The 60,948-nt window shown below is 36.5% G+C and overlaps 1 protein-coding gene across 1 annotated transcript; it reads left to right on the forward strand.

The window, feature by feature from the left end:
• Positions 1-23,941: 23,941 nt before the first annotated feature.
• On the forward strand, positions 23,942-60,544 carry LOC123651642 (potassium voltage-gated channel subfamily H member 7-like). Its single transcript, XM_045575492.1, has 4 exons — positions 23,942-24,092; positions 42,095-42,523; positions 58,239-58,453; positions 60,392-60,544. Exons 1-4 carry the CDS (start codon positions 23,996-23,998, stop codon positions 60,542-60,544), a joined length of 894 nt encoding a protein of 297 aa, XP_045431448.1. The 5' UTR covers positions 23,942-23,995.
• The last annotated feature ends 404 nt before the right edge of the window (positions 60,545-60,948 follow it).

Genomic DNA, 60,948 nt, shown 5'->3' on the forward strand with positions numbered 1-60,948 from the left:
GCTTGTTTTTGCAAAACACCACATTTGAGTAGGACACATGAAAAGTAGGACTCATAAAATCCTGGGATATTTAGTATGACATTTTATTTTTAATCAGAATTTCTACATTGAAATTTGTGATCCTTTTTCTCTCTAATTAGTATAATCTGATATGCCTCTTTTTCAGATGTTTCCTCTTGCACTGAAAACGTTCCTAGTACCATAACCCACAATATGTGTGATACCCAGCGCCTTATGCGTCAGTGGGTAATTGCAACTTGAAGGAGAAAGTAGAATTATTCTGATGGTGATTTCAGTTGGGTTTTGTTCTGTAGAAAGTGACAGAGAGGTAGAAAATAAAAGAGAGTTAAAGTCCATTCAAAACTGCCACAGAAGGTAGGCAGGTGACTCAAATCAAGAACGTGGCCATGTTAGAGATAATAGGACCAAGTGGAAAGAGGAAAGCCCAGCTTGAGCACTCAGGAAAAATGATAGTCCCTGCTCAGTTGCTGTGGAGCAGAGAGCCCCTGGGAGGCACGCACACTACGGGGTCCCTGTGATCATTGCTCCCAGTTCTTCACCATCCCATGGTCTATGTCCATGGGTTATGCATATATGCATACAAGTTCTTTGGTTGATCTCTTCCTACCCACCCATCCTCCCCCACCTTCCTAAATAGTTGCTTTCCATAATAATATAAAGATAAATTTGCTTGTGGTTTAAGAGGTAACATCAAAATATGTCTGTGTGCAGCACTACATTCCATTTTTAGGGAAAATTGAGGGAAATGTCATATTCTTTAAATTAGGTGGACTATTAAAAAAAAAAAAAAAAAAAAGCTGCCGAAACCGGTTTGGCTCAGTGGATAGAGCGTTGGTCTGTGGACTGAAAGGTCCCAGGTTCAATTCCGGTCAAGAGCATGTACCTTGGTTGCAGGCACATCCCCAGTAGGAGGTGTGCAGGAGGCAGCTGATCGATGATTCTCTCTCATCTATGTTTCTAACTCTCTATCCCTCTCTCTTCCTCTCTGAAAAAAATCAATAAAATATATTTTAAAAAGCTTTACTAAAGTAGTTAAATATGCACACACAGCAACATACCTCTCCACTCTAGCTTAGGTCCTTAAATTCTAAACATAAAATTAATCTACCAAAGTTTTCACTATAAAACTTATATAGACTTTAGTAAGTATTGCTATACCTTATTAAGGGCAAGGGCTATATCTGCATCTTATTTGTCTTTAAATACTTTGTGTAGTGCCTGACACATAGAAAGCTCTACTTGCCTATTTGTTAAATAAATGAATTAACTACTTACTTAGAATATAGAAAGTGAAGGACATTTCAGAACCTAGCTGGAGGGAAAATAATGGAATAATGGAATATGTTTCTCCTAAGCCATACCCTCTTTAGAAAGCATTGAGATAAGGGGATAAGCAATGTTAGATTTCTGCTGGACTTATTCAGTTTGCATTTCCAGTTTGACTCTCCATCCTTCTGCTCCTCTCAAAATGGAGAGAAGATGCTAAAGGGACTCTCTTATCCTCTTGCTTAAGACTGGAGAGAAGTAGGAGAATGATGGAGTATTTTTTCTCCCCCCCCTCCCCCCTGCAGACTGCAGCCCTTCTAGTTGCAGAGTTCTGGATGCATCTCTCACTAAATCTCATACTCCTGTCAGCCCTCAGCAAATAGCTCTATTTCAGGGTTCCAGTAATTACCAGTTTCTCTGCTTGTCTCTTCCATGGCCCTCCACTGCTCCTAAGCCTGGGGCATTGAAGGTGTAAACCCAACTTTCACGTTTGTAAATTATTATTTAATTAATTCCTCTCAAATTACCTGATTTGTGTTCCAGAAATATTTGGATACTGATCCATACAGGATAAAAATATTACTGGACAAAGTCAGTAAGTGAAAATTTTATAAGTAGACATCTCATATTTAGAAAGTAGAGATGTAGGAAAACTGAGGATAATGAGAATCAGTTGGATATGTTAGACAAGACAAAAAGAACCCTAAAAATTAGGCCAGATAATAATAATATGGCACTATATTTGTCCCCATATAGATTGTCAGAAATCTTAATCAAGACAAAATGTGGGTGTCAGATAGTTGGATATGATAAATGATTTTCCAAGATTAAATTCAGTTAGATCTTTAAGGGGAATGTAATATAATAGATCTAGTTCTGAGCAGTGGTCAGAAGAATTGCAAATTACCAAGTGGTAATAGCATGATCAAATTCAACATTTTAGTGAAAGTGAGGGGAACTAAAAATATTCATCAAAAGGAGAGTGATTAATGATAAAAAAAAAGAAAAGAAACAAAAGTATAGCAAGATGATAGAATATTTAAAGCAATCTTTTAAAAAGTACTATTTAATATCCCAGGGGAAACCTTAAGTCATTTAAAAGAAACACAATGTATTTCCAAGAAAATAACTTGACCACAAGTCCTGCATGACTAAATGGCAAAATCATACACTAAAATGAAAAAAAAACAAAAACAAATAAAAAACAATTTAAAACTTTTTTCCCAAAATAAAAAAATTGTGAAGGAGAATCAGGCAACCTAATAAGAGTTGAAGATCAAGCTTAAAAAATTATGACCAACGTCATTTGAGGGGCACTTGCAAAGAATTTCTAAGTGATTAAGTTAAGTAAGGTATTAGATGATAAACAACAACAACAACAACAAACAAAGATGAACAAGGGAATAAATTTGATCAGTGAAGGTATACTCAATGGGAAAAGGAAACAGCTAAAAGTTACTCTGCTAGAGATGGAAGAGTTCTAGAACCACCCAGTATAACTAGAATGCATTAAATGTATTCTACAAGCACAATATAAATAAATCGCCTCCCATGTTTAATATTTAAAGTATTCGAGGTCTTGTGCCAGCATCTGAAATATATAATTTATTTTTATTAATTGTCAATGTGTTGGTCAGTGTAATACTTAAGAGAGACCAGCAGATTAGAACAGTGGTTTCATACCAGGCAAGCTGTTGCCCATGGAAATGGGTTGTAGGATACTAAAACCCTGATGAGAATAATGTGTTGTTGGAAAATTAACATTTTTTATGTAAGGCAAAATCTGGTCTGTTTCATCTCTTGGAGATATTTTAGTTTAAATAAAAATCAAGCAAAACTAAAATGGAAATAAAAAGAAAAATAAAAGAAAGACATAGGAGAGAAATTTTTAGCTGACTACTCTGGACCTAGCACCCTGGTAAGAATTTTAACCCATTAAATACTGACAGTGCTCCAGCTATAGGAATTGTGATTTCTATTTTACAGAAAGAAATAGATTAACTAGGTAACTAAGGTAGCTAACTGGCTCCATAACTATGTAACTAACTGGTCAAGATGAAATTGCCATGAAAAAGTAGAATCCAGACTTGTCTGTCTAGTTCTAAGTACCCTCCCTGTTTATTTCCATAAATCCATTTAGACTTTTAATGAATTTAGGAGATATTTATCAAAGAGTTTAATGGTTTTAAACCTGAATGATATTCTGATTTGGACAGTGTTTTGCACAGATGAAGGAGCTGATACAAAAATAAGCTTAGAAATCATAGGAACAATCATATCTAGGAATTAAGTGTTTACAAGGCTGACTACTGAGATGGTCCCCCAAATCTCCTGCCTTTGGCATACACAAACTTGCATAATTCTAACCACAGGGAATCTCATAGATTTGACTTTCACAACTAGCTTATGCTATGGCACAGTTGACTTTAAGAAAGGGAGATTATTAGGAGTTTTTTGTTGTTTTACAAGCAAAAGTTTTTTTGTGGTTTTTTTTTTTTTTGGAAAGTCACAGAGGTAAAAGAAGTGAGCCGTGGAAGAAGTGAACCCAGAAAACAAGTTGCAGAGCAAAAGACGAGCCCTTGGAACTTAGCAGAAAGAAAGCAAAGAGATATGCTTAAAAAGAAGAAGGTGGAGAGTGAGAGAGGCGGGGGAGGAGGGGGGACTTGTGGGCTTTAAAAGCAGAGGTTTTTCTCTGGCTGGTCAGGGAGGAGATGTCTTCTTTGACTGCTGGCTTGGAAGAAAGCAAACACCCTGTTTGAGCTGCTCAGAGGGAAGCCCCTGGAAGCTGAGTGCAGAGCTGAACTGACAGCTGGCAGAAAGGAACTCTGCCACCAACCAGTGAGCTTGAAGAGTCCCTGAGCACAGATGAGAACCCCAGTCCCAAGATGGATAGCTTGATTTCAACCTTGTAAAACCCTGAGGCCAGAACTCAATGCCTCTCTCTGCCTTTTATAGCTTTCAGAGGTTACCTTCATCCCTTGGCTCATAGCCCTGTCCTCTATTTTCAAGCAATGTAATGCTAGCAGATCAGCCTCCAACTATGACTCCTGCTTTTGTTATCATGTCTACCTCCCTCCCTCTGCTTCTGGGGTCACATCACCATCCCTGACTGTGACCCTCCTGCCTTCATCCTAGAAGGGCCCTGTGAGTACATGGGGACCACTGGAAAAACCGGGACAATCTCCCATCTCAAGATGCTGAACTTAATGATGTTGGCAGAGTCCCTTTTGTCATGTAAACTAATGCACTAAGTGGCCAGATTGTTATGATCTCTGAACACATAATAATCTGGCCACTCATTCATTGTGTGTGTGTGTGTGTGTGTGTGTGTGTGTGTGTGTGTGTGTGTGTGTATTAGAGGCTCAGTACATGAATTTGTGCATGGGTGGGGTCCGGCCAGCCTGGCCAGGGGAAGGGAGCATGGTCAGTTGACTGGGTTACCTGCTTGCTGATTGAACTCCTGGTTGAAGGGACAATTTGCATATAAGCCTTTTTATTTTATAGGATATACACTGAGTGGCCAGATTATTATGCATTCAGAGATCATAATTATCTGGCCACTCCCAGGTCCTGTGTTTATTCCCAGGTCCTGGGGTTTGGGGCATGCACCTCTTCCCAGAGCCATTATCCAGCCTACCACATGGGATATATTTAAGTTATGTTTATTTACCTATAGTACTTCTGGAAAGAGAAGATGTCATATGTTATTAAGAATTCAAAAGCTCTGGGAAAACATTTCACAGGTGCATCCACATGACGCTATGTAAAAGATAGATTGTGTGGAAGTTTCCAAAACAGTGGTACCTCTGGGATTGCCACATGAGAGGAGCTTAGAGGTGGCAACTCGGTTGGAAAGTGAGAGCTAGGAAACTTACTATGGATCTGTGCTTACATAGAAGCTTGACATGTTTACGTGGGCTTTGTATTTATTCCCAGTTAGATTGAGGTCAGGGGTTAATGGAATTATTGGAACTACATTCTTCTTCCCTTTCCCTCATCAAGCAAATCCCATTGCCCCTGTTAGAAATCCAGCTGAAATGGGACAGAGAAGAGACAAGACATGCAAATTGGCCCAGAGGTGTGAAATTTATTGGGGGTTAATACTACTAAAATAAGTCCTGCTGTTTTTGACATTTTATATTATCCGTTAGGTCAATGCAATGTTTGTATGCTAATGTACCTCAGTTTTCACTCACTGACAGAAGCAGGAGTCATAGGCAGAGGGAAATTTGAGCATATTATATTGCTTGCTGAATATAGAGAAAAGGGCCATGAGCCAAGGGGTGCAGGAGCCATTTGAAAGCTATAAAAGGCAAAGAGAGGTTATGAGTCCTTGCCTCAGTTTCTCAGTATTTATAATTTGATACCCTTAACCCAGTATATATATTTAGTCCTTTTTTAGAATTTTACATGACCTAATAAAATAAAGATTCTCCTTGTTACACATTGAACTTAGTCTTAATGTACTCACCCTGAGTTTTGAACTAAATTAGATTATTTAGAAGACGTAATCCTAGTAATATTATGGGAATTTCAGGTTTTGGGTTTTTCTAGTTATTGTGGTGTTTGCATGTTAGTTTCATCAGTTTTATTATCTGAATGAAGACAAGCAGTCTCAGTGTTTATAAGGATTAGAGTTGGAACATTTGTCATATGATCATAAACTATTTTGATCTATTGGAGTAAAATTTTCTATACCTTTTAGGATAATTATTTTTCTAGTTTTCTTGCTTATAGAATTCTGTAGTGTAAGATAAATTTAAAAATAAGTAGGTTCATTGCAGTGTTTTACGTGTTCTTAGCTCAAATTGTAAAAATGGAAATCAAGTAGAACCCTGGAGATAGATTTTTTATATATATATATATATATATATATATATATATATATATATATATATATATATATATATATATATTAGAGGCCCAGTAGACAAAATTCATGCAGAGAGGGGTGGTAGTGTCCCTCAGCCCAGCCTGGACCCTCTCTAATCCCTCTCACAATCCAGGACTGCTGGCTCTCAACTGCTCACCTGCCTGCCTTCCTGATTGCCCCTAACTGCTTCTGCCTGCCGGCCTGATCACCGCCTAACCATACCCATGCCAGCCTGATTGGTGTCTAATTGCTCCCCTGCAAACCTGTTTGCTCCCAACTTCCCTCCTCTGTCAGCCTGGTCACCCAAAACTGCCCTCCCCTGCAGGGTTGATCACCCCCAACTGCCCTCCCTTACAGTCCTGGTGCCTCCCAATTGCCCTCCCTTACTTGCCTGATCACCCACAACTGCCCTCCCTTGTAGGCCTGGCCCCTCCCAACTGCCCTGTTGACCATCTTGTGGTGACCATCTTGTGTACACATGGGGGCAGGATCTTTGACCACATGGGGGCGGCAATCTTATGTGTTGGAGTGATGGTCAATCTGCATATTGCTTTTTTATTAGATAGATAAAGGCTTGGTGCATGGGTGGGAGCCAGCTGGTTTGCCCTGAAGGGTGTCCCAGATCAGGGTGGGGGTTCCCTTGGGGTGTGGGGCGGCGTGGGCAAAGGGCCTGTGGTGGTTTGCAGGATGGCCATGCCCCCTGGGGACCCAAGTGGAGGCCCTGCTATCTGGGGTTTATTTATCTTCTACAATTGAAACTTTGTAGCTTGGAGTGGAGCCAAGCCTTCTGCTTGCTCAGTGGCTGCCACCATTTCTGTTTGGATTTCTTTACCTTCTATAATTGAAACTTTGTAGCCTTGAGTGGAGGCTTAGCCCAGCAAGAGCAGGCAGAAAGCTTGGCTTCTTCAATTACCAGAAAAACCCAAGCCTCCCTTCTGCTCTCTGTGGCCACAGACATCTTGGTTGGGGTTCATTTGCATACTCTGGCTGGTGGGTGTCGCTTGTGGATGTAGCAGAGGTATGGCCAATTTGAATATTACTCTTTTATTTGATAAGACATGATACTTTTGATAAATTTAAAAACAACATGGCTGTAAAAATGAATGAGACATATTTACATGTATTATAAAATCATGTTCACATGATATAGTAAAGAGTTAAAAAATCAGTTTATAATTAAGCATTATGATTCCATAAAAATTATACATTTAATTATGCATGCTTAGAATAGAATCTGGAAGGAAACATACTTAGACATCAATATATTACTAATTAAAACTAACATATAGAATACTTATATATCCCAGGCTTTGTTCTATATGCTTTGAATGTATCCTTTTATAAAGTTCCACAGGAAGCATATGAATTATTATTGTCTTAAGTTTGTAGACAAAAACGAATTACAAAGATTAAATGAATCACCAAAGACACCTGGTTAGCTAACACTGTCTTTGAGATGTGACTATTCAAAGGATTCCTACCTCTACTTTGTTCACAGCCTATAATGAAATTGTCAGTAATGAATATTTATTTTATAATTATGAAGGAGAAGAAAGTATTTTTCTTTTAGTAAAAAAAATCATGATTCTCCACAAAAGAGAAAATCAGTTGCAAACACCTGGCTGCAATTTACCTGATGATATATTATTTAAGATGTAAGGAAATTGATACTTGAAAACCTATATTACAGAGACTTTAAAATCTATCACTTTTGAAAAGGCACTCAAATTAGATCCAAAAATCTCCACTCTGATATTGAATAAAAAAACAATGACCTTTTTTAGTGTGTGCATGTGAATTCCATCTACTCAAAAAATTAATTTTCAGCAAAAGCTGCAAAACATGTGAAATAATAATCTTCATTTTAAAATTAATTTATAGAATTTTAAAAGCTCACAATATCAATATGCTGAAACCACAAAAGGGTTTTGTTTAAAATCAACTTGGTTTTAATTAAATTTTATTAATTGATTCTTAGAAAGAATCAAAGACAAGTCATGCAGTAGGTCAGCTGGCATTCTGGTTATCTGTTGTTATGTAACAAACCACCCAATAATTAGCAATTTAAAATGCCAATCATCTCTAATAAAATACTAATATGCAAATTAACCATCACTCCACTACACCAATAAGCCACACCTATAAGCCATGCCCATATGCCAATCAGGGCAAATACGCAAATAAACCCAACCAAGATGGCTACAGCCACAGAGAGCTGGAGGGAGGCTTGGGTTTCCCAGGCAATGAAGGAAGCCAAGCTTTCAGCTTGCCCTTGCCAGCCTAAGCCTCCACTCAAGACTACAAACTTTCAATTATAGAAGGTAAACAAATTCAAACAGAAATGGCACAACCATAGAGCTGGAAATAGCAGGAGGCTAGGGTTGCCCCCAGAAATGAAGGAAGCCAAGCTTTCTGCATACCCTGGCTGGCCCAGGCCTCTGCTTAAGGCTACAAAGTTTTAATTATAGAAGATACATAAACCCCAACAGGAATGGCTGCTGCCACTGAGCAAGCAGAAGGCTTGGCTCCACTCCAAGCTACAAAGTTTCAACTGTAGAAGGTAAATAAACCCCAGATACCAGGGCCTCTGCTTGGGGCATGGCCGGCCTGCAAACCACCACAGGCCCTTCACCCAGGCCACCCTACACCCCAAGGGAACCCCCACCCTGATCTGAGACATCCTTCAGGGCAAACCAGCTGGCCCCCACCCATGCACCAGGCCTCTATCCTAACTAATAAAAGAGTAATATGCAGATTGATTATCACTACAACACATAAGATTGCTATCCTCATGTGGTCAAAGATCCAGCCCCCATATAGATACAAGATGGCCAGCAGGGGAAGGTGTAGGGAGGGGCCAGACCAGCAGAGGAGGGAATTTGGGGACACCAGCTAGGGTGACCAGGCCTGCAGGGAACAGCAGTTAGGGGTAAACAGGCTGGCAGGGGAGCAGTTAGGCAGCAATTAGCCTGGCAGGGAGTGGTTACAGAATGATCAGGCTGGCAGGCAGAAGAGCTTGAGGCAATCAGGAAGGCAAGCAAGCGAGCAGTTGGGAGCCAGCAGTCCTTGATTGTGAGAGGGATGTCCCACTGCCTGTTTAGAATTGGGCCTCAAGGGACAGTTGGACATCCCTCGAGGGGTCCCAGATTGGAGAGGGTGCATGCTGGGCTGAAGGACAACCCTCCCTCGCCCTGCGTGCACAGATTTTGTGAATCTGGCCTCTAGTTTACTATGATTTTGCATACGGTAGTTCTGGAGTTTAAGTTCTGACCTCTGTGGTTCTAGCTTAGGTTCCTTCATGTTGCAGGTAGAGTTCAGTTGTGGCTGTCGCCATCTGAGGGCTGGACTGGATTGTATATCCAAGATGTATATACAGTTAAAACTGGCTGCCAGTTAAAGCTGGCTGATGATTGTGAGTCAAATGTTCAAATGTCTTAGGCTTTTCTGAGAATGGTGATTTGGTTCCTAAAAGAAGCATGCCAAGAATGAGTGTTCAGTTGTGAGCTTTACAAGACACAGAAAATGGAAGCTGCCAGGCTTATTAATGGCTAAGACCGGAACAAGCACAGCATCACTTCTTTCATACTATTTGTCAAAGAGGCCACAGTCCACCTTTATTCAAGGGAGTATGGAAATAGGAACAGTGGCAGGAGATAACGAGATACCAGTGACAGTGACATTGTCTTTAAAAATGCATCCTGCTGCAATGAAGAAGCAAACATCATTTAGTCTTTGTAAGATACATTTGATGTAAAAATAAATAAATAAATAAATAAATAAATAAATAAAAGCCATGTCATTGATAAGAAAGTGTTGAATTCCTGGATCTGAACTTGGGTACCACAAGTGATCTCTTTCTCATTGTTAATGATTATTATAAATAATGCTGGATGTGCCAGTTTACATTTCTGACAATCTAATATAACGGGAATAGCATTCATTCTCTCTAATTGTAATAAGTACATGTAATTCTTTGTACTATCTACCTAATAAAAGAGTAACATGCTAGTTGATTGTACCTTTGTGACGTCCACCAGCCAGCCAGGAACGAGTATGCAAATTAAGTCAACAAAGATTATGTGTTAATTTGCATACAGAGGTGCCCAGTGGCCAGGGACACGGGACGCCTGTGACATCCCATAGCACCCAGCCACTCGGGGCCTCTGGGCTGGAGTGGAAAGGCTCCTCCAGCCGGAGCGAAGGCGGTGCTGGCTGCCAGGGGAATGAAGGTCCATTTTTGCACAAATCTTTATTCATGCATTTGGCCACTAGTGTAATTTATAAAGGCATTTCATACTATTCTGTTTTGAGTCTGCATCAAACTTTTTATGAATCAGGAAATGGAGTGATAGGTTAGTTATGTCCTTACAGCCACATAACTAGTAATAGGGATTAAAACACAAGTTTTTCTGTCTTCGGGACCCTTTCCTTTTTGCATCACAGTACCTTCATAGGCTTTTCTGTATGAAAAGCAGGTGAAGAAACTAGGATGAGGAATGTCAGTGGATTAGAGGCAAGACAATCATGTGATATGGAAAAACTACTTGACCTTTTTTAACCTGGAAGAGAAATAAAATGCAGAAGATAATAATAGTGCCCTCCCTGTAAAAATGTTGGAAAGATTGAAATATAATAAATCAAATAGTGATAGACTTTAGCGCATACTTCTATTATGTCAAGTATCATTAATATTACCTTAGAAAGACAATATGGCACAGCAGAGAAGGTATAGAGTCAGACAGATGCAGTTTTTATTGACCAATGTAATTGGTAAGAATTGCTATAATTTTTTTAGGGCAGAATACTTTTGTGAGAATACCTTTCTGTCATTAAAATTGCCTGGGAAGCTATTGTTGAATTTGTCCCTATATTGGTCACCTTTGGAGGACTTCAGTACACTGTGGGCAAAGCTATGTCCCAAATCTCAGTAGCCCACTCCAAAAATGGCTTATTTTGCACCTGTCAAACATAGACTAAAGCAGCTAAGGTTGTCTGTGTCTCTGCTCCTAAACCCTTCTTTATTGATAAGACCAAATATTTTAATGGCAGAGAGAAAACACAATGACTGAACCACATAATGGCTCTTAAAATTTTTGTTCATATTTGATAGATGCCATTTACGCTCACATTTCATTAGCACAAGACAAATTATATGATCAAGCTCAGCCTCAATGTGTCAAGGATGCCTAATTCTTCTACAAAAAGACAATTAAATAATTAGAAACAATAAAATGATCTATTATAGTCCAATATAGGAATCACATGACTGCTTGACTGAAAGATCCTAGAGGCAAAATTTATTGAAAAAAGTAAATATTTAAAAATATTTGTTTCTCAGTGCCCAGTTCACAAATTCATACATTGTAGGTGCTCATTAAATATTAGTTGGTGAATTCATGATATCCAGGCATCCTCAAACTTTTTAAAGTGGGGGCCAGATCACAGTCCCTCAGAGAGCTGGAGGGCCGGACTATATGAACTACTAATTCCTACTATAACACCTCGGCTGCGCTCACTGCCCAAAAAACCTGGCGGGCCAGATCAGACTCCTCTGCGGGCCGCATGTGGCCCACGGGCCATAGTTTGAAGACCCCTGTAAGCAAATATTAACATGTGGCAGACAGACCCTTGCACTTGACACCTTATCTCACTTTACCTGAGATTGAACAAGCAATGATTAAGATTTTAATTCTTGTCCTTTTTTGTCGTTGTTGGTAATCCTCACCCTCAGATATTTTCCCCATTTAGCAAGAATGAAAAGGAGGGGGAAAGACAGATAGAGAGAGAAACCCTGAGGTACCTGCCCTTGACTGGAATTGAACCCAGGACCTTTCAATCCTTGGGCCAACACTCTATCCACTGAGCCAAACTAGCTGGAGCCTAATTCCTGTTCTTAAACTAAATATGTGTTGAAACATACTCTGAAAGTAAATAAAGTACCGTTTATATCATCATAATAATAATGGAGTTTGGTCAAGTTACTAGTATATTGCTAAGCACTCTACATCACCTTGGCTTATGAAATGATTTTGGAAATATTTATGCCTTTTCCAATTAAGATGCAACTTGTTGTTACCTCCCTGGGAAGCTTTCCATGAAATCCACATGGAGGCACTTTGAAATAATGGTTGCTTCTCAGGTGCAGTTCTTAGAAGGAATAGCAATTTTTTTTTAATTAATCAAACCAATTCAATCTGTTCTTGTCAGTCAAAACTCCTTTGGGCTGTGCTTTTCCCAGTGATGTTAGAAGATGACCAAACATTGGCTCCTTCCTTGTACTTGTTAACATTAATTCTAGAAAATATTGCCTCCTTTCTTTGTCCCTAGCAATTTACAGTAGTAAGAGGGAAAATCTAGGAAATTAATTCTTTTCATCTTAAATCTTGTAACATCTTTCTTCAGAAACATAATACATGATAGATACGCCTAGCTTGTAGTTATGTAATGTCTATTTGAAACCTCACCAATATGTTCAATCTGATATTTTTCAGGGTTTTTTTTATTATTATTATTTGAGGATTGATAAAAGTCTCCATTGCCATTAAAATGTCTCTCCCTTCAGCTCACCATAATGCCTGAAATTTCATTATTTAGGGAAACTTCTCTGACATAGGACTTTATTTCCAGAAACTTCCTATTAAGTAGACTTGAATTAACTAAGAGAGGTAGCAGATAATGCAATCACTGATGAACGTCGAAGTCATCAGGCAAAAAGAGTCATTGGTATTTATTTATTTATTTATTTATTTATTTATTTTTTATTGATTAAGGTATCATATATTTGTCCTCAACCTCCCATTCCAATCCCACAACTCCCCCACTCATGCCCCCACCTTCCTATTGTCCTTAACCACTGGTTAGGCTCATATATATGCACATAAGTCCTTTGATTGAGCTCTCTCTTTTATCCCTACCCTCTCTTTGAGGTCCAACAGTCTGACCCATGGTTCCTTATCTCTGGGTCTGTTCTTATTCATCAGTCTATGTCAGGGGTGTCGAACTCAATCAGAGAAGGGGCCAAAATCTAAAATCCAGCCTAAATCGCGGGCCAAATGGTTTACTGAACAGTCATAAACTGTCATTGTGATGGAAACGCAGCGGAGTGCAGTGATGACAGCGCGGTGCAGGCCACATTGCAAGGCCTGGCGGGACGGATTTGGCCCGCGGGCCTTGTGTTTGACACATGTGGTCTATGTTGTTCACCATTTCCCCTAGATGAGTGAGATCATGTTCTACTGGAAATATACTTATAAGAATCAAAAATGAGACAAGCAATAATGGTTATGCTGAAGGCATATGAATCATTCTGTAGTGAGTTTCTTTCTGGGCCACCAGTTCTTTTGAGACTCGATTTCAATGTCAAACAGTTCCTTATGTGTACATGTCAGCAATGATATTTCAGTTCTGGATGGTGGGCAAATGATGTTAATGCAGGTCCAACCCTATTTAGATGGATTTTCCAGTTTAGACCAGCTGAAAAGTTAAAGTTTAGCTAATGGAATTAACCTAGTTTGTTTGTTTTTGTTTTGTTTTGTTTTGTTTTTTGTTTGTTTGTGTGTGTGTGTGTGTGTGTGTGTGTGTATTTTAATTCTTTATTGTTTATAAGTATCACATGAGTCTCTTTATTTCCCCCATTGACTTCTCCCCTTTCACCCCCTCTCCTAAGCACAAGCCCTTGCCCCCCACTACAGTCCTTGTCCATTGGTTATGCTCATATGCATGCATACAAGTCCTTTGGTTGATCTCTTACTCCCTCACTCCCTGCCTACCCACATAGGTACAGCATCTGTTTGATGCTTCTATGTCCCTGGTACTATTTTTGTTCATTTATATTCATTTATGTTGTTCATTATATTCCACAAATGAGTGAGATCATGTGATATTTATTTTTCTCTGACTGGCTTATTTTGCTTAGCATAATGCTCTCCAATTTCATCCATGCTGTTTTGTTTTGTGTGTTTGTTAGTTTGTGTGTTTTTTACAGCAGCATAGAATTCCATTGTGTAGATGTAGGTACTACAGTATTCTAATTCACTCATCTGCTGATGGGCACTCAGGCTGTTTCTAAATCTTAGCTATTGTAAATTATGCTGCATGTGGGTGCATATATTCTTCCTGATTGGTGTTTCTATTTTCTTGGGATACATTCCTAGAAGTGAGAGTATAAAAAACATGCTCAAAGCCACTAATCATCTGAGAGATGCAAATCAAAAGGACAATGAGGTACCGTCTCACACCTGTCAGAATGGCTATCATCAACAAATCAACAAACTACAAGGGCTGGTGAGGATTGGAAGAAAAAGGAACCCTCTTGCAATGCTGGTGGGAATGCAGACAGGTGCAGCCATTGTGGCGAACAATATGGCATTTCTTTAAAAAAAAATTAACCCTAGTTTTTATACCCACCATATTTTACCAATATAGTCAAGAGTAAAACCAATCAAAATAGGACTTATCTGCCAGTTTTTTTGTTTTTTTTTTAAATACCATAGTTAATATTTATTTCAGTCAAGTCCTGAGAAGGCAACTGTATAACTAGAGGCCAGTAGGAATGGAAATATACAGTGTAGATCACAAGAAAAATGGGTAAATTTCATCACATTTTTCCCTTTTTCCCCAACCTAAAAAATATTTAGCTTTATCTTTCATTTAATAACTTATTGACTAAAGAACTGAAAAATTATTCTTTTTGATAATTCCATCATCATCATAATAATAGTTAATATTCTTTTCAGTATGCAAGGAAATGTTTTAAAATTTGTGCAGATATAGGGTTATTTAATTCTCACAATCACTCCATGAAGTGGGTTAACATCATCATCCCTATTTTACAACAGGCAAAACTAAGTCTCAGAGCAATTAAGTAACTTATTTCAAGGTCAAACACTAGAAAGTGAGAGTTCCAGAATTAACCCCTGACAATCTAATCCCAAATTGTCATGTTTAACCACTGTTCACATAGCCTCTCATGGACACAGAAAGTATATCTTGCCCCTCCTATAAACATATGGTTGCTTTGTGCACATTTTATATTATCCCCACCCCATTTTTCTCTGTTCTCTCAATGTACAGCTAGACCATATCAGTCACTACTCTGTTGCCTTGAAAAATCACTAGGCTAGGTCATAAGTCCTGGTATGGGTCAAACACAAAAGCAGCAATAAATGTGCTTGGGATGAATTTGAAATAAAACATCTCTCCCTCTTGCTGTGCAGTTGTATGTGGAAAAATATATCCAGGGCAAGATGAGTTATTGCAAAGCAAGCCCTGCCATCAGGCATCTGCTGCAGGCTCTTGCCTTCAGCAGCCTTTGAGCAGGAAACATCTGTAGTAGCCAAATGCCCCAAAGCTTGGTGTCAAAGTCTGGGAGAGGATGTTCCCCATCAACACTGCCAATGGGAAGAAAGGGCCTGTTATCACTCATTTTTGAGACATCCTACCTGCTTCCTCTGCTATTAAAAAGAATAGTCTAGGTGCAAAAAAATAAATATGAAAATCCCAAATTATAGCAGTCAAATAAGATGTTTTTTAAAAGAAAGGAGGGATAAGTGATCTAGAGAAATACCTTTAATTCCATCTATCATGTGTATCCAGACAGACCTATAGACCCTAATTTTAACCCCATCAAGGTTTGTTCTCATTGTAGAGGATTCTCAGAAGCCAGATCTGCTTTCAATATTTTTTTTGTTTGAAAATGTGCCTTTTTGTGAGGGTATTTCAAGAATCCCTAAGGTGTATGTGTGAAAGTCAAACCTGGGAAGAACATAGATCTCTGTGTGACAGAGGTCATTTGTATCACCTATAAATAGTAAAAATAAAAGCGTCACTATGTAGTATGCAGACCATGGCATGTGTTAGATCATTTCTAAGGGAATCCTAACTGTCCTACAGACTAGCTGTGTTTCTTGGGGGAAGTTAATAGTACTTTCTATGTCTCAGAAACCTCTTCTCTGAAATGGAAGTATTTAGTGCATGTACTTCATTAAGGTTCTTAAGAGGATTAAATAAGATGGAGCATGTAAAGGACTCAACATGATAACCGGCACATAGCAATTATTTAATAAATGCCAGCTGTTTGTTATTGTTGTTGTTATCAAAATCAGAAATATAAGGCATGAGGGTAATTAAATGGGTTGTCCCAGAAGGGGCCAAACATTACTCACTTTTCCCTAGAGTCACTGTGTGTGTTCATTTCTCACACTGTCTCCTCAACTTGCAATGGCTCCACTCCCAATTTCCACTTGTCACAATCTCTGAGGACTCAGCTTAACCAATGCTTCTCCATGAAACCTTCCACATCCCTGAGTGAAATGACTTGTTCTCTTTTCAGGCATTCTAGTACATTCTCAGTAGATATGATATTATCTATGTATATAAAAGCCTAAGCAACCATCACAACCGAACAGACTACCAAACAGGCTGCATGGGGCGACCAGGTTGGCGGGGGGGGGGGGGGGGGGGGGGGGGGGGGGGGGGGGGGGGGGGGGGGGGGGTGTTAGTGAGGGGCTATCAAACAACTGAACAGCAGGCTGCGGGGGTGACCCTCCCCTCCCTGCTCCAGTCCTTTGTTCATCCCTCTCCATCAAGCGTCAAGGTGACCTGTGATATTTACCTTCCTCCCCCTCATAAGGATGTCTCTGGAATAGGGAGGGAGCATAACACAATTCCATGTTTTCCAATGATACTCCAAGAAGCTAGATGTAATCACAAATTTCTCTAAGATAGGACTTCAAAGTCAAATAAATTTGGAAACTGCTGTATTAAACTAAGTGAATATTCTTGTGTTTTTAGAACTTCTCCAAGCCTCTAATATAATAATACTCATTGAGCATCTCCTAGAGGAGGACATTTCCCAAGCTGGGTTAATTAAAGAAAGCCTTTTCAGTAACATCTATTCCATCTCACTGCTTCTGAAACATTGATGTATTACAGTGTTTCCCAAACTTTTGACATATGTGTACCCCTTCTATAATTTTCCTAACTGAGTACCCCTCGTACTCATGAGAATGTAGAATTAGGCACAGCTAAGTACGGTGCAGTGCATACGCCCACCAAACTCTTCCTGTACCCTTGGGGGTACGTGTATCACACTTTGGGAAACACTGAGGAGACAGTAAAAGATGCAAAGGTCTGGGTTCAAATGCTCTTCTACTATTTATAGGAAAACTTCTCTAGGAAATTGCTCGTGAAAAACATGTGGCACATAGAAATCATTCAGAAAATAATAGCTATGATTTAACTATGCTAACGATAATAGTAAATTAAATGTGTAGGGTTTAAGGGAGTAGCATAGAGCACCTTTATTCTTAGAAAGCCCTGAACTGATAAAAAAAAAAGAGAGAAGATGAAAAATGGTCATGAGTAGTATAGGACTGAATGGATTAAAATGAAAGATGGGGCCTGGCCAGCATGGCTCAGTGGTTGAGTGTCAACCTATGAACAAGGAGGTTAGGATTTGATTCCAGGTCAGGGCACATGTGCCCATGTTGCAGGCTCAATCCCTGGTGGGGGCTTGCAGGAAGCAGCCAATTGAAGATTCTCTCTATCATTAATGTTTCTATCTCTGAAATCAATAAAATTATATTTAAAAAATAAAAGTATATATATAAAATGTTGGATTTGGCAAGCTGGGTAAGTGGATAGAGGCAGGAGAAGGGAATTCTGCCCAAGCAAGGAAGCTTATAGAAATATGCAAAACTGAAAGACACAAGAGATAAAAATATATAAAAGATAAAAAATGCTTATAAAATATTGGTGATGGAAGATTCAAAAAGATAAGTGAATGTACCTAATTAAAAATTCATGGAATACAAGGTTATTATAATGAAGGAATTGAAACCCAAGCATTCTAGCCCAAAGATGGGAAGGGGAAAACTGCCCAATGATCAGGAGAAAGGAGAGACTGTGCATGGCTGGCGTTTAATCTGCATAATAGAGATGATAATGGTGTCATCAAATTTTATATAGATGTACATAATATTACAGTACATAAAGCCATTAGAACAGTGGCTGGCACCCAATAAATGTTAGTTATTATTAGTTCCCTTTTTGCTAAAATGTGCTTTCAAATAAAGATTGTTTCACACATTTTTACTGTATAACAAATTCTACTGACAATGGAGCTTGCCAAAAGCGGCTGAGTTCTGCTATCATAAAAGTTACCTAGTATATAGTACACTTTTTACAGGCAGAAAGACAGCCCACAGGAACAGAAAAAAATATAGCAAATAAACCAAAGGCTTTGTCACTGACAGGACATTTTTAAGACACTAGCTGATAAAAGGAAAATCCCTCTGCTATGTCCTCATCCTGTTCAAATTGCTATTTGATGAACCTTCTCATCTAAAAACTAGGGGATAAGCTGATGAGTTCATCTCGGAAGCTCCATGGGATTTGAATGGCTCAAGGTCATCATCAAATGTTTGAAGGAAGTTTAAACACCATTTCAAGTTGAGAAATTTATTTTCCCACCCCACTAAATAATAATGACACTGATTTACTGCACACTTTCTATACTCCAGCCCATGCTAAGTACTTTACATGAATTACCTAATTTCACTTTCTTAATAACTATCAGGTGGCATACTCTCTTCCTTCTCTCATTTTACAGATGAGGAGTCTGAGTCTTGGGCATGTTAAGCAATCTGCCCAAGGTCACTCAGAAAATAACAGCAGAGCCAGGAATGTCCACCCAAACAGAACTCCTATTCCCTGGCACTGCCTCACTATTTTCTAAATGTTTAAAATCATTTCATGTTAAAAGTAATTAAAATAAATCATTCATGCTGTTGGAATCTGAGAGAACACTAATACTACCACACAGAGCAAGAATCTGACAGACAGATCTGTGTAAATTAGGTTAGTATTTTATTTTTCAAATGAAATGCATATAAATAATCTCCCCTGGAAATTTCAAAAGAGTATTCATTGTCACATGATATTCCAACAACTATATCAACTGTCTAAATATGTTCACAATTGTCGTGATTAAATTATATTGGTGACTGTTATGTTAAATCTATATATGTTGATGATGATTGTGTTAAGGTTATTTCTTTTGATCTAATGTATTATCAGATGCACATCTCAGTCCTTTTTGTTAATAAAATGTTTGCTTGTTTTTAATTCACATGAGTTTCTCTATATGCTTTGACTGGACTCTATCAGGCTTAAGCAAGAGACTGATGAAATAAGAGAAATAGGCAAGTATTAGGATGCTTGTCTCCTACAAGTAGTCAAGTTTAACTCAATCCACAAAGCTGAAGAGACTATATGTGCTAAATGGAGCTGTTACTCCATTTATTCTTGTTGATATGATATTGTAATTAAGCCAGTCTTCTATATGTGCCTTCTGTTTCTTCAATCAAATAAGCAGCTCCTGTATCTTTTGAACTTGCTCCTCTTTTTAAGATAACTCTAGTACCTAAAACTGCCTATGTCCTGTCTCTACACTAAAATACTTCTGAAGATACTCTCATAGTTAAAATAATTTACTATATCTTAACACCAAAAGACTGAATTCCAAGAACATAGAAAGCTATCAGGATGTGACATCCTACTGCTCAAGCATTATCTATCACTCCCCAGCTATACTATATGGCCTGGTATACTGTTAGTCTTTCTGAATGACGTTGCTTAATAGACTAACATAGTGTTTTGTGTATCCATGTCTTTAGAGTGGCCAGCGCCTATCAGTTCCCTTTCTTATTCCATCCAATAGCTCTCCTTTGTCAGCCCAAACCTTTCCTTTCTCCTGGCACTCACTATCCTCTTTCTCTATATTCTTCCTAATATTCTATGATTTTTCTCACCATTTAATCTATTATGTATTTCACTTATTTATTTCTGTCTTTCCCAACTTCACTAGATTGTAAACTATACAATGGCAAGGATATGCATCTGTTTTGTTTAGGGCTCAAAGAGAAGAGTTCTGGCTTTAAAAATTATAAAAATAAAATAAAATAAAATAAAATAAAGAGGGAAATTAATAAAATGCATCTAGGAGTATGCCACCAATTTATTAGTAAAGAGGTGATTATTCGGATCTCCCTGAGTTTTCTGGCTCTATGGTTACAGTTAAAAATTAACATTCTAGACATTTTATTAAAACGAGCACTATTCTTTTTACCTATTCTTTCCCACTCTGAGAATGAGAATCTGTTAAAAGCTACTATTGTCTTCCACTCAGGAGACAATAGAGAAATGAACGTGATTCTACATAACAGTAGTATCACTGCAAATATAACTTTATAATTATTGGGTAATGTTATTGTAAATAAGCTTATTAATAACATTAATTTTATTTGAATGCAAGGTTCATTTTAACAAAGACTGAACTTTTTATTCTAGATTGTTTTTCGTCCCCTTTTTATGCACTATTAAATGTGACTACTTTTTCTTCATTGCTAGATTAGTGTTGGCTGAATTATGTTTCCATATCTCTTGCTCCTAATTTTGTATTCAAGAAAAATATTTAGAATCACACTGTAGTGACTTCTTAGGATAATATTATTTTACAAAGTAATAGCTTAACAGAATTTAGAATTTATAGAATTATGCAAGCTAAAATGTTTTTGCCCTATAAAATGTACTTAAGTCTCCTTTTCTAAATTATATGTACTTCCTTTCAATATCTGCTTTCCAGAAGGCTATGAAAGATGGATAGAGATATTAAATCCAAAAACTAAAAGAGAAAAAAAGTAATACAAGTCTTCAGTTAACTTTAGAAGAAGCGTTCAGGAAACAATAGTAGTGGGCAGTAAATCCAAGATAATTATACTTATTTAATATGTTTTCAGGCTAATGCATATAAACTTTTTTAATAAAGCACTGTAATTTTATGATTTGTTTAGCACTAGACAATAAATTTGCAATCATTATTATTGAAAAAATTATTTCCCCATTAACTACTGAAAACAATATTACTCTGCTCTCTTATAAAACTGTTAGATTTCTATCCTCATATTCTTTATTGATTTCTCACAAATCTGTACTTTATGTTTTTTGTACAGTCAGCGATATGCTTTCAAACTAAGTAACCAATCTTCAAATTCACGATACTCTAAATGATCCAAGATATGTCAATTTAAGTGATAAAATCAATATATATTTTGGCTCATTAGCAAAATACATAATGGCTATTTCTAGCATCTCTATAGACTCTCTGTTTAACCAATTTGTAGTGATGCCTGGCCTGAAGCACTTCTATATTTAGTTCTAATGGAACAGTCTTAAATTGCTTATTTTCTGTTTACGAAAGTTATCCTATTTGTTACCATGGCAACTGTGACAAGTGTTCTAGCTCAATATTTTATTAAATAAATTAAAGATGTAGCTGAAGACTGTGAGGGTTCAGCATGTCATTCTTAAACACACTTTCCCACATCAGTAAAACCATGGACACACTTATAGAAAATATGAAAAATAATTATAAATAAAGTATTCTACATTACAAATTTGGGATGCTATCCACATTTCAAATCTGAATCATAACTAGCACTTGTGCTTTTCCAACTTACAAAGTCCATGTTCTAAAAGTATTATTGTAAATGAGTTCCTTGGAAATTAGAATACGTTCACCCATAGAAATAATTTTATAAATAATAATTAGATTTCCAAGCCCACCCTCAAAATCCTGTCATGTCTCAGGCTATAGAAATATTAGCAGTAACTTTTGTTCTCAGCTCTGGCAGCAGGAGCCATGTTATAGGGGTGAGGAGAAAGGAAAGAATTTTCTCATACTCATTTTGTTTTCAACAGTCAAAGTAAAGATGGAGCACAGTTTTGGAATACTGGTGTCCATTGGCCTTCCCGGATGTTGGGGGCCCCAATTAAAATCCTGCTTTTTGCCTTTACCCATATCTTTAGTATCTTGGTGTCCTTTTGTTTTCCTACATCTCCCTCTCAAATTGGCGCTGGACCCACCTTGCTGCCAACCTGCTGCTGACTCTAGTGAACCATCACTGTCCTGAAGAGTCAAGGCATTCTCAACCAGTTGTTTAAAAAGAAAGCCATTGGACTCTGCATTATCTCTGCAGGTTTAGTGTCTTCTGTCCTATGTCCTAGCTGCCCCAGGAACCTAGAAAAAGGGCCCAACCTCAGGGTAAGTGCTTCAAGGGAGAGGTATATGAGTGGGGTCCTGTCAGGCCACAAGTGGCGTTCAACAGGGACAAGTTTAGAACATTTGCAGAGGTGTGAACAGGGCTACAAGAGCCACTGGGGAACTTCTAGCCACCCAGGGCCTAGCATCAGCCAGGAACCACTACCACTCTTAGAAGAGGCTGGCCTTTAGGACCTGTGGTCCTGGTAAGGCTGGGGGCAACATTGGTTTCACCCTCCCACCCTCCTATCTCCTGCCAATGCCACCGATTAGCCAAATCTACCTAGAACCAAGAGGCCTAGGAAGCCAGAGTCATGCAGGTTGAGGAAGTCAGCTGCTTTGAGGCCTGGAGTAACACACAAAAAAGCAGAGGCTGGATGGGGAGAAGAAACTGCCATGGTGACAACATGGGTGGAATATCATGCAAAGGGAACTAAGTCAAACAGAAAAAGTCAAGAACCATTAGATTTCACTCACCTACGCTAATAAAAGAGAAATACGCAAATTGACCATGCCTCCATGATGCCCACCAGCCAATCAGGTGTGAATATGCAAATTAACCCAACAAAATTTGCTGCTTAATTTGCATATGCGGGCACATAGCGAAGACTGAAGGCTCAGACCCAAGTGAAGACTGAAGACTGAAGAGGCTTGGCTTCTCCACTGCGGCTGGAGCAAAGACCTGGGTCTCCGGTGCCAGAGGAAAACCATTGCCAACAGCCAGGGGAAGGAAGGCCTATTACATGAATCAAAATGGCACAAAAAAAAGTTATCTTTATTGTTTATACACATATTTTATATAGATTCAGATTTAAGCAAAATATATAAGGAAAGGCTAAATGTTTTTTCTATAAAGTTGGAAAATATGTCTTTTTTCATATACTAATTTTTTTAGTCTGTCTTAATTATTGGTGGTGAGACAAGTGAGAATTCATATTCTGTTATTCTATAACTTAATACCTGAATTTGCCTTTGAATACTTTCTGGCACAATTTGTGCATATTTTAAGTAAATATATAGTAATAAAATATGAAATAAAAACTAAAGTATTTTTTCAAGAAGTGCAAATTGATATTTGCAAAATATTCATGGGAATATAAAACACAGCATAGGAAATATAGTTACTAAGATTATAATGAGTATGTATGGTGCCAGGTGGGTTCAAGACTTATTGGGGGGTTATTTTGTAAATTATATAAATGTCTAACCACAATGCTGTACACCTGAAACTAATATAAAATAATATTGAATATAAACTGTAATTGAAAAAAATGCCAATTGTAAATAACATGTATGTACCATTTATATAACTTTTTAAAATAGAAAATAATGCAAATTTTTTATAATGAATGATACTTAATATTTAGTTATAGTAAATATTGGGGGTGGGGGAAAATGTATATGAAGTTACTGTACCAGCTACCCTGGGGAAGGAATCAAGGTTGTGCAAATCCATGATGTGGCTTAACATATTACTGCATTATTTATTGCAATAAAAGCATGTATATTAATTGCAACACAAGCATGTACAATAAGAAGAAGATAAAAGAATTTTTATTTAATTTTAATTATCATGTAAGATAGAAAATTCTATATGGTTTTATTAAAATTTTAATATTATGATACTGCAAAATGTTGGCATATTTTTAACCTAACTCTCTTCTTTCATTTCCTCAGGGTCCACTTTCATTTGTAATACACACATAATCCCAGTGAAAAATCAAGAGGGTGTGGCGATGATGTTCATCATTAATTTTGAATATGTGACAGATGAGGAAAATGCTGCTTCCCCAGAAAGGGTAAACCCAATATTACCAGTCAAAACTATCAACCGTAAGTAAAAGTAATATGTACATAGTGTGCTTGATATTCTGCTGTTGTAATTATTTTCATACACTCTTCATTCACTATTTCGGTTCTCAAAACAAGTTTACATTTTAAGTAAAATAACTTTCTACTTTCAAAAGCCATAGCTGAAGTTTTTGGCTCCTTACAGAATCAATCAGCTGCTTTCAAAGCCAAATGACTTGTATATAACATTTATAAATTCAACCAGTCCCCTACGATGGACATTTAGGTTGTTACAAACTTTCCCTACCACAGATAATGCCAGGATGAATTTTGCATATATATTTCCATATGTGTAAATGTATATTTTTGGATTAAGCATCTTTAGGTTAGGTTTTATATGTGGGATTCCTGGGTCATAGTGTAGATGCATTCATAATCTTTTTCAGATACTGGCCAACTCCCCTCCTATGGTTTCAACCATTTCACACTATTATAAGCAGTGTGGTAGACATTTTCCCCAAAGCAATACTAACAGAGTGAGTCAGCCCTCTTGATTTTTGTCATTCTGCTAGGTCAGTAGTATCTCAATTAGTTTTAATTTACATTTCTGTTATCATGAGTGATGCTCATATATTTAAGCACCACAAACATATTTTCTGTCAACTATTTCTTACATACTTTTTTTTTTTTTTTTTGCTTTTTTTGTTCTTTCAAATTTTGGAATCAGTTACAAATCACTTCTGCAGCAAATACATTGTGTGTGTTTTTTATCTTTTTTTCCTGATTTTTGTGATGCAAAAGCATTTTGTTGTTGTTATTAATTTGGCTAAATTCATCAATTTTTTTTTTAATTCTGAATTCTTAAGTCAAGTACAAAAGCTTTAAGTACTCCAAGGTTGTAAGTATATTTATTTTTAATCTAGAACTTGTATGGTTTTATGTTTTAGGATCTCTGGTACACTTTAGCTTAGTTTGTTTTATAGTGCATGGTATCAATTTAATTGAACATTTTATCAATGGCTGTTACTTCTTTATTTATTAGAAAATCTATCTTTTTACCAGGAATTTGAGATATTACCTTTATCACATACTAAACTTCCTGTGTACTTTCATCTACTTCTCAACTTTATTGTGGTCTATTTATCCTCCAGAATAACACATTTTTAAATATCTGACATGAAATGCTTTTTTTTATATGAATTTTTAGGGGGTTGGAGTTATTTCTTGCTTACCACTTTAGATGAACTTTAGAAACAACATATCTAGATAGAAAAAAAAATCCCTTTAATATTTTTATTAAATTCACATTAACTTTATAAATTAATTTAAAGGAAGTTAAAATCTTTATAACATTGAGTCCATTCTATATAAAATTGTGTACTTTATGTATTTTCATTTAAGTTTAATTTTTGTGTTTTTAGGAGTGCTTTTAAAATGCATTGTTTTGTTTGCTACTTGACATTTGCTATTTTGTTGCAGCCATTATAAATAGAATCTTTTCTTTCATATTTTTAAGGCTACAGATTTTTTAAGTAGGTTCATTTTATATTCTACTATCTTAGTGATGTTTATTAGTTTGTAAGTGGCTTATATATTGACTCTCATAGAGTGCATTACCTTTCCAATTCTTATGCATCTAATAGTTTATTTTTTCTAATTGTACCAGCTATTCCCTTCAACATATTAAAAAGCGGTTGTCAGTGAGCATCTTGCCTGATTCCTAAATTTTGTGTGCAGGTCATCAATGTTCCCAATTAATTGAAATGATGGCATGTGGACTAAGTTGTATGTGCTTTATAATTTTAAGACAGTCTCCACTGACATATTTATTGAGAAGGGGTGCTGAAATGTGTAACTTGGCTTTCAGTATCTCTCAAAATGGGTGCACTATTCTTTTCTTATTTTTGTGGTAAATGTTATAAATGAAGTTTATTGATATAAAATCATCCTTGTGTCTCTAAAAGGAAACACATTTAGACATGATGAACTTTATTTGTAATGTGATCTTGAATAACTTCATCTTAAATGAATTATGAACTTAAAATTATTGCATTGATATTCATTAGAGATTCTGTAATGTTCTGTGTGTATGTGCAAGTTCATAGATATTTATATGAATGTTATAATTCCGTAAAAAATAATCTGGAGTTTCTTCTCTTATTTTTTTTTATGCTACAGAACTCTTTAAATAGTTTGTGTATTATCTAGATTCAAAAGTTAAGTTTGATTCTTCTGTGAAATGATGTAGGCCTGGTACTTACCAGTGTAGTAGCTTTTGAACAAGTTTCTTGTTTTTTCTTTTGTCTTTGTTTTCCTCAGAGATTGGTCTAGTCGATTATACAGCTCAACCAATATTAATTTTGTTAAATTTTGTTTTCTAGAAATTATTCATATAGACTTTAAATTTTTATTTTAATAGAATTGTGCATAGTCATCTTTTATGGTATGCTAAAGTATTTTGTTTCTACAGTTATTTCCTTTGTGAGTTTTCCGATTGTTCATTCATTTGTTTGTTTCCTCCATCTAAATTTTTTTATTAGTACTTTTCTTTCCAAAGAACTACTCTTTATTGGATTATTTTTTAATAATATTATTTATTTCAGAGGGGAAGGGAGAGGGAGAAATGGAAATATCAATGATGAGAGAGAATCATTGATTAGCTGCCTCCTGCATGCCTCCTACTGGGGATTGAGCCCCCAACCCATGCATGTGCCTCGACCTGGAATTGAACTGTGGCCTTCTGGTTCATAGGTCGACGCTCATCCACTGATTTATTGGTTTATTGGCTGGGCTTTATTGGTTAAATAATTGTTACTTTTCCTTTTATATTAGCAAAGGGACCTTATATTCAGCTGCCTCCTTGTTTCCCTCTTCCCAAAGGACAAGTCCACCTGTGAAGTTCTCCCCACATCTCCAAGGAGTAATGCTTTTCTGAGACGACTCTCTGGGTCTTGTGCACTTTCCAAGCCACTTTCTATTGTCTCTCTAGTAACCAGTGCTCTGTTCATCCAGGTCACTAGCCTCCTCAGGGGCAGCCCTCTTCTGAGAGTAAACCTAACGTGTATATCTTCCACCACTCCAAGGACACTTGGGTATACCCCCTTCCCACTTACTTTGTGCCCAACACTATGACAGTGTGCTCTCCTGAGACAGTTTTGATGGTTTTGAACATTCATATTTCTTCTTACATGTAAATTAAAGTTTGTAATGTCTCTTTCTCTAACTATTCTTTAGGCATAGTTTATGAGTACTTTTATTTGACTCCCTATTGACTTTTATGATTTTTAGGATGATCCCTGAGAAAATTGGCATTTAGGTATCTGTCATTGTCTGTGGGAAGATGAAAGCCTTATCACAAAACTTAATATTTAAATATATATAAAAATTAAAAACCACGTTCTCAAAAGTATATGTTGTAATGCTAATAATGCTAGATCATATGTACATCAACTGATAAATTTTTACAATACCAGTTACCTTTTTAGTTATGTCTAAGTGACAGTATAGTATTCTGTTAAAGCAATGTTGGGACAAATATTTTAATATAATATTATTCTACTATTCTGAATATTTTACTCTGAACAATAATTATACTTAGGGAAGATTCTCTATCAAAATCATCAATTTGTCAATCTCCCAAGTGATGTATTCAGAAATGAAATCAAAGTACCATAAAAAACCATTGTGATACCAAAGTCTTATTCTTTTAAGCTGTTGAGTACTTTGATTTTTTTTTTCACTAACAAATTCAGTCCTAATTAAAAGATTTCTGAGAGTATACTTAAGGTAATATCAGCCTGTATGTTGGTCATAAATGTCAATCAGGTAATTTGTTTTGTGGGATGCCTGTTTTTGCCTCTTAATGGCCAAATTTTTTATTTTTCCCATAAAGTGATTGTCTTGATTCATCAAATTGGATGGACATGAAAAAGGGAAAGTTGTATCAGCAGAAAGGCAGAGATGGGATACTTTTTAAATAAAGAAAGTACTCATTTCAAACTAAAATGTAAATGGAGAATTGAAACAGTGATCTCAAATGGAAGATAATCTAGACAGTAGCCTTCCAGGATATAGTACATTATCTATGCTACTGTACACTGTGATTAAAATAGTATCTCCTGTGCAAATGCGAGCATATTCAGCAGAGATAATTTCTTACATTGTGAACACAAATGGTTTCCCCACACTCCAGCTGTCAATCCTAAGGGAATCATTGACAAGAGTATAGATATGCAAGAAAGACTGTTTCCAGAGCATTACAAAGGCTAATTACACACAACCAGTAGACTGGGTTCAGATTATACCCTTCCATCCTTGTAGGCTCTACATTTCCTTTTATTTGGTGTCAGGTTTTGAAAAGTTGATTGTTAGATCAAACAGAAAAATGAGAGACAAATTATGCTTGTTAATTCTGATATGATACAATTCCTACATTTTATTATCTCTGATCTTTGGTAACTCCTACTGGCTTTATTCTTCAAGTATAACTTATCATAACTTATTAGAACTGAATAAAATAATTGTATTGGCTATTTTTAACATTGTTGTTCCAGGGATGGACATACAATAAACAAACAAAAAGAGGGAGAGATCAACCAAAGGACTTCTATGCATGCATATAAGCATAACCAATGGACACAGATACTAGGAGGGTGAGGACATTAGTTGGGGATGTGGGAGGGGCAATGGGGGGATAAGGACACTTATGTAATGCCTTAATCAATAAAGAAAATAAATAAATTAATTAATTAATTAAAGAAAATTAAATGCCGGAACATCTCCCCCCTACCCAAGAAACATCTTACCTTGAAGATATTTAATGCATAATCTAAATAAGGAGTGTGTATGTGTCTATGTGTCCCCAAGTGGTGGGATTTAAATGAGAGTAATAGGGAAAAAGCAACTGAGAACATGGGGGTTTCTGTATGTTTAAATGCTTCTCTTGAATTGTAGACAAAATAAAGGGAAAAAATGTGAGCTAATAACACAAGAAACAGTAATGAAAAGGAAGTGAAGTATTAAATTGAGAATATTAAATGAAAGAAAAGGACCTAAATGTACAATAGGAAAGATGGATTATAAAAAGGGACTAAGATACATGGCCCTGACTAAGTTCTGGAAACCTGAAACCTGTTTTGCACTAACTGGAGTGGTGGAACATTTCTCAGGACAAATAGTTTCAGGGTTAGGAACTCTACACAGGAAAAGCAAAGAGCTTTCTCTAGGAAGAACTAATTTTTCACAAACTTATTCTTTGTTGAGGATATAGGACCAGTCACATATAGATGACTTATGTCCCTAGAGTGAAGCAAGTACAGTGGAGAGTACTGTTTTGATAGGTCTATCTATCAAACTGATAAAACACTGCACAATTGAGTGAACAAATTGCTATGTAATAAATATAAATACCAAGTAAAGGATATAGCTAATTTTTTTATCTTGATGGCTTCTATAAAAACTCCACAATCTAAAAAGTGGAAATGATACAGACTAGCAAAAAAATTGTGTGGTTTTGTGTTTGTTGTTTATTTTACTAACTGAAAGGAAGCCACATCTAAAGGAAATAATACTAATGGGAAAACAAGTTCTCTCTCTTTTTTTTCTCTCTCTCTCTCTTTTGGCTCTTATATATTTGTACAATGTGGAAGATAATAAATTATGTTTTAGCTTACACTATTAATTTCAAAGTTTATTATTGTCAAGTTTAAGAAAATGCTGCTTTTATTATTTTAAGTGAAATACTTTTTTAAGCTTCATACTACATTATTCACAAGTATATTTGAGTTTTATATTTCTTCTCTTTCATACCAGGAATCTAGAATCACTGGTCTGGTTCTCTCTCTCTCTCTTTCTCTCTCTCTCTCTCTCTCTCTCTCTCTCTCTCTCTCTCTCTCTCACACACACACACACACACACACAAAGACACACATTCTTTAATTTGTTAAAAATTTCTCAAGGAGCCCTGGCCAGCGTGGTTCAGTGGTTAGTGTCTGGGTCCCACACAAGGAAGGGTTGCAGGTGTGCTGGAGGCAACCAATCAATGTGTCACTTTCACAAAGATGTCTCTCTCTCTCTCTCTCCACCTTCCAGTGTCTCTAAAAATCAATGTAAAAAATATCCTCACCTGAGGATTAAGAACAACAATTTATCGAGGGAGATTGAGAAAATTTACCATTCTCTAAATGTGTTTGTTACTCATTTTGATTAGATTTCACATATAAGTGAGATCTTGTGGTACTTTTGTATTTGGCTTTCTCTGCCTGGCTTGTTTCCCTTAGCTTAATGGAAACAAGCTCTTCCTCTTCCTCTTCCTCTTCCTCTTCCTCTTCCTCCTCTTCCTCCTCCTCTTCCTCCTCCTCCTCCTCCTCCTCCTCTTCTTCTTCTTCTTCTTCTTCTTCTTCTTCTTCTTCTTCTTCTTCTTCTCCTTCTTTTCCTTCTTCTCTTCTTCTTTTGTAATTAATCCTAACCTGAGGATATGCTTTTGTTAGTTTTGAGAAAGAGAGAGAGAGAAAGAGAGAGAGAGAGAGAGAGAGAGAGAGAGAGAGAGAGAAACATCTATCGTTGCCTTCCATATTTGCCCCAACCAGGGATTAAACTCACAATCTAGGTATGTGCCCTGACCAGGAATCAAAAGAACTTGCCACATTTCGTTGTATGGGACAACACTTTAACCAACTGAGCACCCAGCCAGCATAAGAATTCCTTCTTTACAGCTGAGCAGTATTCCACTGTACACATGTACCACCGATTTGTAATCCACTCATCTACTGATGGGCACTTGGGCTGCTTCCAAATCTTGGCTGTTGTAAATTATGCTGCAGTGAACTTGGGAGTGCGTATATTCCTCCGAATGAGTGTTTTGGGTTTCCTCAGTTACATCCCCAGAAATGGAATTGCTGGGTACTGGCAGTTCCATTTTTAATTGTTTTAGGTAACTCCATACTACCTTCCACAGAAAACCTACCTTAAATTTAAAAAATATTAATTTAACAATATACTGCCAAACAGAAAATGAATTTATTCTGTTTTTAACTTGTTCAGCTCTAATCTGTGCAGTTATACCCATTTTGAAAATAGTAAGTACCAAATACTTATTCATATAATATATAAATTGAATGAATAGTATTATTACATTGAGTAATTAGTGTTTTATTCCTATTTAATCAGCACTAGCCAGATTGTCTAACTCAGTGGTTCTCCAAGTGTGAGACCATCAGCATCTCCTCACAACAGGTTCATGGGCCTTACATCAGAACAGCTGATTAAGAAATACAGAAATTCGCCCAAACCAGTTGGGCTCAGTGGATAGAGCGTCGGTCTGTGGACTGAAAGGTCCCTGGTTCGATTCCAGTCAAGGGCATGTACCTTGGTTGTGGGCACATCCCCAGTAGAGGGTGTACAAAGGGCAGCTGATTGATGATTCTCTCTCATTGATGTTTCTAACTCTCTATCCCTCTCTATCCCTCTCTATAAAAAATTAATAAAATTTATTTTTTTAAAAACACACAACAAATCATTAGTTATATATATATTTTTTTAAAAAATACAGAAATTCAATAATCCATTTAACAAACTCTTAGATCATTGTGATACCCACTACATTTTGGAAACTACTGGACTAACTTAATTAGTATTTATACAAAACTATAAAGATAAATTTTAAGTGAAACTAAATGTAAAAATTTAGCAAAATAAAGTTAAATTTCTATCATTTCTTATTCTCTCAGTAATTTTCAAAAGAGAGCTTTATATTTAATTTTATTAAGGTACTATAATTATCTTTAATTATCTTTGAAATGATTAAAATTATACTTTCCCAAATCAAAGCAGAACTTTACTTTCATCCTTACTAAAAATAAAAGTTTGAATTACTCTAAAAGCTTTGACTGAAGCTATCTCCACACACAGAATAAAGTTGATAATTTGGGAAATTATCTGGCTAAGTTTAGCCTTAAAATGTGTTTCTATGATTTGGACTCCATATTTTGAATGATTAACACATAAAATATGTATTTTCTTGAATAGCTGCATTACTTTCTCAAATTTGTATTTCAATTTTCAAACCTCAAGCTCAGGGACAAATACATTTTCAGAATATCTGGTTCATAAAAGGGCAGTCACAGTGTTTTTATGGTTCTCCATTGGAGCTGAAAGTTTCATCCTTTAATTCAAAAATAAAGGCAGGTATCCTATGTAATAAAAGGCTAATATGCAAATCGACTGAACAATGGAAGAGACCGGTCACTATGATGCGCACTGACCATCAAGGGGCAGATGCTCAACACAGGAGCTGCCCCCTGGTGGTCAGTGTGCTCCCACAGGGGGAGTGCTGCTGGGCCAGAAGCCAGGCTCACAGCTGGTGAGCACAGCAGTGGTAGCGGGAGCCTCTTCCACCTCCACTCCACAGCAGTGCCAAGGACCCCTCAGGGGATGTCCGCCTGCAGACTTAGGCCTATGGGGGACCCATCCTCTGATGGGTCCCGGATTGTAAGAGGGCACAGGCCAGGCTGAGGGACCCTCTCTCCCCATCCAGTATTAATATAATTTCTCTTTCAACAAGCATTACCTAGAAATAATCTATTATTCAGATGAATTTAATTAAAGGTTTTAACTATGTTTTCTATTATGTGTTTGGAAGTTTCTTCTTTTTAAAGATTACATTTAATATAGAAAAAGGAATTATGGCATGGCTGCTAATGAAAATCTGGGAAAAGTTCAGTCATAAGTTACAATTAATTTTATGTTATGTTTCTCCCTTGGATTTGGGTAAAATTCTATTTTTAAGATAAAGAAAATTGCTGGTAGATGGAAAATAGTATTTATCATCTCTTCATTAACAATGAATGTTAATAACTTAAATCAGCATATCTTCATCAGCATCCCTCCCCGCTATATATATATATATATATATATATATATATATATATATATACACATATATATATATATATATATATACATATAATTAAAATTTGGAAGCTTTTGTTACTTAACAACCCCCAAATCAGGCAGAGGCCCTCATCATACAACATTTGGGTTGATGTTCATTCCATTTGTATTTAGAATATTTTATGAAGAAAATCTCTGTCAATATTATAACTACCCAGTCATTTTGAGTCAGTCTAGGCCAGTGTTTTTCAACCTTTTTTGGGCAAAGGCACACTTGTTTCATGAAAAAAATCACCAGGCACACCACCATTAGAAAATGTTAAAAAATTTAACTCTGTGCCTATATTGACTATATATAAAGTAATTCTCTTGAATAGGAATCAAATAAACACAAAGAAAGTATTTTATAATTACTTTATTATGAAATATTAAGTAAACAAAATAGTGAAAAATTATAAAATTCTTGTCTTGTCTGCACCTACGGCACACCAGGCAACATCTCGAGGCACACTAGTGTGCCGCGGAACAGAGGTTGAAAAACGCTGGTCTAGGCAAACATGTTATTATTTTCACACGATTTGAATGGGTTGTTTAACTTGGCATTTGGAAAAGGAAGAAATCAATGGAAGACAAACAAGAAAGCAGCTATTATCAGTCATACATTGATTTATTCAGCAGTTATCACATTGGAACCTTGCGAAGGAACACTGATGTGTTTGTTTTCCTTACCACTCCCTCCTTCGAAGGCAAAAAACTGCCTTACCCAATGTCACGGCCTTGGGATTACAACCTCAGGTGGCTAAAAGCAGTCCACTGCCCTGCCCTGGCTGCCTTAGCTCCCTTCTCCCACACTTGCATTTTCTGCTGCTTTACTCCCGTGATGACCTGGCCCGGTTGGAAGCAGTGCCGCTCAGACTTGTGTGAACCTGGCCCCGAGGTCCTCTGCTGCTGCAGCCCCTGATGTTGCTCTCACACACGCCGCAGCCTTAGCCTCCGGCCTGCACACAGGTGCGCCATGCACTGTTGGGTTCAATATTCCTGTTTGGTCCTTTACTTCCTGCCTCATTGTAAGGTCTTGCTTTTTCTCTGCTATCCCTTGCCCTAGAAAATGTTCTACTAAGTTCGTTTTCCAAGGCCTTCCTCACCACATCTGCTCCTTTAAACAGTCCCAATGTTTAGCTTTAGGTTTACTAAGTGGGTGTACTCCCTGGTGATCTTGTGTGATTGCTAGTACCAGGCCCAGACTGGCCAAGTTGACCCATTTGTCACCCACTAACCAGGTGAGTTGGGTCAGGATTCAGTTACCATGGAGGGATACTTTCCCCCAGCCTCACTGCAGTTTGCCGCCATTTTACACAATAGTCTGGGTTTCCGTGGCAGCCCCTAGGCAGCATTGCATATACCTCCTTCTATAGTTAGGACAAGGAAACCCTCTTTCCTTGCTCAATACCACTACAGAAATGTTCTCCCTAAAAAGAAAAGGCAGATATATGGAAGATCTCTGTTTCCCCCATAAAATTTGAAATGTTGTTTCTCAGAAATTGAAGTCATGTTTCTCTGCACCTCCAGAGCTATTTGTCTGGAGAGAAAAAAAAAAAAAAATCATTGTGATTTAAGGGCTTCTAATTTAATTGTGAGATGCATTCAAACTGATTTTTAGCAAAGCACATCTCAAATTTTTAATTCAAAATTTTGTGTGTGTGTGTGTGTGTGTGTGTGTGTGTGTGTGTGTGATAATAGTTGATAATAAAACTTAATTTAGATCATGATTTTTCTAGACCAAAAGTTGGCTATCTCTCCCCTCTGTGCCGTATACTATGCCTCTCAGTCAACACCTTCCTCTGGCCTGGAACCACACTACTGGAATGTCATCTGTGTGGACACATGGTTCTGCCCCTCCCTGGGGATTGTCAAAGGCAAGAAACTGCCTTATCCAAAGCCATGGCCCTTCCTGTGGCCGGGCTGGAGCAGTGACAGCTATTGGAGGGATCCAAAGTCCAGCTACCCTGGCTTCAGTGGAGCATGCCGTGGGAGGGCTACCCAGCTGCACAGCTCTAGGAGGACTCTGACGCTGCAGCTGCACTTGCATAGCCCTTTACCTTGCTCTGCCCAGGTCTGCCTTCCTCCCTCCCGCAAAGGGATGTCTCTGGGGAACCCCCACTGAAAGTTTTGCACAGTCTACTCTCAGGGATCCAAAGGAAGACACCTCTCACCACACTTAATCCTTTGTAATGGGAAGCATTTCTACTTTATGGCCTTCCTAACATCCTCAATCCTGCTGCCCACCTCACCCACATATGCCCTCTCTTTACCCCACTATATTCTCTAATTTACATGACTGTTTGAGCTTAAGTTTCTTTCTTCTTTTCAATCCATAATTCCCCTAAGCAGAAACAAGAGAGAATAAAATGCTTCCAATTTATATTATCTGGGTTTTGATTAATAGATAATCAAAGTTCTAAGAATTTGTATAAATGATGAGAAATTCCACCAATTGAATGGTTGGGAATTTGTAGCTGTGAGAAAATTCAGTAATTATGAATATATGGAAGATATTTCAAAAATACTATTTTTCTGCAAGAAATATTCTAACATTCCTAGGTATAATCCTAATATAAAAATTGTTTGTAGTCAAATTGTTTGTAGTCAAAATCTTCCAAACTTTACTAGATGAGAACTAGCTCTAAGGAGAAGGGGGGGGGGGGGGGGGCGGGAATGAACAGTTCAGATTGATAAGATATTTTCAATTTGGAAATGTTTAGCAAAACCATTTTCTAAAGTCCCTTTACCACAGGAGAGAGGATAGAAATGTAGTTTTGATTGCTATAATTTTGTGAGAACTGTAATTAACACAAAGATATAAGCAAAGTAAGTCAAAACTGGAAGTAATATTAACAGTCAACTAATCCTAGGAGATTTTAAGGGAGATTAATAGAAGGTTTTTGATTTTGGAAAGGAGGGTGGTCATTGTTCAATCTCTGAGACAATAAATGAAATTTTTGGTATGTATTTACCTACATTTATTTAGAGGAGAGAGTTATGATTCTCCTTAGATCCTCAGGTGGATATTCATAGCCCAAGAAAACAGAAAATCTTGAGTAAACTGAAATTAAATCAGGGAAACTACTATTTTATTCTAACTTTACCCTGATTTCTTGACAATGGGCCAAGTATTTCACATCTTTACATATTTAGTTAAAGTTGTAATTCTAGAGTTCTCAAAGAAAAAGACAATGGGGATATCAATATGCCTTCTTGGTTGCCAAGTAAAAAGCTTTTAGTTCAATATGATATAGGACACATGAAGATGCAGCTTCTAACATATTTAACAGCTCCACAAAAAAACCTTCCAAAGAAATACCTTGTCATAATTGTTACTATAAGTTCAGGTATATCAGAAACTACATATCTTCTTATTTGAAAGTGGTATATTTAAGCAAAATTATGTTCATACAAGTAGTTTATCAGTGCTTATATTTATTTTGGAAAAATGTGTAAAATATGTGTAAAAAACATATTCAGCTATTCTGATTTCAGATTTATTGAATATTTTAGTAACTAGGCTAAACTGTATTTTAGCTGTTCAAGTTAGAATCTACACTAATAAGACAGAAATATACAAATTGACCATCACTTTGCAACGCCCACCAGCCAATCAGGAATGAGTATGCAAATTAACCTGACAAAGATGATGGTGGCCCCACCCTCCAGCCACTCTGGGACTCTGGGCAGCATGCATGCAGGCATGGGAAGGTCAGGCAGGGCAGGATGCCTGCTATGAGGGAGAGGGCGGGGGCCCAAGGGAGCTACAGGATCAGTGCTCCAGCTGGAGCAAAGACTAAAGATGGTGGCCAGAGCAAAGGACTGGTTCCCTGGTGCTGGAAGAAAACTGGTGCCAGCAGCCAGGGGAAGGAAGGCCTATTGCAAAAGTCTTCATACAATGGGCCTCTACTAGATATATAATGGAATACAAAGACTTGACTTACAACAGTGTTTTTCAGTGTTAAGATCCTAACAGGACTACACTCACTTAGTGTTTCTATTTCATGCCTGGAAGTGCCGGCACTAAGCAAAATTCTCAATGTGTATTCTTTCCGGATGAACGGCAGTTAGACAGCGAAATCTATAATACAATATAACATGGCCATATTGACCTAGTCATGCAGAAAAAAACATCTGTACCACCTTGTACATGACTAAACTATACAAGCAAACTACATGCCTTGTGTGATCATTAATTTAAGAAAGGCAGTGAATTGTCTTTCAAAAGAAGAGAGCAGTGCAGGAGGTAGCCGGTTGATGATTCTCTCTCATCGATGTTTCTCGCTCTCTATCCCTCTCCCTTCCTCTCTGTGAAAAATCAATAAAATATATTTTAAAAATAATAATAATAATAAAAGAAGAGAGCAATGTAAATGATGAACAATGAGTAAAAATAAGCATTGCCCTTTAGGCCATTATAATAAGCTTACAGAATTGATTTGTAAACTGCTTTATTATTCAATTTCACGTGGATTAAAAACTAATCAAATGATTCTGATGCAGTTCACTAATTTTTAACTTGCCAATTTACTTGAGCATATAAACATTGTCAGTAGAATTATGTGAAAATACCTGCAAAACAGTTATTGTAATACGCTGTTATTTAATCCTAGTTGCACAGATTCATTACTCTCTTCTGCATTTTATTAATCAACAGCTTAATGCTCATAGATAGAGAGCAGGAAGACAGCTGAGTGGGGGTGGGGTGGAAGAATTGAGCAAAAAAGAAAAAAAGAGAGAGAGAACTCAGGGCATGAGCAACAGGCTGGGTGATTCCAGGGGTAAAGGGGGATAGGTGAAGGTGGAAGAGACCATAGTTGGGATAAATAGTGATGGAAAAACTTAAATTTTAAAACTGAGTTTAATTTTCAACATACTCGGGGTTTGTCTGTGCATTGTGTCATGTCTTCTACCAGAAAAATCAATTTTATTTCAATTATATTTGACACCGTTAATTAGGTGTCTACTAGCTTACAAATGAAAGTGTACAATAGTAAATTAAACTATTTAATTCTAAAATTTTCTGAATGGGTGTTTTTCATAAAATTCACTAGATGATGATGAGTTTGAAAACACTTGTATACTCAAGATCAGAATATTAGCAATTAATAAACACTGAAGAAAGATGAAATTTACAATACTCCTAAAAGCGGCAACTACGTAATTGCGGATTTTTTAAAGAAAATCAAAGACAATTTTTTCATGGAACTAAATAACTTTATTCTGTAATGTATTGCCCATTTTGATCAATGACCTTTTGCCATCTTTCAGGCAGCATCATAATCCCACGTTCAAAAAACTTCTGGTTTTTATTAGCAAAAAACTGAATCAAGTACGATTTGACATCATCATCATTATTGAAATTTTTACCATTCAAGGAATTTTGTAAAGATTGAAACAAAAAGTAATCAGAGGGTACAAGGTCAGGACTATATGGTAGATGTGGCAAAACATCACAACCAAGCTCCATTAATTTTTGCCGAGTGACCAAAGATGTGTGTGGCCTTGCATTGTCATGATGGAATACAACACCTTTTCGATTTGTCAATTCGGGCCGCTTTTCTTCAACTGCATTGTTTAATTTCGTTAGTTGTTCAATGTAGACATCAGAATTGATCGTTCGGTTGGGTGGTAAGAGTTCAAAGTAGACAATTCCTTTGTAATCCCACCAAACTGATAACAAAACCTTCTTTTGATGAATATCAGCTTTTGATGTTGTTTGAGTTGGTTCACCTGGCCTGCTCCACGATCTTTTCCGCTTGATATTGTTGTAAACAACCCATTTTTCATCGCCAGTTATCAGTCGTTTTAAAAATGGATCATTTTCATTACGTTTCTTTAGCAAATCGCAGCTGCTAATGCGTTGCGTTAACTGTGATTCTTTCAGTTCGTGAGGAACCCATGTATCGAGTTTTTGAACATAGCCAAGTTGTTTTAAGTGATTTTCAATGCATGTATGTGATACATGAAGCTTCTCTGCAATCTCACGTGTTGTACTGTGACAGTCCGAATTGATTATTGCTTTGATTAGGGCGTCATCAACTTCAACTGGACGACCAGAGCGTTTTTCATCTTTGAGTGAAAAATCACCAGAACGAAATTTGGCAAACCAATTTTGACACTGCCGTTCTTTTAAGGCTTCGTCACCATAAACAGCACATAACTTTTTATGAGCTTGCGATGCGTTTTTCCCTTTGCGGAAATAAAAAAGCAAAATATGACGAAAATGTTCCTTTTGATTTTCCATTTTTCAACGAATGCCAAACGAAAACTACAAAACAGATAAAAAAACTTTTTTTACTGATTAACAGCTGAATAGCCAACTATCAAATAACAAAATGTGTTTTACATTTGTACTACGTCTGCAAACCTAAAAATTCAACTGAAGCCATATATGTGTGAACACGCAATTACTTAGTTGCCGACCCAATATATCAAGTTTATAGTACATGCTATACAGTTCACCATTTCCATGAGCTACCAAGTTCAACTCAATAATTTTTGGGTAAATAGGGGTCAATACAATTTCAGGAGACTAAAATTATCTAATTAAGTTCATAGCAATGAAATATTCTAGTTTTTCTATAGTAAGGATTGAAGCACATTTTCAGTTTGTCATTTGCTTGTGGAAAGTTATTTACTAAACTCAGGCATCCCGTCAGAGATGGGGTTTGGTGAGCAAAACATAAAAGGGCCCTTCACTTATGAACCCACAGTCCACTAAGGAAGATAAATAAGAACGTCAACAAGTGTATAACTAGGCAACTGTGGTGGAAGTTATAAAGGGGATGCTAATCTAGTTCAGAAGGAAGGAACATTTTTCCAAAGGAATTAACTTTGGAGCTAAAACCTAAAGGATGTACAAAGTGGGAAGAGTAAAATTTATCAACACAAAAAAGCTGGAAAGGAGCACAGGTCTCCAAAGGAATTATAAAGTCCACATGACTGGATCTGGAGGGTGAGGGAGGAACTATGCAGCTGCAGAATGGAGACAGAGTTGCCTTCATTCCTAACGCAGGGAATTATGAGGAGCAGGGAAAGATAAATCATAGTCTATGTGATCACAAGTGACTTTTTCTTAAAAGATAGAAAACTATTTTTAAAGGATGGACAATATAATACAATGTGGAAAGTAATTTGCATCCAATTGCAAGAAATCAGGTGAATCTATAGTAGCTTAGACAAAAGTGAGAGCAGTGGAAATGAGAGAAGTGAAAATGATTATTATGAATAAATATCGCTAAAAAGATGTTCCAGAGGTGAAATGAACACAATTAGGGGACTGATCAGATATGGGGGATGGAGGTGAGAGAGAACAGTAGCTACAATGAGTCTCAAGTCACAGGCTTATAGAACTAGGTAGATTATAATGCCATTCACGTAAAGAAAGGGCTGGGCTTGGAAAGATAGAGCAAGAGATTGGATTTGCTATTGGGTTGTGAGGTGTCATTAAGAATTCAAAATGAAGGTGTTGATGAGGCCTTTAGAAATGCAATTTTAGAACAAAGAAAAGAGGTTGAGGCTGGAGATACACATTTATGAATCATTGGAGTAAACATATGTGTGCATGACACCATCCACTAGAAGATTAGACTCAAATAAAATGCAGGAAAGTTCATGAGTGTTCTTTCACATGTTAAGACACCTTGAGTCCACTGAGGAAAAATTCATAGTAAATATATTAAAGATAATGGTGCCCTTGACCATCAGAGAATACAAGAAGGTAACCCAAAGACACCAACTGAATGACTAGAATGAGGACATGTAGTTGGAAAGGCATGGGTGATGTGGACCTAGGCTACTAGGCTGGCAATACAAATTAGAAACTCTGCATTTTCTTGCAGACGATTCTTAGAAGAATCTTTAAATTATACAATATTATTTGGATGCTTTTTCTTATATTTTCATTTCTCTTTAAGGATAGAAGTGTTAGCTTTTTTTAATTTATAAAAGAATGCATGCTTGATGTATCAAACAAGAGAGATGCAATGTATTATATTTTCCCCACTTCCAAACATCAAGGGCATAGATATATTATTCTTGTTTTTTAAAGAATGTCATACGATTTCAAAGTATAATAATGCCATAATGTATTCAACCATTCTTCATCTAATGAATATTCAGATTATGTCTAGTTTTTGTGGCTTTTGATATCCTATAAATGAGGTTGCTGAGTCAAATGAAAAGTGAATCTTTTCATTTAATGAATATTGTAAAATGACTTTCCAAAGAATTTGTAGCAGTTTGCAAATGAAAAGTGTATTTTTCTTACTTTAATGGTATTATAAAATGACTTTCCAAAGAATTTGTAGCAGTTCACAATCCTCTCCAGCATTCTTTGCCAACACTAAATGTTATGCTTTTGTTAATTTAAATTTCACTGCCAATGAGTTTATGTGTTTCTTAGTTATATTCTCAGATTTCAGAACAAAAAAAATCAGTAAAAAGAAATTCCTCTCTTTACCATACATCTCTCTCTCTCTCTCTCTGAAAACAAAAGTCTTGCAAGAATTCCAAATGAAATAAGAAACATCTCATACATAATTGACATCACTTTTCCATCACACTCAACTCACATTATTATCCAATAGAAACCTTCCAGCTATGTCAGGCCAGCTCCTCATCTCCATCTCAGGCCCTCCCCCCTACTTGCAATACAGTAGCCCCCCAACACATACACCTGTATGCATACCCTATAGTCCATTCTGTGTCTGATCCTTCTATACCCAGTGCCCCATCTCTCTTTTGTTCTTTCTAAGCTATGTTCTTCCCTTCAAATACCCTCAAAGAATGGGTAGATAGTGAATATATACTTTTAATTTCTTAAAACAAAAAACCTTGTGTCATTCAAATAATGCTTTCACATCTCTGGAGACTATCTACCTATCCAAAACACGGTAAAATTATGTTTACTTCTTTCTTACACTCACATGATAATTTGTATTACCCTCAGAGAAGTTTTCTACAAGTAGTCTCATTCCAACTGTAAATTAAATGTTGACTAATACATCTTCTTACACATCATTTAAAGATGAGCCGAACATATTTGCTTGTTTATTTTAAGGGGTATATATTTTGTCTTATAATAATTCTCCTTTCTGTCTCTACTTTAGGGAAACTTTTTGGGTTCAAGTTCCCTGGCCTGAGGGTCCTCACTTCCAGAAAGCAGTCCTTGCCGCAAGAAGACCCTGATGTGGTCGTGATTGATTCCTCTAAGCACAGTGATGATTCAGTGGCCATGAAGCACTTTAAGTCTCCTACAAAGGAAAGCTGCAGCCCCTCTGAGGCAGATGACACAAAAGCCTTGATACAGCCCAGCAAGTGTTCCCAGTTGGTGAATATATCTGGACCTCTTGACCATTCCTCTCCCAAAAGGCAGTGGGACCGACTCTACCCTGACATGCTTCAGTCAAGCTCCAAGCTGACCCATTCCAGATCGAAAGAAAGCCTTTGCAGTATACGGAGGGCTTCTTCAGTCCATGATATAGAAGGGTTCAGTGTCCACCCAAAGGCCATATTTAGAGACCGACATGCCAGTGAAGGTACGTCTGCAGTTCTTTTAAAATATGAAACCATAAATTAATGGGTAACGTAATGGAATTTCGATACTGTTTTCCATTTCTTCATTATTCTTTATACCTAAGAGCAGTGACTTTCAACGTTTTTCATCTCATGACACCATACACTAATTACTAAACTTCTGCAAAAATAATTTTTTTGCCTAACAAAAAAAAAAGGTTAATTTTGATTCAGTCACACCAGATAGCTATTTTTGTGTTGCCTATTGTCATTTTTTATTTGCCAATTTAAGGGAAAGGAGGTCAGCACCCCTGAATAAATAGTATTACATTTTAGAAATTCTTGTGGCATAACAGTTGAAAACCATTGCCTTAGAGAAAGAAGTGTGAGTAAGGGCTATTAAAACATATGAGTCCTACATTCAGAGTTGTTACTGATTTCTTCTCTGAACCCTAGTGACTAATTTGGTTTCTTATGACTTCTTTATCTGTGTTTCTGAAATAGTATGATAATCACTATCTGCCTTCTTAATGGAAGTTTAATGAATAAATGACATAATATAAGATGTGCTTAGGTCATGATGCTGTAATCTCAAGCATAATTAATGTTATATTTAGCAAATAGTCAAACCCTGGGAAGAAACAGTGGTGTGCTATCACAGGACTCTTTAATTGAGCAACTCTTTTCAAAGGAAGAGTTGTTAGAAATGTGATCAGGAAGCTATAACCTGATTTAAGGGAGCAAATAAGTAAAGGGGGAACAAAAACAAAACAAAAACCTGAAACTCTTGATCCTAAACAAAATCAACTTGGAAAGCAAAGTAGGAATTCACTGATTTCTCCCTAGCTTCTTACTTTTCACATTCTTATATTAGCTATTAGTGAAATTATGGATTTATAAAAAGCAAGGACCAAAACTGCATGGTTAACATCATAAAGAATAACATTTGTTGAGTATTTACTATGTGAGAAGCAATGTAACTGCTTGATACAGATTAATGCTCATTTAGCTCTCCTAACAACCTTATAAATTAGGAACTATGATCAAGCCCCATTTATATAGATGAAGAGACTGAGGCATAGATATACTAAATAAATAACTGGTTTAAGGTTATGGAGAGCCAGAGATGGCTTTAAACTCAAGGCCCACAATCCATTCATGTTTTTCTTTCCTCACTCCTGCTCCATAAAAGCTTCCTGAACAAGGGACCTACTGAATCACTGAACATTCCCCGTGGTGTCCAAGATTCAGAGTGCCTGCTGTATGGACACTTCAGTTTTTTGAATCCTTCAGATCTGAGATCTTGAGAGACATTCTGTCCTTTCTGTGGTATTCCTTCCTGCAAGTGCCCATCCTCACTCATGGTGCTGCTTTTTAACATAAATCTGATGCTGGGGCTCCTGAGTGAAGGGTACTAGGTCCTTTGCCAACTTGTCACAGTTATTTTTAAGCCTCATTTCTAGCCTCTCCAAGGCTCTCTCCCCTCCTATGCATTCTATTCCAATCCTCCACAAAACTAATTGCCTTTTCTAAAAATGTATTGTGCCTTTTCTTGGCTGCAATATCTTGTTCTGCCAGAAGCACTCTTCCCAACTTTGCCCCACAGCTGTAAGGACCCACTTCCCCTTCTCAAACCAGAGGAATTAAATTTGCTGCTGAGTGTGCAAAGCAGTGTTTACATATATTACATAATTTAATGCAGCCTGCATTATCCTGCATTATATATCTGTGTCATCCCTGTTGGATATGTAAGCAAGTAATTATGTTGCTATGAGCTCCCAGACACAGGAGTTCTGGCACAATTAGCTCTGCAACCCTAGTATCCAGAACAATTGCCCATATTATGACAGAAACTAAATAAGTGCTAGTTAAAATTGAGAGGACCAGGCTTGTGAAGCATGATCCGAAAACACACACACACACACACACACACACACACACACACACACGAAATGAGTTACCTGCCCCATAATGCTCTAAAATTTAAACCAAAAGCTTAGGGTTGAATCACGTGGGGATCTATTTTTAAAAGGGGCTGTGAAGTAGAGAAGGCAGAAGAGGTCAAAGAAAATGAATTGGAAGTAAATGTTTCAAAGAGAGACAAGTCAATATCACTGAAACAGAAGAAACTGTTTTCTGTCAGATTTGAGAAACTCTTTATGGTCAAAGAGAAATTAGCACATCCATTTTAATCTGTAGTCCAAAGAATGTCAAAATGAGAGGAAAAAATAAAATCAAGGACGATTTTGAAACTGGATAATTATCTAATGCTCTACACCATGTAGTAAATTGCATGTTCAATATCTCCTGACCCCTTGAGAGCTCTGAAATTTGATATTTGAGCAATAGATTCTATAGCTGAAAAACAGTAAAATCAACATAGTAATATAAATGACCAGCATATATTTTAATTAGTTAATATAATTAATGTAGTCATTTTTAAGAATTATGCTGACTTTTCAGAGATTTTCCCTTTTGTCTAGCACTTGACTTATAGTATAACAACATTCAGAAACAGTACATTTGAGTATTAAATGATACATTATCAGTGCAGTATAGACACAAACTTAGACTGTGATTTGACAGTGGTGCTAGGAGATTAGATTAGGTTTTCAATTTTATGTGATCTCCATTTAGTGCATAGTTACTGATACAATGATGAGAAAGGGTGATTTAACATTTTTTGATTTTCAGTATGGATTCTATACATGGACATGAGTTGAGATCATCTTCAATATATGTTATTGATCACTCAACTTATGTTATTATAAAAAAAATTATATCACTTTCTTGCAGATGCTACAGTTAATGCCTGATAAATTCTGTGGACATTTTGTACTTAGCTTCAGAATAATTTTAGCTACAACACTCATTAACATATCATAGAAGACTACACTTCCTATTGTTATATATTTTAAATTTATATTTTATATATTTTAGAAACTGAGCCACTGAAAAGGGAAAAGGGAGAATTTTTAAAACTGATTTTAGTTTTATCAATTCATGTAACTGGTTAGCAGTAACATGAATTGCACCAGATTTTGAATTTATGTTATTGTCTCCTATTTCAAGAAGAATAATTTCCTCTTATGTTGGTTATCTTTGTAGCACTTTAAAAAACTAACAAATATATTAGAGCATAATATTTTAAATTATTATTTAATTGAATCTACATTATTAAGTTCCTTAGAACTGTATTTCTCAACCCATTTACAGTGAAGGACTAGAATTTTTTATCTAATCCATCATGAACCAATATATTTGTAAATACAATAAAAATATACCACTAGAAAATGAAGTTAAAAAAAGATAGACATATAAAATACACAGAGTAGCCAGATTATTATGATCTCTGAATACATAATAATCTGGCCACTCAGTATATATTCTATATAATAAAAGGCTAATATGCAAATTGCCCCTTCAACCAGGAGTTTGACCAGCAAGCAGGCCAGCCAACCACCCATGTTTTCTCTTCCTGGCCAGGCTGGCCGGACCCCATCCATGTATAAAATCATGCACTAGGCCTCTACACACACACACACACACACACACACACACACACACTAGTCTGGTGCACAAAATTCATACACGGTGGTGTGTGTGTCCCTCAACCCAGCCTGCACCCTCTCTAATCTGGGACCCCTTGAAGGATGTCTGACTGCCCAAGTCAGACATCCCTCTCACAATCCAGGACTGCCGACTGCCAACTGCTCTCCTGCCTCTGCCTGATTACCCCTAACTGATTCTGCCTGACAGCCTGATCACCCCTTAACCACTCTCTTGCTAGCCTAATCGATGCCTAAGTGCTCCCCAGCCAGCCCGATTATCCCCAATTGCCCTCCCTTGTAGATCTGGTCTCCCCAAACTGCCCTCCTTTGCTGGCCCTATCACCACTAACTGCCCTCCCTGCTTGCCTGATCTCCCACAGCTGCCCTTCCTCTGCAGTCCTGGTCCCTCCTAACTACTCTCTCCTGAAGGCCTGGTCCCCCCTCAACTGCCCTCCCCTGCAGGCCTGCATCTCCCCCTCAAATGTCCTCCTCTGCTGGCCTGATCACCTTTAACTGCCCACAACTGCCCTCCCCGGCAGGCCATCTTATGGTGGCCATGTTGTGTCTTGAGTGACAGTCAATTTGCATATTATTCTTTTATTAGATAGCATATATATATATATATATATATATATATATATATATATATATGGAGTGGGCATATTATTATGTGTTCAGAGATCATAATAATATGGCCACTCAGTGTATAACCCCAATTGTTTTATTATGAAAGATATAAAATTCCTTTGTCATCCTGCTACAAGACTCTATGTGCTTACTCTAACTTCTGTCTTTATACTTCCATGGAGGAAAAACAATCAGATTTGGCTAGAACCAGCATAATGAACCCCATGTTCCGCCTTAGGACATAAAAGCAGCATTAACTATGTAATGTGACTATATAATGTAACTATAAAACACTAATATATTTGCAAATTACTTAAAGTTCTATAAAGATAGCTAATATAGGAGGAAATTGCTCTTCTTGGAGTAGGAGACAACAATATGAATTCAAATGAGGGTGTGTGTGTGTGTGTATGTGTTGTGTGTGTGTGTGTGTGTGTTTAATTTAAAAAAATTATATGTAATTTTCAGGTTGGAAAGTATAATTTTAATTTTTAAACTCTTGAAAGCACTTATTTTACTAATGATGTTTGAACCCAGCTTCTGATGGGGATAGTTAATTCTATGTAATCAAAGTCTCTTCCACTATCCCTGTATACTTTTAAAGGTCCCTCAAAGTGGGCAGAGAGTTGTCAAATAAGGTTATAGTCTTCGTGTATCTGCCCAAAGCAATGTCTACACTAGCAATTCAATATACCACACTATTGAAATTGCTTCAATTACTATATAAACTTTGAAAAAATGCTAATATAGCCCAAGATATTAAATATGCACAATATTAGCAGAGATATCAACAAATGTTAAACAGATTTTTTATTTTATTTTATTTTATTTTATTTTAAATATATTTTATTGATTTTGTACAGAGAGGGAGAGAGATAGAGAGTTAGAAACATCAATGAGAGAGAGTCATCAATCAGCTGCCTCTTGCACACCCCCTACTGGGGATATGCCCGCAACCAAGGTACATGCCCTTGACCAGAATCGAACCCGGGACCCTTCAGTCCCCAAGCCGACGCTCTATCCATTGAGCCAAACCAGTTTCGGCTTGAACAGATTTTTTAAATCTTGGATATATTTGAATGGTTTTGACATTTTATTATTTTAAGCTCGCAAGTTTCAAAACGAGTAACATATATTTCATTAGTAGCAAATACATAACAAAGAGTCAAATTGGCTTATCTAAAATAAATCTGAAAACACTCTTTCAGGGTTTGGCTGGTGATGCAGGCTGTGGAAGAATTCTCAACTAAAAGATGCAATTCGGAGAGGATGTTTATTTACTTTCCAAGAGAGAAAAGGGCCAAGTCCATACAGGGCAGGAAAGAAAGGGTGGCCTACTCTTTGAAGCAGTGGCTGTTGCTAAGCTACAAGGACAGGAGGAGGCTTCTGTTGAAGTTGAGCAGATATGAGGGGTTTGTCTTGAAAAGTTATGGTTTATTCGCTTTCGACGAGATAGTCCGGCAGGTGTCCTAAGGAGGTTTCTTACCAGTATTTTTCTCAAGCCTGTAAAACAAGCTTAGGACAAAAGTTATAAAGAGTTAAAAAAGAGGTTTGTTTGAATTGGAGAAGGAAATGGAAGTTTCTACTAACTAAAGACCCCTTGCTGAGAGCTATCCCTGAGTTGTGAAAACAGCAGGCATGAGGAGGGTGCAAGAATGAAGCCTTGAGAGTAGCTTATCTTGTCCCACAGTTTGAACAGAGGAGCTGTTTGAATCAGAGGAGCCAACAATCTTGGGGGTTAATGACCAACTGCTTCGCATAAATTATGGAAGTCAAAGCAAAGGAAAGGCCTTTATCCACCCTTACAGACTGCATTCTGAGATTTGAAAACAGCCCGTCTATCCTATATGATAAAAGCCTAGGTGACAACACGTGACATGATGCCCTTGCATGATGTTGTCACAAGATGGCCACCACAGGGTCTCCACAAAGATGGCTGGCAGGGGAAGGCAGTTGGGGGTGACCAGACCAGCAGGGAAGGGCAATTGGTGGTGACCAGGCCTGCAGGGCAGTTGGGGGTGATCAGGCTGCAGGAGAGAGCAGTGGAGGTGATTGGACTGGCAGGGGAGGGCACTTGTGAGCAATTGAGCCAGCAGAAGGGGGCAGTTTGGGGAGATCAGGCCAGCAGGGGAAGGCAGGTGGGGGCAATCAAGCCAGCAGGGGAGTGGTTAGGGACAATCAGGCAGGCAGCAAGCAAGTGGTTAGGAGCCAGCAGTCAGACATCCCCCAAAGGGGTCCCAGATTGGAGAGGACCCTATCTGTGCATGAATTTCATGTGTCAGGCCTCTAGTTTTAATATAAATAAATTTCCTAAATATTATGGGTATTATACTAAGTGCATTGTGACAACATAAATTTTAAAATTTTACATTCCCTTTGAACAGTCCAGTGTCTCACTGATTTCTTATAATTATTTTTACCTAAGAATGACTCTTTGTGCACAATTTGGTATTTTCAAAATATACATTAAAGAACATTTATGAAAGGAACAAATAATAAATTTGCGATTAAAAATGAAACTTGGTCTACAAGGGAAAATGCTGTTTTAGAATATTTTTCCTTATTGACACACTAAGTGAAATTATACAAAAAAATTGCTTAACATGCAAACTGTTGTGTAGTCCTTCTTTGTTAAATGATGGTTGAAGCAACACTAAAATTGGCTTCTGACAAAGTTGAAAGTTTTTATCACAATTACAGGCAGCTGGGTATGTCTTTCTCCAAACTGTCATAATTATATCTGTATCTTGGAATCCGTTTAAATTGAGGTAAATGCTTCACATATCTGAACACGAATGTTTATGACAGCAGATATTATTTCTAGCAGATGCATTTTACTTGGTGAAATAGTACAAAATGTTAATTTCGAAGTTAAACTTTTAAGCATTACATTCTGTTTTATCTGTTTTTGTATAGAGGTAATTCAGTGTATATGGGATAATTTTAGTCTTTTTATATTTCTCTTTTCTTTTATCCTTATGTGTTCAAAACAGACAATGGTCGCAATGTCAAAGGTAAAGTACGAACTCAAGTTTTAACATCTGATGTTCAAAGTGCCCCTTTACTTGGCATGTTAAGTTGCCTGCTGTATGCCCTGTTCAATGCAACATCATGCTGCCCTTAGCTAGTCCAAGCGCCTGGTGGAGACATCATGGCTTGGTTTTGGTTGGAGACATTGTTCCTTTCTCCGTGGTGTTTGTTATGAACTTTTTCCTGCAAGAAGCATAAGCCTAGGTTGACAATGAACAATATTCCTAAATATTTAAATCATTTGGAAAGATACAAATATCAAGCGACATATATTCCAGTGTGGAAGAGGCACATAAGCCTATTTCAGCCAAATTTTTTTTTTAATTCAAGATTAAATAAAATAAGCAAAGTGCTACATGACAGCATCACTTTACTTGTTCCTCTTTTGTTTCCTTAAAACTAGTTTCGCGTTCCTGGATGGCAGGGGGTATGGTTTTAAGCTTACTGTAGTAGTAAACTGTACATGCATGGTAGTCACCTTCTGTTTTTCTATATTACATTTCAATCATGTTTGTGTCTTCTATTAGTCTGAAATCACTGGCATGACCTATAGCTACTACAGGGTATTGTTTAACCGAGAAATATCTCTGGACAATCTGGAGTTGGCTAAAAATTTGAAATTCACTTCTGTTTTTCTACTGGATCATAGTGGATACCTGGAATCACAACATAAAATAATCCTAAAGTCTCATCAGATGGAAGACCTGTGGGGCTTAGTCTTTTAACATAGGCCATGCATGCTGCTGTGGGTATGCATGTGGTGACAATGACTCACTTTGTGCATGTGTGTTGCATGGACATGTCTCCACCAGTAACCACCATTACTTAGAACTCACTGTTTTGACCTCTTATCTATGTGACTGCTACGCTAATTATGGTTTCTCAATCCCTTCTCGAATTAATTCAGAGCTGGTGACTGTTATGAATGAATATCACTAAAACTGAAGATGTTTTTAGCAGCCCAGGATAACTTGAAAATAATGGAAGTTGTGGCAACTTCTTTCCATCCTGGTTTTATTTTTTAAGCATTTTCCAAAAGGGTCTGGGCAGGTGAACTCCAATAACAGGATAAGATTTCATGTCCATGCTTACTCTATCCTTGGCCTGAGATTTCTAAAAGAAAGCAAATCGGTGTTAGCTGCGGGTGGTGATTTGACTTGATCTAAAGCAGAACATAACCTGGAGAAACAGAATACAAGTAGCTCTCACCAACTTGCCTCTGTGACATATGGCTGGCCTTAGCTATAATAATTAACAATCAATTATTAAACATAAATTTTCCAGTCATCTTTTAAATGAAATGAATTTAATTAGAAATGAATCTACTTTTTCTCAATGAATAAAAAATTAAGCTTGCTTATCTTCCAAACTAGTAGCTCACATAATTGTCATTCAAACTGCAGCAGTTCTATTTTTGTCTCATAAACTAATCCACTTACTCTTCAACCTTTTTTTCTCATTTTTAAATAGCAGTTGTCGTTGAATGAAAATGAATCCTAAAATCAGAATTTCCAGTTAGGAAACTCTAAACCACTGTAGAAAGTTTTTGTATATTAATATTTATGAAATTAAACTCCCAAATTAGATAAAACATTTGCAAATTTAATAAAAATGTAATGTCCCTGTGCCAACCAAAGTCTTCATTATTTGTTCGAGCTCTAGTTTTGAAAACAACTTGAAAATATTTTTTTTAAGTGTCTGGCTCCTTAAGATATTCACAGAGCAATTAATCTAATTAGATGTAAGACAATAAATTAACCATGTTGTTTAAAACTTGGGTTTGTTCCTAAACTACATTTAAATTAAAAAATTTTTAAATGAAAGACAAATTTCTACACTTTTTTAAAAAATAAAAATGCACAGTTTTTTTCTCAACTAAAAATTATTTCTTTACCAAAATGAAATAAATAATTTAGGAAGGCATTTAGAAAGTTTTCAAGATTATTTGGTTCATTCCCCTTGGGCAAGGGTGTTGTCTAAATCCTTTGCACAAGTGGTAGAGGCATCTTTATCTCCAGTGAGCCCATTCTTTAATTTTCTTGGGAAATCTATTTTACTGCCTGTTACTCAAAGAACTAAGCTAAATCTTTCTTGCTGAAATGCTGTTTATTCCTCTTCATCAATCCTGAGTTGGACAGAGATGCGAGCTGGCTACTTCTAATCTTGATGTAATATCACAGTATAAAAACAGCAAACTGACAATCTTTCCTTCTAAATTAAATAATTTCCATTTAACCTTCTTTCTTGGGATCAATTGTGTTTTCATTTAATAACTTTCATTAGCACTCTGACCTTTTAAAATTAGACTTCAAAGATCAAAAAGTGTAACTCACTATTACAGAGTGAAAAAGTTAATTCGAATAAATTTCATATGCTATTTATTTGTGTGTATATGTACATTATATTTTTCACTCATTTCTCTAATATTTGAGAGGTGAACTTAGTCCTACAATCACATATAAATAGATTTTCACCTCCAACTTAGTGGCTTATCTGCTTACTATTCTGCTTTCCAAGTCATCAATAAAAATTAACCCCTTACCTACTTAGTAAATAAGTCATTAATATAATTTTGCCCCTCTGTTGCTTCCGCCTCCTTATCATCCCATATAATACTGCATCCCACTGACAATGGTATGTTCAATTTCTAACTTGTCTAAGAATCTGGCATAAGAGTCAAAGCAAATCTACTCTTAAGATTTAGGATAGTTTTACCTTTTCTATACCAACAAAACTATCAGACTCACAACAAAAATCAATTGATCTGATATAAATGTTTCTCATAAACTGCGTTGGCCATTACTGAGTATTTGTGACTGTATAAGTTGGGTTGCAAGTTGATTTTTCAATGGTGAGTTTTCTTCTGTAAATTACATGCCATGTGCTGAAACAGACAATATAGATATTGATGACAAATAATTTGACTACTTCTTTTTCTAGCCTTAAACTGCTTGTCCTTATGCTTATTGATGTTCTTTTACAAAATTCAATTACTCAACACTGCTCTTGCATTTCTTTAATGTTATCAGTTCCATAACTTAGGCTTTATTAAACTTTAGCAAAATAAACTCAGCGCCCTAAGAAACATTGTATAAACACCTGATGAGTTCAAAACAACCTTAATCTTTCTTGACCCATTCAGCCCTCAAGAGCAAAGATCTTAAGATATTTCCAGCACCATCTAAAAGAGAATATATTCGCCTTTAGTATCTTATCACTTGTGATAAATTTAAAATTCTTCCTGGTTGGTGCTTTAACCTCTAGCCTGATCTGTAAATGCAGAGTATTTCTTTGTAGCTAGAACCTGGCCTACTTTATATTTAATCAGACACTTGAGATATAGTAGAGCTTTATATAGCTGCTGGTTTAGTCTTCTTAGTCACATCTTTTCCATCTCTCTCCATCAGGGCATCCATTTTGCAAGTGGTTCTCTAAAAAACATCAAGTCTTTCTATATATTTTTTAGTTTTGCATTTCTTTCTACTGAATCCATCATTCCCCTTTATTTCTGCCCATTTATTTTCTTTAAATTGATTTCACTTTGTTTTTCAGGTTACTCTCCTATCTTTCTTTAGACTCCTAAACCCCATCTGTTCATGACCACTCTCAGGGAGGCTGCTTTTCACCTTTAAATCCTCAGCCAAGGCCTCTCTGAATATAGACTAGGAGGTAGGAATCCCTGTATTCTGATTTCTATCCTTGATTCTTATTCCCTTTTGGCCACATATTATGTCTGCCTTGTTTTACAATTGGTAAAATAGAGATATTGCTACTACCTATCTTAATTAAAGTGTTGGAAACTTTTTTATTTAGAATGTCAATAGATTTTAGAAACAATACTGATCATATTGCACATTCTAACAGACTTCTGCATATAAACATATGCTTCAAAATTAGTGGAAAAGATAATAATAATCTTTGTTATATAGAATAAAATAGTTTATAAAAGTCTTATTTAAGGAGCATCATGAATTATTTTAAGAAATATTTTAAGTTTTTGCTGAATTATTTAAATGGATAGATTAAATGGTCACCTGGATCAAATCTCTAACACTAAGAACTTAAAAAACAAGAAACAGAGTAGAGTAACAGTTTATAAAGGTTTCCAACAGTAAATAAGAGAAGCTAAAATATACACTACAATGAATTTGTAATCTTCTGAGACCAAATCTTAGTCCTGTCCTCTTATGGCAACCAATATTTTTATGCATTTTACTATCCTGAATCTATAATCAGAAATAATTTAACTTGTTTCTAAAAGAACAACATGATTCCTTAACTGAAAAATAAAACAAAGATAAAAGAAAACAGTTTATATTATCTCAGTATGTTAATATTCAATGGTAACTACACTAGAAGACATAATACAATAATTAGACATAAGAAAAGATTGTCTGTAAGTGCATTAACGACATGAGAATACTGCCTATAGAAGTACTGAACAAAATGATAGAGCAGAGATATGGGTGTATAACAAAATAAAATTCACTATTGGAATAAGTATTGTAGTAACATATTGGATTTATATATATGAATTTTAAAAATAAAATTCATGGACAGGCACATCAGTGTGATAACTAGAGGGGGTAGGAGGGTAGGTGGAGGTGGAAGAGGGTATACGGGGGATAAATGGTGATGGGAAAAAATTAAAATAAAATAAAGTGGAAAATACTTAAAAATTAAAAGTAGGAAACAAAAATTGAATTATGAGTATTATATCAAGATGAAGTGGGGAGAAAATGAGGAAGTATAATATTCTCACAAATGAGCTGGACCTTTTAAGTGTAATGTTTAAAAAATTCCCTCTGCGATAACATGCAATAGTAATGAATTGCACAGAAGAAAGAAATCTCACTAAATGTCAGGACATATATTCTCCAACACTTAAAAAATGCCTTACAGACCAAATGCCTTCAGAAGCAATGGGAACTAGAAGATGGATTGGAAGAAGAAATGGAAATCAAGACATTCTGGAGAAATTATGGCAGATCTCTAGGAAGATATTACAAACCAACAGGCAATCCTCGGACAAATTATTTCAAAAGTTTAGTTTTTACCACATTGATTTAATTTCTTTTTTTTATTAAATTATTATCTGTGTACATATTTTAACATTGCCCCCCCCCCCGGCCATTGTATCACATAATTTTACATATATAGGAGAACACAAGTATGAAATAACTTAAAATAACATTTTATTAGTGATTTTTAGTGTGACTCCTATAATCTCTGGAAATTATATAATATCTGGCTCCAAATTTTAAATAATTTAACAGTTTTAAATTACTGTTAAAACAAGGTTCAAATCTCTTTGCTTTTGTATGTGGCCACTATATACACAGACTCTAACTCGAAGTCTGCAATTCGTTTTGGCAACTCAAAAGCAATAAATAGTGTAGCTCTAAGTGATATGATTTTCCAAATTGCTGAATAACTTCTGGTAAAATTCTGCATAAAACAATATAAAAACCTTCCCTTTACATGGCAATTATAGCTCTGGAAAATTCCATATATGTGAAAAGCCTGTTAAAAGCACATTGTACTTTATATGTGAAACAGGTTCAAGGTTCAGATCATCATTAACAAGCTTTTCACCTACACGAATGTCCATGGAGACTTATGGGACAATTTTTTAAGGTGACAGAATAGACACCTACCATCATTGTGACAAATAAAAATGCCTCACAGATGCCCTTAGAGCAGCGATTTTCAAGCTTTTTCATCTTATGGCACACAAGCCAATTACTAAAACATTGTGACACACCAAAATATATTTCTTGTCAATGTGAAAAAAAAAAAAAGGTATGCTTTTGATTCATTCATACTGTCTGACTATTGTTGTGTTGGCTGTGGTCATTTTTTATTTGACAATTTAAGGGGAAAGAGGTCAATGCCCCTGACTAAATAATCAAGTATTACTTGTTTTAAAAATTCTTGTGGCACATCATTGTGCCTCACAGTACCCCATTGAAAATCGCTGTCCTTAGAGTGAATTACTCTCATAGTAGAGACCACTTGCTTATCTGTGTAACCAAGTCAGTGGAATTTTTCCAGTGGAATGTGTCACTGGACAATCAAAGTATATTTAAAGGTCTTTCTGCTGAAACATCATAGATGATCCACATTTTTATCCAGTATTATAAAGAACTTGGTAGATAACCTGCTGCATATGGAAGTATGATAGAGAAGAGAATTGAAAATTGGGCAAAAGGGTTTTAAACACAATTTAACTTTATACTTCAACCTTCAGCAATCTCTTGTCAGTATCCCGGTGTACAGTAAAGTTACCTAAGGAGTGAAAATATGACATTAGAGCTGAGCAATGGACAACACCAAGATATCTGAGTTTCTAGAATGTTTTAAAAAATGTAAATATGAAGACATAGACTTGGAATATAGGCATAAAATGATACCAAAAAAAAGGAAACACTATTAAGGTTAGGTCCCAATGAGTGCATGGCCCAGCCAGTGTGGCTCAGTGGTTGAACATTGACCTATGAACCAGGAGATCATGGGTTCAATTCCCAGTCAGGGCACATGCCTGGGTTACTGGCTCATTTCCCAGGAGCAATCACGCAAGAGGCAGCTGATCAATGATTCTTTCTCATCATTGATTTTTTTTTTTATCTCTCCCTTCCTCTCTGAAATCAATAAAAATATAGTTTAAAAATAATAAAATAAATGAGTGCATGTAGTGGAGAGTCCCACACAGACCCAGGGTTCTGTCCCAGTCCTACCTGAAGGTTAGAACAATTCGGTACCACTTTTGGTTCTTAATTCTTTCCTTGTCATATAAATAGAAAAGAAAGTGAAACTCTATAAGCAAATGAGAACATGCAGGGCAATAAATATGCAGAGGACTCAATGACATTTTTCACCTAGATAGATTTGGTCATCATCACAGAAAGAAAATTCAGGAAATAAACAGAAATGCACCTCAAGAAACACAGTATTTGCAACCCTGATAAAAATTCTCTTTAAATAACTTCAAATGTTTATAATAATCAAATATAACTCTTATAAACAAACATAATGTGATTTTTCTTCAAATGAAATGATGAGTATTATTTTAGCATTATATTGTATCTGATTTGATTGGTTGTTGTGGTCTAAACTACACAAACTATAAAACTTTCAACTGATTATACCTCATTTGGTACATTAAGTACATTTTGATCCCTAAACTGTTAGTTTCATTCTGAATAGAAAAAAAAAAATAAGACAAAATGTGTTAACTAGCAAGTTCATTCATGCAAATTTTGTTTTAAGCACTCTCTGAAGCAAAAACTTAATGTCTGTATAATACTCGTGGGCTCTGGATTTTTCTACAATTCTTCCTGATGTTAATTTCTAAGAGCTAAATACCTTAGCATTACCCATTGTACAAGAACCCCTGGAGCATTTTCTGAATCTTCATAAGCAAAGGATAGTAGGTGCATCTCAAAAGAAGATGTTGTTTGACAGGGTACTTATCCTTAACAATGGGTCAGGAGTCCTGGCACCTTGCCAGATAATCTTTGTGGGGGGAAAATTTGAGATATCATGAGAGTTTATCAAAGGGTACAAATCTCCAGCTATAAAATGAATAAGTTCTTGGGATCAAATGTACAGCATCGTTTTTTTTGTTTGTTTGTTTGTTTTTTTACTTAGAGAGAGAGAGAGAAATAACAAGGTACTGCCAACTTTAGGTATATCCTTTTGGCTAGCTATGGGCCTTTAATTTTAAATTGTTTGCCAAAGCATTCTTCTGGTAGATTTTATTTCTTTTCTTTTCTTTTTTTTTTTTTTTGTTCCCTTAGTAAGTGGTCAGTCAATTCTAAACAAAAAGAAAAAAGAAAAAGAAGGGAAATATTTTAAAATCCCACACAGGATCCTAGAGTTTTCAAGAATAAGATAATAATAATAATAATAATAATAATAACAACAACAACAACAACAACAAAAGAAAGAGAATAAAAGGAAAAGGAAAGACATTTGCCCTTCTTAGCCTTATCTGAAATTCCTTCATCTGGACTTAACTGTTCTGGAAGCTTTGCAAAAAACATAGGTCAGAGAGGAGAATAATATAAATTGGAGCAAAGTAGACTACCCATTCAGAAACTTCATGGCCAACATGATTTTAACCAGAGGCAAATCCTTCCTTGAATAATCCCTGGATTATAAAAGGAAATTCTTAAGAAACTTTGAAGGTAGAATTTGGTCAATGACAGAGAATGGAGTATTGTTGATTTTTCCCCCCTCTCTTTTTCTTTTATTTCAGCTTTTAATGAACGAAGCTGAATAATAGCTAACGCCTCAATCTGCTCTCTGGGTGCACACCTAGACCCCATCAAGTCCTAGGATACTCACGTGCTACCCCATGTGGCAGTGAGCCTAAACCCTATGTTTGGGTATCACCTAGGCTAAATTTAGTCACACCTGGATCAGGGTCACATTAATCATGGGTCACCAGCAGGTCATTCAAGACTGTTTTTTTTCTTCTTCTATTTCTTCTGATACTGCTTTTACAAATACTTTCCAATTTTTTTAGGGCCTTTTAATCATATCAAGTCAAGCCTCCTGGGATCCACTTCGGATTCAAACCTCAACAAATACAGCACCATTAACAAGATTCCACAACTCACTCTGAATTTTTCAGATGTCAAAGCTGAAAAAAAGAGTACATCCCCTCCTTCTTCAGATAAAACTATTATCGCACCCAAGGTTAAAGATCGAACACACAATGTGACAGAGAAAGTTACCCAGGTAGGACATGACTTTACTATCAATTTCAACTCTTTTAAAGGTTCTTTTCTGCACCATAAAATACATTCTTTTTTTTTCTTTTTTTATGAATGACTGCCAAGAGAGGTAAGCCATTTTATTTGCACTCCAATTTATCTATAAATTGTGATTTTGTTTATTACAAGACTGAGCAAAAATAGGCTAACTTGGCATCATTGTTCCCATTATTGTAGAGGTAGTTAACCTGCTATTCATCATGTTTGGGCATTTATTGTTTTGCTGCCAACTCTCGCATTATTAAAGAACGGTATTTTATTATAATGGATATGTCTATGGAAGCTCTAGGTGACTAATCGGTATTTACTCTTAACTGTGGCCTTCTTTTTTTTCACTCACTCTCGTAAGTAGAGTCAGATAAGTCAGATGACTTGGGGAAAGGAGCTGACTGAGATGATGGAAAGTCAGAGTAAACCAATGTGTTTCCCAGGAACAATATTTTATTGTTTTCAAATAAATATTGCATGTTGAACTAAGAAGAAAAAAAAAGTACCGTCTAGCAGGAGTTATGTTTTAAGAATAGGGAAAATTATTTGTACTTATTATATTGAAAGATCAACCTACACATTACCTAGCTTTTGCTTACAATGCAGTTAAATTGTTGAGAATTCATGACTCTAAAACTTTTGTCAAGTAAACAATTTTTTTTCCTTCCAAACAAATTACTTAGTAAGTTTGCTTAGCAGATTTTTTTCATAAACTGTCACAATATAAAGGTAAACTTGACCCAAATCTCTATACCAAGCATTGAAGATTTTGAATTAATAAAATTGTTCTGTAATTATAATCACTGCAAAAAACACTTTAGTAATTTGTAAATAACCTTTTTTGTGAGCTGATAGCTATGTTACGACTGCAAGTCCATTGAAAATAAACCTGAGCAGTCTCTACTGGAGATGGAAAATGGTACATGCCATACTCTGATATATACTTCGATATTTATGTAATAATCAGGCTATCTACTCTTGGTGTTTTGTTCTCCTTAACTTAGTAAAATGAATTTAACAGTTGTAAAAGAAAAGTCTACTGTATTAACATGTCTATGATGCTTCAAATTTTACCTTAAAACTTCCATGATTTGTAGACAGTAACCATCATGTGGATATATAGAAATTAAGAGATTTGAGAAAATGCACAGAAGACTGGTGGCAAATATTACGGTCAGGGGCTGACAGTAGCTTACCTGAGTAGTGATGAGGCCAGCAGACCAGGGCAGGAAACCATAGGGAATTGTATAGTGCAGGGCCCTCTTAAGATGTGGTTATGCAGGAGTGTTTGACTGATGGTTTCAAATCCTCCAATTTTAAAAAAGGAGTTGGACCCTGACCAGTTTGGCTCAGTGGATGGAGCATCAGCCTGGGGATTGAGGGGTCCCAGAAGGCAGCTGATGGATGTTTCTCTCTCATCGATGTTTCTAACTCTCTCTCCCTCTCTCTTCCTCTCTATAAAAAATCAGTAATATATATATATATATATATATATATATATATATATATATATATATTATTGATTTTTTTGCAGAGAGAAAGGGAGAGGGAGAGAGAGTTAGAAACATCGATGAGAGAGAAACATCCATCAGCTGCCTTCTGCACAAGGGGACATCCACTGGGGATGTCCCCACAACCAAGGTACATGCCCTTGACCGGAATCAAACCTGGGACCCTTGAGTCCACAGCCGATGCTCGGACGCTCTATCCACTGAGCCAAACCGGCTAGGGCAGTAAAATATATTTTTTTTAAAAAGGAGCTGGAAGCCCAGAATTTATGATTAAGCTCTTAATTTCTAAAAGTTGGAAAACTAATTAATGCAAAACACTTTTAGGCCAAACAAAGTACACTTTGAGGCCCGTGGGCAGCCAAGTGTTACCTTTGCAAAGCTTTCAAGCTCTTGGTTTCCCACAGGGCCCAGCCTATCCTGCCAACTCAGCAGGTCCATGGTGCCAGAAGAGGGTGATGCCTAGGTGGATCAGAGGTGCCAGCTACCTGCTGCAGGGTCTTTCTAAGCCTGATGAGAGAGAAAAGATTTATACAAATAGCCATAAAGAAATCTGTTAATAAAGAATACAGGAATACAGGTTAGGGCAAAAGTAATTATATTTAATAGGAGAATTTTCAGAGGGGAGTGGGGGGAGAGAGGATGGGAGATTTAAACTAGATCTGGGACGTTGCTTACCAAACTGGAAAGTGACATCTAAGAGCATACCTGGAAGTCACACACACTTGTGTTTTAATTCTGGCTAAGTCATTTATTGTGTGCCAGAGAAACAAGTATCATTTTTTGTGTGACACTGAGGCAAGTTTTAGTGTTGGCAAAACTTATTTCTCAGTATTGATATAAGGATTAAATAGAATAATGTATAGAAAATGTTCACTACCTTGCTAAGTACATAACAATTAATTTCAGACATTATTCTGTTTTCTAATAACTTACCCCTGCCCACCCATCATTTCTGCAGGAT

This window comes from Pipistrellus kuhlii, unplaced genomic scaffold (genome assembly GCF_014108245.1).
Source record: "Pipistrellus kuhlii isolate mPipKuh1 unplaced genomic scaffold, mPipKuh1.p scaffold_m20_p_7, whole genome shotgun sequence".
NCBI lineage: Eukaryota > Metazoa > Chordata > Mammalia > Chiroptera > Vespertilionidae > Pipistrellus > Pipistrellus kuhlii.

Excerpts from the sequence above, each read along its gene's own strand:
- LOC123651642 (XM_045575492.1), top strand. The coding sequence starts at position 23,996 with ATGATGTTCATCATTAATTTTGAATATGTGACAGATGAGGAAAATGCT. Across the intron at positions 42,524-58,238 it reads AGACCGACATGCCAGTGAAG|GGCCTTTTAATCATATCAAG; the intron begins GTACGTCTGCAG and ends CAATTTTTTTAG. Across the intron at positions 58,454-60,391 it reads TGACAGAGAAAGTTACCCAG|GGCCCAGCCTATCCTGCCAA; the intron begins GTAGGACATGAC and ends GGTTTCCCACAG.